Source organism: Jatropha curcas, chromosome 4 (assembly GCF_041381405.1).
Source record: "Jatropha curcas cultivar XTBG-Jc1 chromosome 4, XTBG_Jcur_1.0, whole genome shotgun sequence".
Classification (NCBI taxonomy): Eukaryota; Viridiplantae; Streptophyta; class Magnoliopsida; order Malpighiales; family Euphorbiaceae; genus Jatropha; species Jatropha curcas.
The window spans coordinates 5306325-5378413 of record NC_143154.1 but is presented as its reverse complement, the minus strand read 5'-3'; the positions used below and the strand labels follow the sequence as shown (position 1 = coordinate 5378413).

General features: G+C 31.4%; 2 protein-coding genes, 1 long non-coding RNA gene and 1 other non-coding gene across 7 annotated transcripts; 2 read left to right on the top strand and 2 right to left on the bottom strand.

Moving 5' to 3' along the window:
- The first annotated feature begins 14282 nt into the window (after positions 1-14282).
- On the top strand, positions 14283-19640 carry LOC105650461 (GTP-binding protein Era-like protein). The gene is made up of 9 exons (XM_012237371.4): positions 14283-14713; positions 14805-14950; positions 15813-15953; positions 16136-16249; positions 16832-16957; positions 18281-18379; positions 18482-18583; positions 19053-19133; positions 19469-19640. The coding sequence occupies exons 1-9, from the start codon at positions 14323-14325 to the stop codon at positions 19553-19555; spliced, it is 1287 nt and encodes a 428-aa protein (XP_012092761.1). The 5' UTR covers positions 14283-14322; the 3' UTR covers positions 19556-19640.
- A 21867-nt stretch (positions 19641-41507) lies between these two features.
- LOC149496757 (MLP-like protein 31) lies at positions 41508-42339 on the top strand. Its single transcript, XM_089720539.1, has 2 exons — positions 41508-41747; positions 41823-42339. The coding sequence occupies exons 1-2, from the start codon at positions 41561-41563 to the stop codon at positions 42089-42091; spliced, it is 456 nt and encodes a 151-aa protein (XP_089576665.1). The 5' UTR covers positions 41508-41560; the 3' UTR covers positions 42092-42339.
- A 1062-nt stretch (positions 42340-43401) lies between these two features.
- On the bottom strand, positions 43402-43483 carry TRNAS-GCU (transfer RNA serine (anticodon GCU)). Its single transcript has one exon. It is a non-coding gene; the product is annotated as a tRNA-Ser (tRNA).
- Positions 43484-50503: 7020 nt separating this feature from the next.
- On the bottom strand, positions 50504-58644 carry LOC105650447 (uncharacterized). Of its 4 annotated transcripts, XR_016320530.1 has the most exons (5): positions 58133-58644; positions 57862-58019; positions 56636-56804; positions 50975-51104; positions 50504-50784 (listed from the first exon to the last, which is right to left on the bottom strand). It is a non-coding gene; the product is annotated as an uncharacterized LOC105650447 (long non-coding RNA). The 4 variants fall into 4 exon arrangements; XR_016320528.1 differs by lacking the exon at positions 56636-56804 and having other exon boundaries at positions 58133-58640; XR_016320529.1 differs by lacking the exon at positions 56636-56804 and having other exon boundaries at positions 57862-58015; positions 58133-58640.
- Positions 58645-72089: the final 13445 nt, after the last annotated feature.

Here is a 72089-nt window from a genome sequence, read left to right as displayed (position 1 = left end):
AATTTTCAAGAATATAAAACTATTTTTCTAACTAGGTTAATGTTAAGGGAAGACTCTAATCAAAGCTTTTGGAAAGAAAAGTTTTTGGCTGGACTACCTTATTTCTTAGGAGAAAAAGTTAGGAACAATATTAAACAACAATATGGTCAACCTATACCATACAATAAATTAACTTATGGTCAATTAATTAGTATAATTCAAAAAGAAGGTTTGCAGATTTGTCATGACTTAAAACTTCAAAGAACAATAAAATATGAAATGCAGAAAACTAAAAAAGAATTAGGATCATTTTGTAAACAATTTGATTATAGTTTAAAATCTCCACAGAAATGTGATGGACAATGCTTGCGGACACATAAATCTAAAACACAGTATAAAAATAAATATCATAAAAGACAATACAGGTCTACACCTTGTAACATCCTCTTGAGTTGAGCTGGGTTGAACCAAACCTGGTTGGGGTAGAATGGATGATAAGTGGACTTAGTTGCATGAAAAGTTTAGGACTTATTGGCATCACTATATATAGCTTGGGTATGAAGCTACAACCTTCTTATAAGTGAGGTACCATGTAGAACTTTTACACACAAAAATCACTTTTTCTAGAGTCTATCTGTTCCTTTCATTTTCACTTTCCCATTTTCACGTTTCTTATTCTTTTCTTACTTTTCCCTCCCATTTCCTTTGCCTTTTCACTGTAATTAAGCATTAAGTCAACTCCAAGTAAGTAAATTCTTTGAAGTTAAAGGTTATTCAATCTTTGATTTAGCTATATTGGAGATGAATCATGAGAATTCTTGTGTGTAGGAGAAGAAAGTTCAAAGGTAGCAGAGAAGAGAAACTAAAAACAGAGCCCCAGCTTTGTGGCAAGAAAGGTTTGATATCTCTTGTTATTTCCCATGTTCTTTACATGAAAATTTTGTGGAGTGTTGCTCATGAGATCATATGTTGCTTATTGTTGAGTGAGAGGATTGAAAATGCTGAAAACAGGGGATGGAATGAGTTTATGCTGAACCAGAGTTTGCTGGAAATTTTACCAGCAACTTCATCTTGATTTTGACCCCATTTAATGATGGAACTAGGAATTGTCATAGAAGAGTTATTTGTTCCTCTATGTGTTATCTTTATGTGGGCTTTTGAATCATTCAATTTGGAGTTGTATATTGAGAGTTATGGCCAAAAGAATACAGACTGTACAGTCTGGAATCACGTCGCACGCGCCGCGCAGGCTGGGCAGCGTGTCGCGCTCGCGAATTCCACATGCGCGGTCGCGACTTTGGCCAGAAGCTCTCTGACTCTCAGTTTGCGCATTTCGCGCTCGCGAACTCCACAAGCGCGCTCGCGACTTCATCTCGCGCTCGCGACTTGTGTTGCACGGTCGCGACTTGAGCCAGAAACCTCTCTAACTCTCAAATGGTACATCTCGCGCTCGCGAGGTCTGAAGACGCGCTCGCGACTTGGTCTCGCGCTCGCGACTAAGGTTGCGCGGTCGCGACTTTGAGCCAAAAACTCTCTGACTCTCATATGACATTCTCGCGCTCGCGACTTGGCATGTCGCGCTCGCGACTGATGCTTTGACATTCTTTTTGTCTTCATTTCCTATGCAATTAACTTCCTTTGCTCATCATGCATGCATCCAATCATTGTAAAACAAAAATACAATATAAGAACATGGATTAAAACAACATGTAAGCATTTATATGATGTGAACTCAAATCAATAGGATGAACTATGAAGTTGTAAAACCATTTATGTGCTATTGTGTTACATTGTTGATATGCTAATATGAAGCTCCATTGAGGTTGGGTAGAAACCATGTAGATAAGGCTATGTCGTGACATAGAATAGCAGATCTGCGCCCCATACAGTTTGGAACTCCGGCTACAGGCCGTTGAGTGGATATGATTATACAGGCCATAGCAGCCAAGCATACAGTATTCATACAGTTTCATACAGTTTATCTTATCACCTCGGTTTCACTATAACCTTATGGAGCCATACAGATATTTTTAACTTGCTATTGCATGAATCATACAGTAAAATAAACAGTAAGAAAAATCATTAAGGTAAAATGAAAGCCGCATGTTATGTGTGATTATATGTGCTTACATAATGCTTTTTGCTTATATGTGTGCATATTGTTGTTTTATGTTGAGATATCCACTGAGCTTTAATAGCTCAGCGAGTTACCTGTTTAACTCGCAGGTTTTGAGACTGGTCTTTTAGGCGTCAGCGTACAACTGCAGCAGTTCATCTATAGAAGACTCAGTCTTCAGGGTAGCTCCCTATTTTGATGTGTAACTTTTATTTATTCTATTCATGGCATGTTCAGGGCACACAGTTGGGCCCAATTCACTTTAAAAACTTGTATCATGTATATCAATATTCAGTACACTATTAATGTAAACAGCTTTTGTATACTATAATAGTCAATAGTCAGTATGATATCAGCATGTCAGAACATTTAAGTCAACTAGTTTGTATCACTCGACTCGGTTCATTCGGGTTATTGGGTGGACCGGGAAGGGGTGTTACACACCTAGTCAAGATAAATTTTATTCTAAAGAAAAATATAAACCCCATAGGAAGTCTAAAAGAAAGCAACAAGCTAAAAATTTCAATAAAACCTCTTATAAAGATTTAACTTGTTATAATTGTGGTAAAAAGGGACATACTTCGAAATTTTGTAAATTTAATAAAAAGTTAAATGCATTACATTTAGATGAAGAAGTGTTAAATAAAATCCACGAATTATATCTTGATTCTGATTCTTCAGAATCTGAGGTTATAGAAAGTGAAAATCAAATTGATGAATTAGGTACAACAACTAGTTCATCTGATTATTCTATAAATATGTTAACTAAAGATCAGAGTACGCTTTTGGAAGTAGTAAATTCTATAGATGACCAAGACACTAAAGCTAAACTCCTTCAAAAACTCATTAAAAGTTTTGACGAAACCCAGATAGTAAAAGAGGATATAACTCCTAAAATTCAACATAATACTTATGATCTCACAACTATATTAAATAAAAATAAGCATAAAAAAGTAGAAGCAGAAAATTCCACTAGTAATTTAAAAAATGAAGTTAGAAATCTAAAGAAGGAAGTTAGTGAATTAAAACGACAATTTCAACTTCATGATAAACTAATAAAGGTATTAGAATCTCAACTTATTTCTAGTTCTTCTTCTGATGAAGTAGAACCAGATAAAGATGAAATAAATCAATTGGATGAAGATGTAGATAGTAATTTTCTAAACTTATTACAAGAAATAACTTCAAGAAAATATTTGGTCAAAATAAACATTCAGGTAAATGATTTTATAATAGATGCAATTGCACTGTTTGATACAGGTGCAGATTTAAATTGTATAAAATCAGATTTAATCCCTAAAAGATATTGGTCAAAAACTAATGAAAAACTAAGTACTGGAAATAAATCTAAATTAGAAATTATAGGTAAAACAGATGCACAAATAGTAAACCAAGGATTAGAAATAAACACAGTATTTTTATTATCACCTCAAATAAATTATATGATTATATTAGGAACCCCTTTTATCAATCTAATAACACCATATTCAGTTAAAGAGGATTGTATTAAATTTAAAATAAGAAATAGTACAGTTAAGTTAGAATTCACTGAAAAACCAAAGAAGAAGCAATTAAATCTCTTAAAAGCTCATTCAATTAAAATATTAGAGATTAATTCTTTAATTAAATCTAGAGAAGAAGATTTAAAAGATGCACGAAATAATATGTGTTTAAACACAATTAAACAACAATTAGAGACTAAAGAAATACAAGATAAAATCACAACATTAAAAGAATTTATGGAAAAGGAACTATGTGCTGATCATCCACATGCTTTTTGGGATCGTAAACAACACATAGTAGATTTACCATATGAAAAAGATTTTGATGAAAAAACTATTAAAACTAAAGCTAGACCAATTCAGATGAATCCTGAATTGATAGAGCATTGTAAAAATGAAATTCAGGATTTACTCAATAAAAAATTAATATCTAAATCTAGAAGCCCATGGTCTTGTGCAGCTTTTTATGTAAATAAAAATGCTGAAATAGAACGAGGTGTTCCCAGATTAGTAATAAATTATAAACCATTAAATACAGCTTTAAAATGGATAAGATATCCAATCCCCAATAAAAAAGATCTTTTAAAGAAATTATATAATGCAAATATTTTTAGTAAATTTGATATGAAATCTGGTTACTGGCAGATTCAAATTGATCCTAAAGATAGATATAAAACAGTATTTACAGTTCCATTTGGTCAATATGAATGGAATGTAATGCCTTTTGGTTTAAAAAATGCTCCTTCTGAATTTCAGAGGATTATGAATGATATTTTTAATCCTTATTCTAAATTTTGTATTGTATATATTGATGATGTACTTATTTTTAGTTCAACTCTTCATGAACATTTCACACACTTAAAAACATTTTGTATGGTAATTCGGCAAAATGGTTTGGCCTTAAGTAAAACTAAAATGGACTTGTTTAAAACCAAAATCAGATTTTTGGGTCATTATATTAAGCAAGGTACAATTCAACCTATAGAAAGAACTTTGGTATTTGGAGAAAAATTTCCAGATGAAATTTCTAATAAACTCCAATTACAAAGATTTCTTGGATGTTTAAATTATGTAATAGATTTTTATCCAAACTTAAATTGTATGATAAAACCTCTGCATGATAGATTAAGAAAAAATGCTAGTCCTTGGACAGATAAGCATACCCAACTAGTTAAACAAATAAAATCTTTAGTCAAAGAAATTCCTTATTTATATATTCCTAATCCTATAGCATTTAAAATTGTTGAAACTGATGCTTCGGATATAGGATATGGTAGTATTTTAAAGCAACAACTTGATGGTAAAGAACGTATAATCCAATACACTTCAGGCCATTGGAACCCAGCTCAACTTAACTACTCCACTATTAAAAAAGAAATTTTGAGTATAGTAATATGTATAAATAAATTTCAGTCTGATCTTTTAAATCAAAAATTTTTATTACGTATTGATTGTAAATCTGCTAAAGATGTTTTACAAAAAGATGTTAAAAATCTTTATATATATATAAAGATCAAAACGAAATGAAATTGTTATCTATAAAAAAAAATTATTACTCGCTAAACTTGTGAATACTTCTAATTCATAATCTAATTTTATGATTTATATGTTAAGTTAAGACGGTGTCTCCGGCACCGAATGTGGCATCCGCTATTGGGTCTCTCAGGACTGGGAGGTGGGTGTTACAGAGGAAGCTAATATGGATGACTGTTCAGAGGAGAAAGATGACGAAGATGAGGATGCCATCTTCGAAAGAGAAACTAAAGATCCTTATTTATGAGATTAATGGGTTATAAATGGTTGGTGATTTTTTCCTTCTTATTTTTTTTTTCTATTATTATGTCGATCCTTTCGTGGAATTGCCAAGGGGTTGGTAACACTTCCTTTTTACGCACTTTAAAAATATTCTTAGACACTCATAAACCCAATATCCTTATTCTTCTTGAGCCGAGGATTAGTGGGGATAAAACCGATAAAGTTATAAAGAAGCTTGGTTTTGCTAATTCCCACAGAGTTGAAGCGATAGGTTTTTCAAGGGGAATCTGGATTTGTTGGACTAATGTTTGGGAGGTTCACATTTTGAGTAACAATGTTCAATGGATCCACATGGGTGTTGTTAACTCAGGAAAAATTGTTATGGAGCTTACTTCCATTTATGCCAGTTCACATCTGATTAGAAGAAAGAAGCTTTGGGATGATTTGGCCCCTCTTGTTTCAAATATCATTAATCCTTGGATGCTTCTCGGTGACTTCAATGCAATCCTAAACAAGCAGGAACATTTTGGAGGGTCTCCTAACAGGTCAAGGACTGATAAGTTTTTTACTTCTTTGTTCTTGAATTCTCAGCTCATCGACATGGGCTTTTGGGGAGCTCGGTTTACTTGGAAACGAGGCAATTTGGTAAAATATTTAGACCGAGCCTTATGCAATGAGAGTTGGATGCTTAAATTTCCCAATCACCTTGTTCTACATCTTGCCTGCTTCTCTTCAGACCATCGACCTGTTTTGGTGAAGCTATTTGGTAATTAGTTGCCATCTATAAGAAATTTCTCTTTCAGATTCTAAGCAGCATGGATTACGCATGAAGACTTCAAGCCTTTCATCACCTCTGAATGGAATAATTCCAACTCTATGTTGGATAATTTGCAGTCTTTGACCATAGTTTATTCAAATGGAATAGTGCTTTTTTTGGGAATGTCTTTAAAAAGAAAAAAAAAATCTCTTTTGGCTAGACTTGATGGGATTGAGCGGGTTTTAGAGCATTGCTACGATCTTTTCTTGTTGAACCTTAAAGCAAATTTAAAATAAGAGTTGGAATTAGTGCTTTGTAGAGAAGAATTGATTTGGTATAAAAAATCTAGAGCCCAATGGATTGCTTTCGGAGACCGCAACACCTCTTATTTCCATCTTAGGGCTGTGCAGTGTCGAAGACAAAATAGCCTCCTGAGTATCAAAAAAGATAATGGTTCAGTAATTGAGGATCAAGATATTTTGAAGCAAATGGCAGTTGATTTCTTCTCTAATTTGTATTGTGAAGATTTAAATGTTCAACCGGGTTATCCTCTTCGTGGTTTTTTTTCCTTCTCTTTCTACTTCACAATTGAGTTTTTTGACTGTTAATTTTTCTTTTGATGAGGAGAAATAAGCTCTTTTTGAAATGAAGCCGTGCAAAGCTCCAGGGCCTAATAGGTACCATGCTAGTTTCTTCCAGACACAATGAATATTGTTTGTCATTCAGTTTTTATAAACAAAATTGAAAATTTTTGGTTGTCTGGTAATTTGGATGGCAGCCTCAATTCTACTATTTTGGTTCTTATACCAAAATTTAGTCGTCCGGCTCCTTTCTCCCAATTTCACCCAATCAGCCCTTGCAATGTTTTGTACAAGATCATTATGAAGACTCTGGCCAATAAACTGAAATATGTCCTTCCAGTTCTTATTAGTCCTACACAAACTAGTTTCGTGCCAGGAAGACATTTTATGGACAATATCATCATTGCCCAAGAAATTATTCATACTATGTGTAATCGCAGAAGTGGGAAAAAATTAATGGCTATTAAGGTGGACCTAGAAAAATCTTATGACAGGATTTGCTGGAATTTTCTTTATGATACTTTATTTGATATCGGACTTGACTCGTTTATTTTTGCTATTATAAAATGTGTAACTTCTTGTTTTATGTAGGTTGCCTGGAATGGCAGTATTTTTGACCGATTCTTTCCTTCTTGGGGTCTTAAACAAGGGACCCCCTTAGCCCTTATTTATTTGTTCTCTGTATGGAATGTGTTTCTCATGCTATTTTGTAGGCTGTGAGTCAAGGGCCTTGAAAACCTATTACTCTTAGTAGAAGAGGCCCCCCCTCTCTCTCATTTATTTTTTGTAGACAATCCTATCCTCCTAGCGAAAGCTTCTCTAGATCAAGTGGATGTTATCAATGGTGTTTTGGTAGATTCTGTATGTGATCTGGGCAAAAGGTGAATGACATGAAGACAGTGTTCCACTCTTCCAATATCCTAAGTACTCTTAAAGGCCAGCTGAGCCGTAAGTTGGGATTCTCAACAATAGATAATCTAAGGAAGTATCTTAGAGTGCCCCTCATCCATGGGAGAGTTACTACCTCTTCTTTTTCTTATATTACAAGAGATTATCTGAATGGAATGCTTCTCATCTTTCTTTAGCAGGTAGAATTACTTTGGCAAGTTCAGTTGTTACGGCTATGCCTCAATGTGCGATGCAAACCACCAAGCTCCCCTCTAGCATTTGTTCTGGTATAGACAAAGCCTGCAAGAAATTTATTTGGGGCTCCATAGACAATCAATAGAAAGTGTCTCTTGTTCTCTGGAGTGACGTCACTAAGCCAAAAGATTGTGGCGATCTAGGCCTCAGAAATTTGGATATGCTTAACAAAGCGTTTCTCATGAAAATTGGCTAGGGTCTTCTTATGGACAACTAGGCTCTTTGGGCAAGAGTTCTTCTTAGAAAATATAAAGTCTTAACTCATGACACTTTTTCACCTATTGCGAAAAATAATTCTTCTACTCTTTGCCGTAATATTTCTTCTTCTTAGGACTTCCTTTTAAATTATTCTATGATTGTAGGAGATGGAAGAACGACTCGTTTCTGGCAAGACAAATGGGTCTTAGATGAGTTTAGTTTGTTGCAGTTTGCGATTACTGAAGTGCCTCCTTATTTAAAGGATGATTGTGTTGCTCTCTATGTTGACAATAATGGGTCCGAAAACTGGGGGAAATTCAGCGCCTATCTTTCCAATTCCATCTTGACTTGCATAGCAGCAATATTACCTCCCTTGGACTCTCATGGGTCGGATTGTATTTATTGGAAGCTTACCAGCTCAGGCCGTTTCTCGATCAAGTCTGCTTATGGCTAGTTGTTAGTAGTCATGATAATTTAGAGAACCGGATATGGAAGTTGGCATGGAAATGGCCAAGCCCATAAAGAATTATGGTCTTTATATGGCTAATGTTACATCAGAAGTTGCTGACAAATGAAGAATGCAGAAGAAGACACTTGTCTGACTCCTTACATTGCAATAATTGTATGGGATGTTCAGAAAGCTTGCTTCACGTGTTTAGGGATTGTTGCTTCATGAAGCATATTTTGTATGATCTTGGTGCTCCTGCTTATGCTACCTTCTTTAATTATGGAGTTAATTTTGAGGATTGGCTGTTAGATAATCTCTCTAGCAGCCATTTGCATGCGTCGAGGGTCCAATGGCCTATTATTTTCGCTATTGGGTGTTGGAAAATATGGGATATACGGAATAAATGGTTATTCAGGGAAGAACATGTTTCTATCCAATGCTTAAAGCAAAAGATTTTATTTTTGGCATTGGATATACCTCAGTTGGAAGAAAAAATTGGAGTTGTTGTGGGTTCCCAAGATAGCAGGCATTTGTCTTGGATTCAATGGCTTCCTCCTCCATCTCCTTCTCTAAAGCTTAATACGGATGGGTCAGTAGTTAACCAGCTAGCTTATGGTGGAGGACTTCTCTGAGACTGTAATGGAAGATGGGTTAAGGGATTTGTCTAAAAATTTGGCACCTGTACAGTCCCAAATGTGGAGTTGTGGGTTGTTTTAGGAGGACTCTGTTTAGCAAAACAACTTGGAGTCAGCTCCCTCCATGTTGAGTGTGACAACAAGATGGTGGTACAACTTATTAATGGCGAAGTAGCTTCCTCTGGTGTTATTCATCAACTGGTCCTTACTATTAAGAATCTCATCCAGCAATATGAGCATTGTATAGTTAAACACATATATAGAGAAGCTAATATGTGTGCAGATTTCTTGTCCAAGGAAGCTAGGAAATTTGGCATGGGTACTCATTCTCTCCTAGTCCCTCCGTAGGGCATTTGCTCTTTGTTTCTTCATGATTCGATAGGGGTTGCATACCCTAGAATGTGTCTATAATCTAGAGCACTACTCTCATTCTTTACCCAAAAAAAAAAAAAAACTTTGATGACCTGTTGATTGAACTATTGTCTCGTTGATTAAATCTATGAACCATAGGCTTGATCATTTGGGCGAATCAAATTTGGACCAGATTTATTAATACTATTTCTGGTATACTCAACTAATTAGGAGTTTGAATGAGACCCTATAATACTAATTCATTTCTAAAATGGTCATAAAAGTTTTCATTTCAAGGGTCTGTTCAGCAACATTAGCTTTTTTTAGTAGATGTTTGTTGTTGTACTAGCATTTAGCCGTTAGGTTTTGAGTAGCTTTTGATAAAATGCTAAAAGCTAAATATTGCATGGATTAACTTTTTATAAAATGCTACTTTAACATCTAAAAGTTAATTCAAATGTTACATTATCGAACACTATGAAAAATAACGTTTCAATTACATAAAAAGCTGCTGCCGAACACGACCCAAAAAGAATTTAATTGAAATTTAAATAAAAATTCTAAATCATATATCAAGATAATTTTGAGATGAAATCAATTCTTTGATTGGTAGTTGGTCATTTATTGAGAAATTATCTAATGTATGATATGTCTATGGATTGAGAATACAATTAATGTTAGAATGAGACTAAATTATGTGAACTAATATTGAGGATGAAATTTTATGAATATTGTGAATGGCAGATTTGTTTGATTGATAAAGATTTGTCTAACGGATGGGCTTTGTATTATTTATGATTATGGATACTTTACCATGTGGTTAAGTCCGATTTTACGGGAAACTCTGCTAAATTTTTGATAGAATTTCTAGGAGAATAATTCTAAGCATATGGATTATAATGCTATAAGTAAATAAGAAATAGTTAGTGATTTGAGTTTATTTATTTCTTGTTATAGCTGGTGACAGAGCAGGACCTTCTTCCTCCTCCATTTCCGGTGCACAATAAGGTCAGGATTTGTGAATCATCTGTGAGTAATAATGTATAATATTTTACCAACTTCATGAATGCATAACATACTTTTAAATTCATTACATCTATTTATTTTCAAGTATATATTGTGAATGATTGCTGCCTATATAGTGATGTGATTGATGTGTGGAAGTTGAGAAGACGTGGAGCATGAGTATGGGTGAGAATGCCCTCAGTGAAGCTGCAAATGGTGGGTGTGGCGCCCCCTTGTGCACTCCGAAATTATGACACTTCTCATGGACAAATATTGTTTTTAAGAAAAAATTTTTATGAAAAGTATGTTTATCCAATGATTACGATTTTACTCAAACGGGTGGGCTCCCTGGGTACACAAGTCACAGGAACATAAGATTATATCACTATAATATAATCATTACAACATGCTTGGTGAAAGTATAGTACAGTTAAGGTGATTCCACTAACTAACGACCATTGGGTGTGCATTATGGATTTCTATTATTTGTGGTTATTATGGTTGACATTGCATGAATGATGGATGCTCAATTAGAAGAGTATAAGGGTATATTGCTTGAATACTTGGGTTTAATTTTATGTATTATTATTCACTGAGTTTTATACTTACTCTATTATATGTAAATTTTTCATGAAGAAGCTCTCCCTCTCCTCTTCCTGTTGAATAGCTCTGTTTCTTCTCCACCAATAGAGCCTTAATATAATGCTCATTCCCAAATTTCTATTTCTATTAAAAACTATCTTAAAACTAAATATAATTATATCAACATCTTCCTGCATTAGGATTGGTTATGTAGGAGTTGTATGGACTGGTAACTTAAATATGTAGATCTGGATAATCTATTTTAATTTTATGAATGAACAAATCTATATATTTTAATTGCGCCATTAAGTGGGCCTAATTGTGATTTATGCATGCATGCTATGGGCTTTATGTATGATTTATATTTATTATATTGTATATATATGGATTTTTACGTAGATCGTGACACATTATAAATTTTGATATGAAATATGGAGTTGGGTTCCATGACATATATGCATATAGGATATATGGCCTACTAAATGTTATGAATATATGTATGGATAAATATAAGATTGAGCTTAATGTTTGACTTAGTAACTCTTTTACTGCGAATCTTGATGACCTTATGTCTACCTGAATCCTAGTGACAATAGGTTATGACACTATACCATCCCGATAAGTTCACACCTTATAATGAATAGTTAATTATTATTTTAAAAAATCAAAACGTTTCATTGCTATTTTATCTCTCTCTCTCTTTTTAACTTAATGGAAAATATTTATATCCTTGTTTGAGCTAATAATCATCATTAAATTTTTTTTGTAAATAAATCTTTTCGTAATGAGTTGTTCATTTTTTTTCACATCAAAACAAAATAACTTATTTTTTAAGGTTTTATTTCACCTAAACTTTGTTTTATGTTGCAATTTTTACTTTATTTTGAACTTTATATCAATTTCACCATAAACTTTGATATTATGTTGTAATAGCACTCTAATTACTATTTAAACTTAAATTACAAAACAAAAAAAAAACATTAATGTACGATTCACACTTGATCTTGCGTTAACTTAATTAATTCAAGCTTCCTCTCTCATGTTAAGTTTAACTTTTGTCTTGAACAATATATATTTTTTATTCTACAGTTATAAATTATAATTGTTTACAATTATATTTTATGTTCTATATATTTTTTTTTAAAAAAGACATTAACAATTTCTAATAGTTTACCGGTCAAATAATTTCATAGTTGAATTTTTTCAAGCTTGATTTTTTAGATTTTATAATTATCTCAAAATTTATATTAAGTCAAATAATAATAATTAGTTTATCGTTTAAGAAGTACTCTAATCTTTTAAAAAAAAAAGACATCGATATATAAAATAATGCATTTTTATTTATTACTTTTATTATCAATCAAAGAAATAATTTAAAAAATATTTTTTAAAAAATAATAGCAGAGATTTTCCTTAATATTAATCTAAGCTTCATCAATCACTCATACATTTATATTAAGTTTTTGAAGATAATGTTAGGATTTTATTAAAAAACTTCAAATGAATACAAATATTAAAGGGAGGACATGACCCCTCTCCTGAAAACCAAACATAGAACAAAAACTATAAAATAATTATTGTTCGTTGATCTAATAAGAAATCATAATCAAAAATAGAATGTGAACTTGAAGAAAATGGATAGATTTTCGAAAGTGATTGATTAGATGAACTTACCGAATCTATAGCGTAATCATCCATAAATTAGTTGCTTATGAACGAACACGGAGAATTTGAACCACTAAATCCAATGGTGGAATATGCCGCACTAATAGGTTCCAAAAGATGAAGATCATTGTATAGTTGAAAAATTCTCCACAAGTTGCAACCTATCTAAATAAATTAAACAAATGTAAAAAACAAAATAAAACTCTACATAAAATGAAGAGATCATAAACTGCATATAAAAAGATGGAGATAAAACATAAACAGTAGCAAAAACATAGATAACATGAATTTATGCTAGAATAGATATAAATCTGTAATTTATTTCGCAAAAAATATAAAAATTTGCAACAAAACTAAAAATATGAGAAATGACTGTTAGAAGAGACAAGAATCAGCCCCTCCCCGTATGTCCATGCTTGATTTTGCCACATTTATATTTAGTTAACTAAAAATCAAGTGTAAACTCCATTTTCATATTTTTTTTTATTATAATTTAAGTCGTAATTATAATTTAAGGTGTATTGCAATAAATTGTCAACGTTCAAGATGAAATTGTAAAAAATGCAAAATCTTGAAGATAAAAATAATGTGTTTGCCTTTTTTTAAAGATACGTTATTTTCTAAATATTTACTAGGGTTTGTTTATTTTTATAAATATTTTTTTAAAAAATATTTTTTAAAGTTTTTTGTTGCTTAATTGCAATATTGAATTGGTTAAACAATATGAAATCTTTTAATTGATAAAAATAAAAATTATAAAAATTTCATATTTTAAAAAATACATAAAAATAATACTTCTTTCGTCCTAAAATTATAGTTTCAATTTTTTTACACAGTTAAAATAATTATTTAAATTATTTTAGCTATAATTTTTTCCTTATTTTTTTATATATACACTTAACAATTCTAAAAATTATATATTAATTATTTCTTGAGATTTACAAATTGGATGAATGATTAGTACATTAAAATTTCAGAATTAATTAATTTAAAATTTTTTTAAACTATCTAGCAAATTCACCTTATATTAATTATTCACATGGAGTACTATAAAAGGGTATTGTGAAAAAATGAAAAAAAAAATTTAAAAATATAAATGAGACCATTATTTTGAGGCACTTAAAAAGAAAATTAAGAATGTAATTTTAGGACCTAAAAGGTAAATTATAGTAGTCCTTGGTCATATGTAAATATGACAGTGGTGATGGTAAACAGTAACTATAGGTGATAGTTACAAATAATTAGTAAATCAATAAAATATTTAGTTATAAGGTTGTAATACGTTTCTCGATGTCAAAAAATATTTTTATAAAGGTATAATACAGTAATAAATGCATTGAAAACTTAATAACAAATTTAGGTTCAAATCTCTTCCTTCACTGATTTTAATAAATAAAGCCTAGTAAATTTTTTTTTTTTCTTCCTTAATTCTAATGAAATCGATGAAAAGAATTCAGCGGATATGTTAAATGCAGAAAATGGACAAACGGTGCGTTTCAATCGGCAAGGATTACCAACTCCAATAGAAACGACAACGTTTGTGGAAAATGGGAGAAGATTATCCAGTTTAGCAGGATGCGAGTGTATATTTGAAAGATGACATGAATGGAGCTCTCAGCAAGTACACTGAAGAAGCAAGCTCCGGTAATGGAGCTAGCTTTAAACCTCTCCCCGCTTCTTCCTCGAAGGAAACACAAAACTTCTATAGAATATAGTAACAAAATTCACCTGTTTCGCCGTTGTCATATCGCGAGAAATCAATTCAAATTTCAACCCAAAAGCAGTAATACTAATCCCAACTTGCCGTTGTCAGAGAAACAACATAAGCTTTGGATTAGCGAAGCAGAACTCGAAGATGAAAACGGCGACTTTGACGAAGAAGAAGAAGAGTCGAGTATTTTGTCGTTGAGTGTGAAGCCGGAGAGAAACATAACTCTGCTCGACGATTATGAGATGGAAGAGCTTGACTACGGTTCTGACCCTAATCATCGAAGCGGTTAGTTCTGTTTATAGCTCAATTTTGTTTTCTTGGTATTTTTTGGGTAATTTTTAAAGATTTATGGCTAAACTTAGAGAAGAGAATGCAGGGTATGTTGCTGTGGTTGGGAAGCCAAATGTTGGAAAGAGTACATTATCGAATCAAATGATAGGCCAAAAGTTATCAATTGTTACTGATAAGCCTCAGACTACGAGGCATCGGATTCTTGGTATATGTTCTGGCCCTGACTACCAGGTTTGATTTATTTAATTTATTTCTTTCTTTCTCCTATTTTGTTAGTTGATATTTAAAATTAAGTATAAGTCCACTGTGTATTAGCTAAGAAATAATTGTCAATTCCAACCTATATATAAGAAAAATCCCTTTTAGAGCTCAAATATGGAGGAAGAAAATGAAAACCCTTCATTTATTTTTTGACAAATTCAAATCTTTGCTTCTTAATCCATCAATACTTTTAGATAATTTTCTACATCTAAATGTATACAGCAATCCAAAGCTGGGTTAAGTCATAGAAGATTATATTATGGCGCCTCAGGATTGGAACTCGAGTAAAGGAATTCTAGCTCATTATCATTTTATTTTTAGTGTTATTCTATTTTGTACTATTTCCATGCTTTCTAGTTGATAATGTGATGACGTTCGAGTAGATAAGAGTAAGGACCTTTGTTAATATGCATTTAGTGTTAGCACTTGATCATGGCAATTTGAAACTTTGTCTGGAGAATACTATTGCAGTGTTTTGCAGTAGGCAAGTTTTTTGATTATAGGTATGCAATTGTTGTGCTGATTAGCAAGACTTTGTCTTTAGTAGAATACATGGTGAATGATTTCAGCAATGATCTAGTATTTGTTTGAATATGCTGGAAAATGGTTTGTGAAAATCAGAGTGTTGAAGAAAAGGAGTTTTAAATGTCCAGATGATAAAGACAGTTTTGTGTTTGGCTAAACTAACAACATGAAAACGAGTTGTAAATTGTGCCGATGCTTTCTTCACTTGCTCTATCTACCTATCTGCATATACATGAGCACACTTTGATGTTGAAACACATTTACATTGACTTAATGCCATTCATTATGACTCAAAACTTTCTTGTAGATGGTACTTTATGATACTCCTGGTGTCATTCACAAGCAGATGCACAAGTTGGATTCTATGATGATGAAGAATGTTCGCAGTGCTGCCATTAATGCAGATTGTGTACTAGTCATTGTTGATGCATGTAAAGTTCCTCAAAAGGTATTCTTTGCTGTTTGTGGAATCTTTGGACACTTAACTACTGGTCAATCCCCTCTACCAACATTTTTAAGGGTAATAAGAGGTGTGCATGGAAGATATATCACTATACGTGAGCCATCACACCCCTCATAATCCATAGATAAAGATAATTACAAAATTACAATTATGTCTATTGGTTTTAGATTGATGAAGTGTTGGAAGAAGGTCTTGGAAGCCTCAAAGAGAAACCACCCATGTTGCTAGTATTGAACAAGAAGGACTTGATCAAACCTGGTGAAGTTGCAAAGAAACTTGAGGTCAGAACCCATAGATTAATGCTTGTATTATACTCTTATTTACTATTGGAAATTATATTTTTACTTATTGCTCTAGTGCTTAGAATTGATGGTTTATTTAATGTTAAGCTAAGTAAACTAAAGGGTATATCAGACTGGTCTGCAAGTTGTTGGACAATGTATGAACTCCTCCCATTTTTAGGTTGCACCAAGCTGCTTTTAGGTTCACTTACTACTGGTGCAGGTAGCCTGTTGTCAAATGCTAGCTAGTGAGTGAACTGTGACTGAAAATGTGATCTTATGCTGCTGTAATTATTCATTTGAAACAACTACTGGAGTGCTTTGCCAGTGTAATACGTTGCAGCTTTGTATACTGCTCTTTGGTTAAGTTTTCAAGTAGAGGAAACATAATTGTTGATTGGCAATATGCTGCAATTCATCAGTTATGGTCATTTATGGAGGTTATTTTTAAGCATTATGTGATCTAATGTGCAATACTCGAGTTATATTGTGAAACAGAATCTAAGTTCCTCAAGGATTTTGTCTCAGACTTGGCGCTTCTTTCATAGCTTCCATACCTAAACAAATACCATATTATTGCAGTGGTATGAGAAATTCACAGATGTTGATGAGGTCATACCCGTGAGTGCAAAGTATGGCCATGGAGTGGACGACGTCAAAGATTGGATACTGTCAAAACTTCCAGTTGGGCCAGTATATTATCCAAAGGTATTTAGAGAGAGAATATTCCTATTTTGTTGTCTTCCAATTTTGTTATGAACTGACATTCATATCTTTGGTAAAAGTGGTCTATCATTACTGATATTATGTACAAATCTGAACATTGTCAAGTGCCGGTCTGATAATGTAGATGGTCAATGATTCAAATTTTTTCACATCCCTCCCTTTCCCTTTGCCTGGAGAAAAAAGAAAAAACGGAAAAGGACACTTGACATGAATGAGACAGAATATTATGTTGAAAGCTGTCATTTGCTATGGGGTTTCTCATTTAACTAAATCTTAATCACAACTAGAGGGGATTATTTGGTTCCTTCTTTTTCATGTTCAATTTAGGACTATGTTTTTTCATGAGCTATTCTGTAGCAAAATGTTTTTACCAGTCCAATACACAGTTTTACATGATCATTTCAGGCAACAACCCTCAGTTTTCCCCAACTCATGCAAATGCCACCCTCACTTTCTTTACTACGAAAGCATACTTATTTCTTTCAAAATTAAGCCCTTTTATGTATTTCTCCATCTTGACATGGTTGTTTATGCTGGGGATTCATCAAGCAAGAGAGAGATGGACAGAGAGGACCCATATAATCACACAAAGTGTTGTTTATAGTGCATCTCAGTCATATTTAGAGATCAATAATTATCTAGGCTAGCTCTCTATTGAATATTGATGTTATTCCTTCAAGAAAAGTCTTTTTCGATGTTGGGATATCTATATTTTGCCTGCGTTTTTGTGTGTGTGTGGTGGTGGTGGTGGTTGGGGAGTGGGGGTGGGGGAGGGTGTGCTTCATCTGTAGAAACTTTACTACTGTCTATTTGATGTATTTTTTGAGCGACAGTTGTGGATCTGTCAAGTGCAATCAAAATGATTTTTAAGTTAGTACATTTTAAAGTGTGACTCTATGAATGTTTTAATAGTCTTGATTGAGTTCCTCTACTAGGAACAAGATCCTGTTGGTCGTATAGTCTTCCATGATTGATTGAAAAGTAAATAGAAAATATGCACAAGCATGATAATTAGATATAATGTTGTGAGTTATAGCTGAATTAAAGCTATCCTAGCTTCTCTTATCTGGCATCAAGGAACATTCTGTAGTATGCGAGTTTGTCCCTGATTCAAGGAATTTACTTTGGTGGATAGTTTACTTAACCGGTTCATTTACCATCTAATTCTTGGATCCATCCTAACCAATTCCCGACAAGCTTATTTATATTTATATAATGTTTCTGTTTCTTTTAGCACTTCTATTCAAGGAATCAAACTTCTTTTTGTATGGTAACTTAACTTCCTTGTTGCTTTTGAGCTCTCAGGACATTGTTAGTGAACATCCAGAAAGATTTTTTGTTGCTGAAATTGTAAGAGAGAAGATCTTTATGCAATTTCGTAATGAAGTTCCTTATGCATGTCAGGTAAATAATAATTCCTTGTATATTCTTTGTCTGCACCTCAGAACACACCAAATACTGCTTTTCAGCTGATGGTATTTGACCTTGAAACATATTTTCCTGTAGGTAAATGTTGTGAGCTACAAAAGTAGGCCCTCAGGAAAAGATTTTATACAAGTGGAGATTGTTGTTGAGAAAAACTCTCAGAAGATCATCATCATTGGAAAAGTATGGTAATTTTATTTATGGAATGAATACTACAATGGCAGATGGACTGTTGAAATGTGAAAAAAAATTACAATTCAGCTTGGAATTGAAATGCAATTTGAAAAACATGATATTTAGGAGATGGGATTTGAATAATCTATGGATTTTGTACAAATCCCTTGTCTGGCACAACAAAAATAGGGTAAAATCCATTTGGTTTCTTGGTGAAACTCCTCGTTTTTTAATGAATAAGAAATCTTTTGTTTTTATCTTTTTCTATTACAAAAGTACTCTTTAAATCCATGGATTTAATCTCTATAGCAAACAAGAGATATGATATAAATCCATGTTCTTAATTTCATGCATTTTTACAAATTGCGTGGATTTCCAAATCATCAATCCAAAGATTGTTGATATTTAGTTAAACTAAAGTGTTTGTGTCTCAGCCTTTAATTTTCTTTCTCAATTCATGTTTCCGACATTCCTGCAGGAAGGGCAGGCTCTGAAATTACTTGCAACTGCTGCTCGGCTGGACATTGAAGATTTCTTGCAAAAGAAAGTTTATCTTGAGGTGCAAGATTCTAACCAACTACTTGTTGATAATTAAAAAGTTTTCGATGCTTTGCACCAAGCCATATCCTCCATAAATGATTGTGTTTAGCTAGGGACGAAGCTAGGATTTATAAAGGAGGGGAGCAAACTACTATAAAAATTTATTAAGAGAATATTATGAAAAAAAGGAGGGGGCAAAATGGTTAAAGGTGCTTAAAATTTTCTTCAGGCCAATGTTCAAATCACATAGTTACAAAGAGAATTTTTTTGTTTTTCTTTAAAACAAGAGGAAGGCAATTGCCCCTCTCCTCCACCATGTAGATTGAGCCTTACTGTTACCCACTGTTCAAGCAGATAGAAGTTAAAGTAAAAGAGAACTGGCGGCAAGATGAAGGACTTTTAAACTACTATGGCTACGGAGGGAAAATTCGAGCATTGTAATGTGCATTCTGTCAAATTTCATATATTTTCGATCAGAAACTGTAAGTGAAGATGTTGTGTCAATGAAAAAAATTGTTAAATGGCACCGTGTCTATGTTCCGTAAGCAGTTTTCATTTTGTTTTGTTTTGTTTTGTTTTGTTTTGTTTTGTTTTTTTTTTTTTTTTTTTTTTTTTTTTTTTTGCCTTTTTTTGGCATTCCTGGTAGTGTAGAAGCCTTCCATCAGCGTTCTTGGTAGCTAGAGTTAGTTGCTAAAGCATAGATTTGTTAGGTCACTTCTACTTATTTTGTAAGCTTCTTTTGTCCAATTGCATTAGGAAGAAACAATTTAAAATTTCATCTCATATGAAGTGAAAATTTTATTGATGTAGTAAAAATTAAATCACCTCATAAGTAAATATAGTCAATGCAATATTTGACTTTTCAAATTTTCCATTTAGTAATATTCAACTTTAAAATGAGTTGATCAAACAAAATACTTTACTAAAATAAGAGTATTAAAACTTTATAAATCAAAATTTATATTCCTTTTGAAAGATTAACTCCAAGTTAGAATATATAGACTGCTTGTTCATCAAATCAAAGGACAAAGAAAAAAAAAACTTTGAAATTTAAAAAAGAATAGTCTCAAAACAGACAAGAATTTGATATTAATCTTTAAAATTCTCTCAGGATCAAATTCCATTATTTTCTCATTATATGTAAAATTATAAGCTTTGCTTTATTGTGAGATAAGAAAACATAGATTTTATAAGCTTTATATTATTTCAATTGAAATCTAATTTCAAAACTTTGGTAAAAATTAAGCATTTTCTTAATCTCTTTATTTATTTTAGTTATTGTCACTAAACATCGTTGAACAATTATTTAAGTTCAAAATATAATTATTTAAAATAATAATACGAGCATGCTTAGAAAACCTAAATAGATCAATAATCATTAGAGAATTTTGAGTTGTTATTACATTTCCTTCTTTGGGTTGAAAATAGGATGATGCAATAAAATCTATACTTAAATAAAATTCAATACCCAATGACGGTTTTTGAAACCATAAAAAATAATTCATATTCTTCCTAATCTAAATTATTTATAGATAGGGTGAGAAGGATCGAATCTTAGAAACTAGTTTTGATTAATTATTTTAATAACCAACAATTTAAATAAATAAAAATAAAAAGGGGAGAGGGTTTGTAGAAGAGGGTAAGTTAAACAGAAAAACAATTAAGATAATTAAAGAATGCAATAAAAGAAATAAGTTTAAAACAATATGAGATGAATTCAATCAAAGATTATTCTTAATATAATTATTGATTTTAAGATAATAATTCCAAGCAATAGACAAGTTATAATCTCTCATCAAGCATCGCTGATCAATTTTTCTGTATTATTAGATTAAACAAGATAAACGCTATGAATAATCTCTAACTAGCAAATAACCATGAACAAGCGACATAATTTAATTTGTTAATAGCAATAAGAACTAGAAAGACTCTGCCCTAATTAACAAACTCTACAAGCGAAGTTTATTTAAACTAAATTGTGAATTTTCATAATATAATTTAAAGGTTTAATTATAATTAGATTATATTACGAGAAATTAATTATTTAGTCCTTAAAGTTTGACGAAATTATTTAAGTAGTTATTGCCTTTTAGACAAATATTCAGAGCCTCTCTAACGTTTACATCTGTCAATCTAAGTAATCCCTCCGTCCAATTTCTCCGGTTTTCACAGTTAAATCATAAAAAAGACTTTAATATCCTTACCTTTTCGTCAACCATGTGTCATCTTCTCTAAAAACCTATACAACAATACACAAAAGAATTTTAATTAATTAGGCATATATAATTAATATTAATTACTTAAGGAAATTAATCACTTAGTTTCAATGATTCAAAATCTTGCATATGAAGTTAGATATACAAATCAACAATCTCAGGTATATATTATTTTTTAAAAAAATTCTTTTTCTTGCACTTTCTTTCATTTTCTTTTTGTCTTGTTTGGCTTTTTACCGGGTCTATATTTCTTATTTGTTTTTCATTTTTCCACTTTCTTCTTCTTCTTCTTCTTGTTAGCTTGAGTTGATAGAGAAAGAAATATGTGGTCTTGAAAAACAAAGAGAAAGTCAAGAGTTTTAGATGAATAAAAAGAGCAGAGAGAGAGAGAGAGAGAGAGAGAGAGAGAGAGAGAGAGAGAGAGAGAGAGAGAGAGGGAGACTGAGATTTCACAATCAGTTATTTGTTTTAAGGTAACTAACTTGCCTTTTTCAACGGCCACGACACTCACAATGCATTAATTTGCCTTGTATTAATTGTTACTTGAATCAACTCAACTAAACAAATTACATATTTAATCTTGTTGATTAATTATATGTTATTCTATTAAATTGAACGATTAGTCATATTGAACAAATAATAAGATAACAATGAAGATTGAGTTTCTCATAATATCCAGAAAATATAAATATTAATTCAAATAAAAGAAAAAAAATATATTAAAAACTCACAATGATAGAAGAATTTTTACTTCAAATTCAACTTTTGACCGAAAAAAAAAAGGTTAGCCACACATGGTCATGGAGAAAACGCAAAAAATAATAGAAAAAAACCTAAGGAGTACTATGGTTCCCAAAATAACGATCTTTCCTCCCTTAATGGACTTAAGGTACTATTTTGAAGAGGGGATCTCTAAACTAGGAAAATAAATCTAAAATTAATTACAAAATAAAACATTTAGAATTCGAGTATCTTTCTAATTTCTTAATTAGTAGTCTAGTTAATTTAAAAGATTTTCTAGAGTAAGCCTGAAGTAATCCTAGTAGGCAAATGTCTTAATCTCGACCTGCCCTTAGCTTTGCGCAAAGCTAAATTGTCAACTTCCAGGAGGTTTTAGCAATTTCTTGGATTTCAGCTCTAACCTAGCTCATTTCTCCAAAACTTCAAGAATTTCTCCTAAAAGCTTCTTATCCCAAGGTTTTAGCATGACCTAAGAAAATTATAAAAACAAAGTAAAAAGTTCTCATTTTAAAATAAAAATATCCTCAAATGATAATCAAATAGAGAATAGATCATGCTAAATTTGTTGAATAATCTTTAATATAGCCCAGATCTATTGTTCATAGAATTTGTTTGACAAGAATATACAATAATCGGAAGCGTACCTTGATCCATAACGGCAGATCTATGTTATGGATTACCTCATTGCGGCAATTCGATTCTCACCGTAACAGCAGATCTGCATTTCTTCACTTTGGCCTTTTGTCCGTAAGTGCTCTCTTAATGGTCAGAGAATAATCAACAGCTGCGAGAGTTTCTTTTATGAGCTCTCTCAAACAAACTATTTCCGTATGTGTTTGAGGAAGCCGTCACACTCTCTTGTTTCTGTGTTAACCCTAATCTGTTGATTCCTTTATCTTTTATAAGGCAGAGGAAGGGTATTAAAATCCTAACTAGCTCTTATCCATTAAGCCCAATAACCATCATCTTGGGCCACCTTAATTAGAACCAGCCCTTTAATCACATTGGCCACATACAGATTATTAAATAATCTAACAATCTCCCACTTGGCCCATGTGCATTTCTTGAATCTATCATGTTTACCTTAATTAGAATTAAGATGATCAGATTATGGCGGTCACAAATCATTCATCGACATGATTCCTTCCATATATCACAGACCACTTCAATTCATAAAACTTTAATGGAGAAACTATTCAACAAACAATACATGTTTACAATCAACTGTTATTGCTATCTCACTTAAACCATTATTATATACATCTATAATGTGGATAACACATAAATAAGCAAAAACACATCTTTAATTGAATTCCCAAGTGTCACAATAATATGAGCAAAACAACTATATGTATATATATATACAAGTTTAACCATCATGCTAACAAGGACTTATCTATAATGCCCATCCTATCAACATGGCTAGTGAAGATTTTGGGCGGTAGGCCTTTAGTTAGCGGATCCGCTATCATCAGATTAGTACCGATATGCTAAATTGACACTTTGTGTTTTTGCATTTCTTCTTTCACAGATAGGTACTTCAAATCCATGTGCTTTGCACCCTTAGAGTACCTATCATTTTTAGAGAAGAAGACAGCTGCGAAATTATCACAGTAAATTCTCAACAGTCTAGCTATACTGTCGACAATGCCTAGACTTGAGATAAAGTTCCGCAACCACAATGCATGAACAGTGGCCTCAAAGCATGCCACAAATTCAGCCTCCATTGTGGAAGTAGCAATGACAGACTGCTTTCCACTTTTCCATGATACTGCTCCTCCAGCTAGGAGAAACAAGTAGCCAAATGTAGACGTTCTCGAATCTACACAACCGACATAGTCTGAATCCGAGTATCCCACCACTTCTAGATGGCTGGACCTTCTATAAGTGAGTATATGATCCTTAGTGCCTTGTAAATACCTAAGTACTTTCTTTGCAGCTTTCCAATGATCCATCCCGGGATTACTTTGATATCGCCCTAACATTCCTACGGTGAAACTTATATCCAGTCGAGTACATGTTTGAACATACATTAAGCTCCCAACCACTGACGCATATGGAATAGACTCTATCTCTTTACATTTCAAATCATTTTTAGGACATTGCATTTCGCTGAACCTATCTCCTTTCTGAATTGGAACTATTCCTGCGCAGCATTTTTTCATTCTGAATCTCTCTAATACCTTATCAATATAAGCTCTCTGAGACAATCCTAATAGTCCTTGTGATCTATCACGGAATATTTCTATTCCAATCACAAAGGATGCCTCTCCCATATCTTTCATTTCAAAGTTCTTAGAGAGAAAACCCTTTACATCATGCAACAACCCAACATCATTCGCAGCAAGAAGAATGTCATCAACATATAGGACTAAAAAAATGAGCTTGCTCCCACGGACCTTCATATAGATACACCGATCAATAGTGTTTTCTATAAAACCATATGAAGTGATGGTATTATTGAACTTAAGATACCATTGACGGGAAGCTTGCTTCAGTCTATATATTGACTTCTTTAACTTACACACTAAGTTTTCCTTTCCTGTGACCACAAACCCCTCTGGTTAGTCCATATATACTTCCTCCTCTAAGTCACCATTAAGAAAGGCTGTCTTTACATCCGTCTGGTGAAGCTCTAGATCATAATGAGCCACCAAAGCCAAAATAATTCTTAAAGAGTCCTTTTTGGAAACTGGAGAAAAGGTCTCTTTATAATCAATGTCATCCTTCTGAGTGTAACCTTTAGAAACAAGTCTGGCCTTATATCTTTCAACGTTGCCCTTAGAGTCCCGTTTGGTCTTAAAAACCCATTTACAACCAACTTGTTTTGACCCCTCAAGCAACTCGACTAAATCCCAGACTTGATTGTCACTCATTGATTGTATTTCTTCCTTCATGGCATTAAACCACTTTTCAGAATTATTACATTCCATGGCTTTCTGGAAAGAGACTGGATCCTTATCAATGCTCAATTCACATTCATGCTCAAGTGAGTAAACCACATAATCACTAGAAATAGCTGGCCTTCTTTGCCTTTGTGACCTTCGTAATGCTATTTCTTGTGAAACCACTTGATCATTCGTGAATTGTTCATTATTTGCTGGTTCATCATTTATATGGTCATTTTGTGGGTTCGAAATGTTGTTTTGTTGTTCAACCATGTTGTTAAACCATGATACAACAAGTGGAACAACAACCGAAGAAGAGACATTAGGAAAATCCATCTGAGTTGGATTTTCAATCTGAATCTCTTGCACATTCATCTTACGTGGTTCACTACTCCCACTAATTTGGCCATTCTCAATAAACCGAGCATTACCAAACTCAACAATTCTCGTACTATGGTTAGGACAATAAAATCTGTACCCTTTTGACTTTTCAGGATATCCTATAAAAAATCCACTAACCGTTCTAGCATCAAGCTTTTTTTTCATGTGGATTATATATCCTTACTTCCGCTGGGCAACCCCAAACATGAAGATGCCTCAGACTACGTTTCCTTCCCGTCCACAGTTCATAAGGGGTCTTAGGAACTACCTTACTAGGAACCCTATTAAGTAATATGCAGCAGTCTTTAATGCATGCATCCATAATGATAAAGGCACAGTACAATTATTCAGCATACTCCTAACCATTTCCATAAGAGTACGATTACGCCTTTCAGCTACATCATTCTGTTGAGGTGTACCTGGCATTGTGTATTGCGCACAAATGCCACGACTTTCAAGGAACTTTGCAAATGGACTTGGACATTGTCCATTTTCATTAAATTTACCATAACATTCACCACCTCTATCAGATCTCACCACTTTAACCTTTCTATTTAACTGCCTTTCTACCTCATTAATGAATATCTCAAGGATATCCACTGATTGAGTCTTTTCATGCAGTAAATATACATAACTATACCGTGAGAAATCATCGATAAAGGTAATAAAATATTTTTCACCACCCCAAGAGGGAACATCAAAAGGGCCACATATATCAGTGTGTATAAGTTCAAGCAATTCACTACTTCTTGTGGCTGGATTCTTTAGTGTGTGTTTAGTTTGCTTACCTTTAATGCAATTTATACACACGTCCCAGTCAGTGAAATCCAATTGAGGTAAGATTCCACCTTTCACTAACCTCAAAATCCTTTCTTTGGATATGTGACCTAACCTTTGATGCCACAAGAAAGCAGAACATTCATTATGTGCACTATGTTTAATACCTATATTGTGTTCAACATTAAACAGGGATTCAATAAATTCAGCATCAAGATTCAAACAATACAAACCATCAATCAAAGTACCGGAACCATAATAGTACTTAAGTTTGTATAATGAAAAAATACCATTATAAATCTTAAAACTGAAACCAACATTATCCAACTTCCCTACAGAAACTAGATTTCTAGCACATTCAGGAACATAGAGACACTTTTCAAGATCCAGATAACAACCAGTGTCTAGGATCAATCTATAAGTCCCAATTCCTTCTATTCGTGCCTTCTTTCTGTTTCCCATGAATAGGAACTTTTCAGTTTCGTTTACGGGTTAGATCAAAAGAAATCCCTGTATAATATGAGACACATGAGTAGTTGCACCAGAATCTAACCACCAGGTATTATTAGGCACTTCAATAAGATTTGATTCAAAACATACTGAAACATAAAGTATATCTTTCTTTTCAAACCAAATCTTTCTTTTAGGACAGTCCTTCTTGAAGTGACCATTCTTCCTACAGAAGTAGCACTTCAATTCCTTACGGATTTGGCCCTTATTAACCTTCATTGGGGCACTGTCCCTTTTCTTGCGTTTCTTCCCTGATTTGTTGTTGCTGCTACTAGCTCCATTATGAAATGTGAGATTGATGGAGTGTTCCTTCAATTTCTTTAATCTCCCTTCCTCTTGTATTAACATGGCCTTGATTTCCTGAATGTTCCATTTTTCCTTAAGGGTGTTGTAATTCACCTGGAACTGACCAAACTCAAGAGGAAGTGAGTTAATAATAAATTGAACTAAAAAGGATTCACTCACATCCATTCCCATTGATTTCAGTTTGGCTGCCAAATTCTGCATGCCAATCACATGATCATGAATGGATTGTGACCAATCAAACTTCTCGGTCGTTAGCTCACTCATCAAGGATCCTACGATGGACTTGTCAGCTATGTCCGATTGGGAGTATTCCTTAATTTTCAGCATGTACTCTCTAGCATTGTCTGTTCTGGGCAATGATGACTTAACATTTTCAGCCATTGTCATCCTCATTAAGTTCAAGCTCAGTCTGTTAGACCGCTCCCAAGCCTCATAATGAGACTTGTTAGCTTCAGTGGTGGTCTCTGTAATGGCTGCTGGCTCTTTAGAGACTAATGCCAAATCCAAGTCCAGAACTCCTAACTAATAATGGATTTGTTCGGACCAATCAGCATAGTTCAATCCATTGAACTTAATCAACCCAGTGCCCATAGCAAACATGTTAAAAGAAGCTGCAACATTACACATATACTCATACGTTAATGCTTTGAGTAAACATAAAATGGATTCAAACCAATAACAATTTTAATTATGCATCTAGATTCACCTTTGGGTAATATTTAAATGCATAGCTTTAATCATTAATGATGCCAAGAAGAAAAATACTTTAATAGACTTTCATTGTGGAGCAACTTGTGAGCCTTTATGCAAGTCAGAGAGAAGCATGCCCGTGTTTCATCACAGCACGCCCGTGCTCCTTTCTGGAATCCAGTTATTTTTTTTTTATTCCATTCAACTATTCAATAATGCTCCATACAATATGCATGTTATCTTTGGATATACATTCATATTAATTAATACAATGATAAGTCTCTTTAATGTTATTGATTATAATTAATGGTCTACCTTTGGGTAATCTAACAAATTATAATCAATGAACTCAATTGTTCAATTTTTAACTTTCATGTCATATAATGGCATGACACAAATATGAACAATTGAAAACTGCATAATCAATGTCTAAAACAATCTAAACAAGGCCACTTTGGTGACTAACAAGTTTTCCATTCATTAAACATTGATTTATGCAAAACTTTTATGAGATTAAATTAAGATCTCAAAACTTTAACGACATAACCCTATAATAAATCATAACCATTCTCTATAAATAATAACAAAATAATTTATAAAGCATAAAGAAAACAAACAGTTTTCAAATTTCTATAATTTTGGCTTCGCTTATACCATACAAATCAATTTCACAATACGAAATTAATTTTCATTAATTAAGCCAAACAAAAAACTATCAAACAAATCTAGAACAGGTACAGACTCTGATACCACATGTTGAATAATCTTTAATATAGCCCAGATCTATTGTTCATAGAATTTGTTTGACAAGAATATACAATAATCGGAAGCGTACCTTGATCCATAACGGCATATCTATGTTATGGGTTACCTCGTTGCGGCAATTCGATTCTCACCGTAACAGTAGATCTGCGTTTCTTCACTCTGGGCTTTTGTCCATAAGTGTTCTCTTAATGGTCAGAGAATAATCAACAGCTGCAGGAGTTTCTTTTATGAGCTCCCTCAAACAAACTATTTCCGTATGTGTTTGAGGGAGCCGTCACACTCTCTTGTTTCTGTATTAACCCTAATCTGTTGATCCTTTATCTTTTATAAGGCAGAGGAAGGGTATTAAAACCCTAACTGGGTCTTATCCATTAAGCCTAATAACCATCATCTTGGGCCACCTTAATTAGAACCAGCCCTTTAATCACATGGGCCACATACAGATTATTAAATAATCTAACAAAATTAGCCACTCATCACGCAATTATTCATAAAAAACTTTACCTTTGCTTAATAAATAAGTATGAAAATTAATTTATTATTTTATGATGAAATCTCCATGACATGTCACTTATCACCCAATTAATAAATATCCTTACCATGACATGTCACTTAATAACTATAAATTTAGTTATAATTATTACAAGAATTGGCCAAAATTATCAAAAAGATCAAAGTTCAAGATTTTTTTCAGTCAATTTCAAGAAAAAAAAACCAAGCTTTTTTTAGTCATTTGAAATTATCAACACTCTTATTATAATAATCAAATATTAAAAGAAATCTAAAAATTTAATAAAATTATCAATATAGTAAAAGAGAGAAAACCAAATATTATATAATTAATCAATCGTAAATCCGCTTTAATTCCAAAAGTGATAGTATTATTTATAAAAGCCTCTTCAGCAATATTATTGTCTTACTTAAACTTGTTCTTTTCTTTAGAAGAATCAACATCAAATGCCTTAACACTAATTTTTCTTGAAAAATTTATACATGAATGTAAAATTTTATTGATCTTTGTTATTGAAATTTATTATATTTTAATTGTAAAGTTTAGCAAATTTTCAAGTTATAATCTCCTTTTCAAATTTTTTTTTTCCTTTATTTTGTGTCATGTAATTATTATTTTCAATTAATTCTTATTAAAATGAAATGACTTTTTGTCACGACCCGATTCCATGGGCCGGACCGGCACTAGGGCCCAGGTAAGCTTAAGGCCCCCGAGGCCCGTAGTAAGCCTGAAACACTAAAAATTTACCAGCTCAATATAATATTAAACATTCATCCCACATAATTATATTGTCTATGTTAAAACACGACTAATTGTATACAATTTCTACAACTGCGAAGTCACTAACTAATAGATATACATAGATTTTTATACATCTATATACATAGCAAAATATTTATTGGTCTAGGAAAAATTTTCTTTCTAGCTCTGCGACGAAGGAACATAGCTTAACCGAATTAAAGAGGAACTTACTTCCTGAAAAAAATTAAACAAGACATGTGAGCTTTCTAAGGAGTAACTATTATTGCACAACACACACATTCACACAAATGTATAAATATATATTTATCAATCTAGTCATCCGACTAGTTATATGCTCACGCAGCCAGTCACACAAATGGCATGTCACCAGCACTCACAAACAATATCATCTTCAAATAATCACATCACGTGGAAATTGGTCTGTGGCGTCACCGAAACCCCCGATGAGCCGTCCTCCCACATGGCCCATCCTCTCATAACGTGTGCACCAGGGAGCCGATCCCCCATACTGGCCGACCGGTCTAATCCTCACTTGACCAGCCCTCTCATTGTTTTTCCATTCTCTCTTTTCTTTTCCATACCAACAGGAGGCAACCCGGTCGTCTCCATCAAATCTAGATCATCAGGCGCTCACAACAGGAGGCCACCCTGTGGGCTGCAATCAAATCTAAATTATCAGGTGCGCCCAATAAAGAAGCCAACCTGTGGTTTTCCATATCATACAAATCACAACAGTAGGTACACACGGGGGTGCCGATCTCCCATTTACCCGGCCGACGGTCCAACCGTCCTCACAAATCCATGGTGGCCCACTTCATCCCAATTCCACACAAACAAAACACAGCAATATCACAACACAATTAATCAAACATTGCAGTCAAATGCAAACATATTGATCAATTAGACATTGTAATGCCATGCGCAATTAAACATCCAAAATCAATGCAAATAAATAAATAAATAATAGTATTGACAATAAACAACAATAATAAAATAAATAACAATAATAATGAAAATAAATAAATAAATATGTAAATAATGAAATGAATAATAAAGATAATAAATAATCAGAGCACCAGATTTATTATGTACCAAATTATAGAACTAATCTAAATAAACTTATTAATTATATTATTAATTAAAACTAATCTAAGTTCTATCGAAATTTCGGCAACATCTCCCCTAAAAATGGGATTATCTACCTGCTTAAATATCAACAATGTTATATCCATCAACCATTACACACACAGCCCATCCATCGGGCAATCAAACAAATTAATTTCCCTTTCTCCGTCCAAAATAATCACATCAATATTTAATCGTCAATGACAAACTTCAACTTATTATATAAAAGTAAATAAATAAATAAGCAGATAAGTGAAAAATAGCTATTTGTTTAACATCAATTCTACTAGTTAAAACTATCCAACTGTATACTGTTAACAATCATATACACCTATAACTTATATATTCCTTGTCATAATTAACTGGGGTCTCAAGATTCAGTTTATTGACCTGTAAATCATTATCCTCACCAAACAAAACCATATGTACTAACTCATTTAACCGTGTGTCAATTATAATTAAAAATTTTTACACATCAAAATAGTAAGAAAATCTTAAAAGTACACTCGTTATATATATTTGTCCTTCTAAAACAACACAAGATCTCAAGGTAGTTGCTGCCGATATACAAAAATTCAGAGTTCTCCTATGCTGAAATCATAGATTACCCACCAATTAACCAATCCCTTGCAAAAATTAAACTTACAACCCCATATGTACTATATCCAGCAATACTTTATAGGAATAATTAAAAATAGTTGCTGCCATTTCAAGAAAATTCTCATTTTTGTTCTATCTCGATCATTAAACCTTTACATTAACAACAAGTTATGAAAGACATAGTTCTACCACCAAATATGGACTTAACTCAACAAAAACTATAATCTTCTTTAGCTAGAGGCTGCCACTTTAAATTCAATACTCAATTCTAATCTAAAGCTACATGACTCACTTCAAAACACGCACTAGAATGTGTTTTAATTATAGTTAGTAAATAAAATCAACCTTTTCCTAAAATTTGCATAAATAAAATATATAAGGATTTAATCCTTACTCTAGCTTGGCTAATACATGAAATTCCATATCCTAGCACAAAGAATTCACAAATGATGCAAAAAGGAACTTAGAGAATGAACTTAACTAGCTGTAAAACGAGCTGAAAATTGGAATTTTTCAGTTAAAATGATCGAAATTTGCTCTACTACCCAAAATCTGATTCTGCTGGCATTAGCTTGGCTGGAGCTGAAGAGGATCGTGGTCGGTGAGGTCGCTAGAGGGAATGGAAGAGCTCAACCGGTCGATCCTTGGCTGGTTTCGCTGGAGGAGCAGAGAAACGATGAGTCGATTATCCCAAACGCAGCAAATCGCGATCTTAGCTCATCGTTTTACTGTGCCAACCGGAAACAGAAGAGAGAATGCGAGAAAGGAAGAGACCGAAGCTTCATCGCTGGTCGCTGGTATTGGAGTCGTTAGAAAATCAAGTGACCTGCGACGTGATTTTCCGATCGGACGAAATCGCAGGTTCCCTGCGATAGCTGCGCTCGCCAAAGACCAAAGGAGAGAGAGAGGAAGAGAGGCTGGAATCCGCTGTGGCGTGGAGGCGACGGCAAGGCGTGGCGCTGGTCTCCGGTGATCGAAACACGAGAGGAGAAGAGGGCCAGGTGAGGTCGCGCGCCGAAGAAGAGGAGAAGAAAAGAAAAAGAAAAAAGAAAAAAGAAAAAAGAAAAAAAAAGAGGAAGCGTTTCTAGAGGGTTCAAGGCCATTCCGGTTCGATTCGAACCGGTTTGGTCCAAATCAATGGTTTGATCCGATTTAACTGTTCTTAAATCGAAAATTCCGACGATATACTTGGGCTTGGGCCCAACTCGCAAAATTTTGGACTCAAAGTTAAGATTGTTTGGTGTTTATAGCCCAAATAGTCGAAAATCAAAATTTTTGATTTAAAAAAAATTCGAAAGTTTCAAAAATAAAAATTCGGGGTATTACACTTTTTTTTAGCATAACATTGATTGTTTGTCATTAATTATTATAATATATCATTGAAAATAAAAATATTATAATTAAAATTCATAAAATATTTAACCATATTTATTAAGTTAAATTTGAATATTTCAAATTATAAAATTATTTATTGATCAAGAAAATATAGAAATATTAGAAATTAATTTTAATAAAAAGCTGAACCTACTGTTAAGTCGTATATGAACTCACCACTAGGCTATCTTGGTATTCATATAATAATCTTGACTAAAATTGATAACTTAACAAACTTTGGCCTAATGACTAAAAAAACCCTAAACTTTGGCATTTTAATAATTTTGGCCAATTCTTTTGATGATTATACTTTGCAAATTTACAGTCAGTAAATGACATATCATTGGGAAGGTCTCACTATCGACCACATCAGTATAGTAGTAATGGTTAATAGGCGGATGCCACAATTGTTACGAAAAAATTACTTCGCGGTATCAATTGTAGCGATTAAAAGAATTGGCCAAAATTGTTAAAAATATCAAAGTTCAAATTTTTTTAGTCATTACACTTAAATTAAACAACCAATAATCCCCTTTAGGCATGTTATTGAATGAAAAACTTAGAGACTAATTATAAACAAACTCAATATGCAAAACTCATTTTTTTTTTTAAATCAAAATTGAATATTGATAATATTGATTGTAAGCTATACACATGATTATCAAAATCAATAATCAAATAGATAAAAATATTATGAGCAAATACAAAAATATGAGTTCTGAACTTTTATGGTTTTCTTCTAATGAGAGTCCAGACATATCATTATAAAATCTCATTTAGGTAGATAATATAATATATAAATAGGATTCTTCAGTTTTAGAGGCAAAGAAGCACATAAACTCATAGGAAAAGAAAATATATCCAATTTGGATAGACAGATTCTCAAACTATAATTCTAAATTTTAAATTATTACACATAATAATTCTAATCCTAAATTATTACACGTAATAATTTACTTTGAGTAAATTATTATACATAATAAGTTAGATAACTCATATACATCATGTAAACAAGAACTTATGAATATTTACAAAAGAGTCAATTTGGTGACAATATTTTGTATTGATCTACAAATTCTTATATAAGATATGACAATAATGCTTATAAAATTTAATAATTATTGAGATTTCTTGACTTAAATAATTATAAAATTTAATAATTATCGAGATTTCATGTGTCATAATCTTTCTATAAGGCTTTCACTTTGGCATCTTTTTCCAAGACATGACGTGACATTTTTTTTTAATTGGCCTCCACTTAGTATGTAATGCCATTAATTAATCAAATACAAAATCATAAATATCAAGACATAATAATCAATAGCATATGACACAACGAATGTGAAGTTTGTGATTCATTTATCAATCAATTATCATAAAATTAAAAGGAATATTTTTTTTTTTCATATTATAAAATTAACATGCAAGTCTAATATTAAAAAAAAAATTATAAAATTTATTTATGCTAGTTATTTGTTTGTTCAAGTTTTCTCCATATATGTATAGGAAATTAGGAATTAGTTAAATAAAACTATGTTCAACAATTGCTTTTTAAGTAGTTTTTTGTCAAAACGCTAAGCACTATTTCTATAGTGTTTGATAATATAACATTTAAACTAGCTTTTAGAGGTTAAGATAATGTTTTATAAAAAAAGTTAACCTATATAACGTTTAACTTTTACCGTTTTATAAAAAACTACTCAAACAGCTAATAGTTAAATCCTACTGAAACAGTTACCAAAACATATGTAAAGTTTGGGGTTCTTTTATTGATCCAGAAATATTATTGTTTTGTTCTTTTTTTTCCCACGGTCAGAAATACTCTTATTTGAACCTATTAACATACAATAATGAAATATATTAAAATAATAACATTAGTCTTCTAAATCAACTCAAATTAATAGATGATATAGGACTCGTAATCCTTAACTTCGTAAAATTATCCTGAATCCGGTATATATACTTCAAATTTATTCCATGAAGGAGTTAATTCACAATTTACAATATCTCAAATTCTGAGAAGTTTAACGGAACCAAAACATTGTAATTAATTTGATATAGAGGTAAACCCATATACTAGATATAAATACAGATAAATCTTTCCCTACATTATGGTACCACTTAACTTGATAAAATAAAATAATATAATATAACATAGATAAATAAATAAACAAAAGACTTTTTCTAAAAAATATTGATAATATTAATATCAGACATGAATTAGCAGTTAAGATTTATTAGGGACTGATTTGACACCCTTTAGAAACCTTTCAATGTGGTATTAAATTTTGGTTATTATTTCCTATTAAGCCTTAATAAATTGACTTTTGAACTATCATTTAACACCATTTTGAAAAAATTAATAGTGAAATCCTCCGATTTGATTGATTTATACACTTGACCTAAAATTTTAATCAATAACTAATAATTGTTAGAATTACGTATTTCCAACTGATATCATTGTCGTTATCATTTTGAAACATTTTCGTATTAACTATTGATTTATATTATATTTAAATTATATAAAATTTAATCCGAATGGGGTAGCGCAGTGGCAAAGAGTACTTGTAGAGTAATCACTATAACTTATATCATGGGTTCGATCTCCTGCAACGCAAACTCTCTCTGGCCAGCCCTTTCACCTTCAAGGGCGGAAAGGAATTAATCAGGTATATGGACCGTTAAACGGATATGGACCGCAATACCTCGTGCAAGTATTAAAAAAAAATTATATTAAACTTATAAAAATAATTGAGACCAATTTCTTTTTCAATTTAAAAATTTCATGTGATTATTTTACTTATAATTATTTTAAATAATAAATAATCATTAAAAATTATTATAAAAATAATATAACTAATAATTTTATTATACCATACATTAAAATTAGTATTTTTTTTTCATGGTTTAATGGTTTTAGATGGTAAAACTCTATTAGCCGAGTTAAGAGAAATTCATTTGCTTTTGTTAAGAAATCTGTGGATCAAGTTGCTCGTGTCATTGCAATGGCATCTGTTTCTATAGCTGATTTCCAGTGGAAGGTATGGCTTCCTTCTTTATTGTATGACGTCTTAGCTTTTGATTCCAATAATATGAGCTAGAGCTCAAGTATTTCTTTCAAAAAACAAAATAAACATTCAAATTATAAATAATTTGAATAATTTACAATTGTAAATTATATATATATATATATATATATATATATATTTCTCAAATTGTAAATTTTTTTTTTTTTTTTTGAAAATGCAAATTGGGTTATATATTAATAGAATCAAAAGCCAAAGCATCCAAAATAATAGTTGAAGAGAATAACTCCACTATTGTAAATAATTGTTTAAGAGGCAGTGTAGACAAAATAATTAAACTTCAAAACTTAATATAAAATTATATAACCTAATGTGTCAAACACTTAACACAATAAATTGAACTGCTTCTGAGAAATATTAAAATAGTCTTCAGTATCATTCAAAGGGAGAAACTAGGGTACAAAACTGAAATTTTCTGTGCCAATGCAAAATTTCTTCCTACCATTAGATTTAAACTAATTAAATATAAATCGTTAGATATAAAATTAATTAAATGACTTACTACCTGTAGAATAGGTAATCAAAAAGTAGGATATTTCTTTTTTTATTATTAAATATATAAGTTACTATTTAATAGTGTAAATTGAAAAAGAAACTCTTTTCAACACAACTATAAAAAAATAAAAATTTCAAAAATAAATAATTATCTAATAAATAAACTATTGAAAATTATAAAATAATAATAAATTTTTAACTTGTCTTATTGTTAAAACATTTATCATGTATTTATGTAATTGAAATCATATTATATATACATGACACTAAAATATTTCTAAATTAAGGAAAATTATTAAATCAAACTCATTTTTTTAAATAAAATTTATTTGGTTTTAAAGTTCATATAACATAAAAGATTCATATAGCACGAAATTTACAACCTTTAATTTGTAAACTGAAATTTATATTTTGTACTTAATATATTTTTACAAATTTTTCATAATAAATCTTATATTATTTAAGCCCATAATAATTATTTTTTATTTATTTTATAAACTTCGAGATTCTAATTAAGTTACTTAAAATTAAAATTTTACTTGAAAATAATATGTTATATATTTTTTGTCCTTCATATAATACAATATCACAAAATAATTTAATATTGATAAATTGTGTATACATATGTACACTTGCCAAGTGTACGTTTATATTAAAAATATTTTATATTTTTTTATAATATGTTTATCATATTTTTTTATAATATGTTAAACGATAGAAGATAAATAAAAAGATAAAGTTTAAAAATATATAGAAAAAAACAGAATAACAATTTACGTAGCCTACTGTAACAAGTTTTTCTAGACACGTGTCAATTATTATAGAATATTTTGTATCAATACAGAATTATTGCAACCTGTATACTAATAAAAGTCTCATTCAAAATAATAATTTAATTGCTCAATATGGATAAAAAATTAAAAAATATATATTATTGCATAAATTTCACACGATTGTAACCAAATAAATTTTAAGAATGACACTATTATGACATGTAGATCAACCTAATGCAACAATAATGTTGGTTAATTTAAAATATTATTCCAAGTAATATAATGTGCAATAGGTTATTTTTTTATCCACGTAGTCATCTATTAATCGATTACTGACATCTCACTTTAATTTTTAAATTATAATTATTAAATTTTATTTATTTATAATTAATTTCCGTAAATTTAGAACTCATTGATCAGTATCTTTAACTGTATGAGTTACTTAAAAAATAATAGCTAGATGGAAGTTAACCTAGATGTGGATATCTGTAATAGTTTATAGATATTGAGTGATTTTATATTCTCTTAATAGAATTGTGTGTTTTGATTGTTGGTTACCGTGATCGAGACTTCAAATATTTAAGTTTATGTACATTTTTTTTACCCTTTAGTATTGCTGCCTTATTTTTTTTTATTAAAATTTGATATATTAAACTTTTATATGGGTGGTACAAAGTCTTCAAAAAAATAAAATTAGATACAATATTGCAAAACACTTTTTCTCCTATTTGAAAATCGATTAGTTTTAACCTGAAAAATTAAACTATTCTGCTAAGATCATTTTCAATCAAAATATTTTAATTTTCTATATTTATATTTCTAATTCTTATATAAATATTATAATTTACTTAATTTACATTCACATGAACTGCAAGTTTTTTTTTTTTTTTTTTAAAAAAGCTCATTATCGATAAATTTCTTTTATATACGCACCAGATAATAAGGGCTTGATGTAGATCTTACCAAATCATAAACTCTATTACATAGACTATATATAAACGTAGAAATGGGGAGAGTATACTGAGATTTTCGATAATGCTTTTAATGAAATTTAGAATATGCCAAAATAGTTTTAGTCATAGCAAATTAGAAAATTACATCTTATTAGTGTATTAGATATATTTGTAAAAGTTATTTTTTAAATAAATACATATAAATAATAAGCATTTCAAAATTTTAATTTTTATCTTTTTAAAATTTATTTTTAATAAATATATATAATAATGAGACATTTGAAAATTTTTATATTTTATTTTTTACACTTTTGATTCTATTTGAATTATAATTTAAAATATTTTATTTTGGGGAGAAATAAGAAAGAAAAATTTTTTTATTAATATTTTTTTTCTTTATATTTGTATGGTTTGATTGGATATATTTTTTTAAAAATAGATTTTTGTTATGAAATAAGTGATGTTCTATACAGGCTAGAAGTCTGTATTTTTAATTATTGCGAACTCTATCATCCTGATTTGTATAAGATTTTATTAGGATTCCACTTATGTAACTATATATATATGTGGCTTCTCATTAATAATAATAACACTCATATCCTCCCATATTTTGCTCTCTATTCTCCCTTTATTCCTCTCCCTATTTTTTTATTATTTTATTATACGTTATTAGTACGATTACTTCTACCACTTGATCAAACCGCTCAAAGAAAGAATAATCATTGTTTGCAATAATGAAATTTAAAGTTGATGTGATTGGATTTGTTTACACTCGAAAGATTAGTTTATACTCTTTCATCCATCAAAAAGGTACAAAGACCCAAAGATCACATGAATGGAAATATTATTGCAAGATTATAACATTGTAAGTTATTTTGATTTTGCAACATTAAGATTATTATTTTGTTATTATAATTATTATTATATATTGGCATATATTATTATTACCAATTTTCAGAATTGATAGATTTATTTTTAAATATAATTAAGATATTGTCGTTACTATATTTGGAGCTATATTAGCTCTTCATCTAGATTGTCAATGATATTTATAACTTGAATATGCTCCTGAAATAGCAATATCGGGAGAAAATTTTTAAGATATGTTTTGGATTTCTTTCATATCCGTTTATCATTGAGCAAAATAAAAAAATCTTAATCATGAAGCCCATTCAACTCGATCTGCTCCATTCCTTGAAGTATATGAAACCATATATAATAATGGGCGTGGGATAGTGAAACCCGCCTAACTAGACATGAAATATTCCTTGAAGCGAATGCAATAAATGGACATGGGCGTGAATAATGACAAAGATATACTTGTCATTAGAAATATTAATAAGGTCACAGTTCAAGTAATGATCCTAACAATTATAGTGACACATAATTAAGAAAAAATTTTATCATCAGAAGTAGTGTAAATAATGTGGCATATATGGATATTGGTTATATACTTATTGTACTCCAAAAATGGAAAGACAAATTTGGCTTTTGTTTACACTCGAAAGATTAGTTTATACTCTTTCATCCATCAAAAAGGTACAACGACCAAAAGCTCACATGAATGGATATATTATTGCAAGATTATAACACTGTAAGTTATTTTGATTTTGCAACATTAAGATTATTATTTGTTATTATAATTGTTATTATATATTGGCATATATTATTATTACCAATTTTGAGAATTGATTGACTTATTTTTAAATATAATTAAGATATTGTCGTTATTATATTTGGAGCTATATTAGCTCTTGATCTAGATTGTCAATGATATTTATAACTTGAATATGCTCCTGAAGTAGCAATATCGGGAGAAAAGTTTTAAGATATGTTTTGGATTTATTTCATATCCTTTTATCATTGAGCAAAATAAAGAGATCTTAATCATGAGCCCATCCAACTGGATCTGCTCCATTCCTTGAAGTATATGGAACCATATATAATAATGGGCGGATAGTGAAACCCGCCTAACTAGACATGAAATATTCCCTGAAGCGAATGCAACAAATGGACATGGGCGTGAATAATGACAAAGATATACTTGTCATTGGGAATATTAATAAGGTCATAGTTCAAGAAATGATCTTGACAATTATAGTGACACATAATTAAGAATAAATTTTATCATCAGAAGTAGTGCAAATAATGTAGCATATATGGATATTGGTTATATACTTATTGTACACCAAAAAATGGAAAGACAAATTTGGCTTTGGTAGTAAAAGAATATTTGAAGGCTCCAAAACAGCAATTATTACTACCTAAAGGAATAAATTTTATGTATAATGCATTATTCCAAATATTTTCATTAAAATCCGTATAGATAATGATTTAAATAGATATGGTTGTAAATCAGAAGTTTGCAAATCCTTGTACTTTATTATTTGGCATGATTGGTTGAACCATCTCAATGAATGACGATGCGAGAAGAAACTTTAAATCCTTATATGAATATTTATTGAAAAACCAGAAGTTTCTTCAACTGTAATGAATTTTTCATATTTAGTTGTTCTCAAAGCAAATTAATTATTGAGCAATCACCAAGTAGAGTTCAAAAGAACTGCTTGCATTTTCTAGAATATATAAAGTGAAATTATTGATCAATTCACCTCTCGACCATAGTTATTAAGGGGAGGGCTACCTCTATTGTGTAGAACGTAGTGTTATTTCGGCCATAAAAGTCTTCCAATGAATTAAAAAAATGTTTTTTCCACCTAACATTCAAATGTTAATATTCTGAATATTTTTAATTATTTCGAGTTAATGTTTGGTGAAAATTAAAGGTTTCATCATTTAATTACTAGGCAGGCAGACTCAACTTTATATTTATTTGGATTAAAGAGAAAAGAAAGAGAAGAGTTATTTTTGAAAACAATTTTTAGATGGAGGATAACTTGGAAATGAAAATATAATTATCAGAATTATATAAAACACAAGAAATTTAATCTATAAACGCAAGAATTATATAAAACATATCTGGCAACTGGGCAAGTATAATTATCAGAATTACACATGAAACTCTATAAAACACAGGCATTCACATTCAGAATATATAGTTCATGTGATTTACTAATATTGTAAACATTTTTACCTATGCATTTTGGTTCAGTTGGCAATACAGATTGGATATGTAAGAAGAGCTTTCAAGTTCGATCCCCACCAAACATATTTGCAGAGAGAGGGGAAGAGTTTTAAGTATAACTAAGACCCGAGCCGAATGAGGCCGTAACGGGGTAATACCGATTATTTTTCTTCAATTCATGAATGATAATATTTAACAATAAACTGAACCAACATTATTTTAATATCATGAAAATCACATACCAACTAACAATAAATTGAACTGTACCTTTCAATAATTGACTTTACACATATTACCTACGTCATCTTGCTATCGACATCAACTCTTGCCCATTATAAAGGCACGTAAAGGCTTTAGCATTTCCTTCATTTTCCATTGATAAGTTGCTTAGTTTGCAAATTTGAAAAAATGTCTCTTACCGGTAAGCTCGAAGCAGATGTGGAAATCAAAGCCTCTGCGGACAAGTTTCATGATGTGTTTGGGTCCAGACCCCATCACCTAAAACATGCTACTCCTCACAACGTACAAGGTTGTGAATTGCATGATGGTGAATTTGGAAAAGAAGGCAGCGTTGTCTGCTGGAATTATGTTCATGGTAAGGCTCCACCCTTTTTTTCTATCTTAAATACATGATTTTCTTTTTTAATTTTTTTCCTAAAAATTCGAACAGATGGAGTCCCTAAAGTTGCGAAAGATATTGTTGAAAAGATAGACAACGTGAACTTATTTACTACCTACAAAGTTATTGAAGGAGATATACTGAAGGAATATAAGAGTTTCAAATTCACTGTTAAAGCTACACCAAAGGACACTGGCAGTGTAGTGCGCTGGACACTAGACTATGAGAAGCTGAATAAAAATATTCCAGACCCACACTCTATCCTTCAATTGCTGATTGAGATCTCCAAAGATATTGATGCCCATCTTACCAAACCATGAACTCCTAGCCTTATCCATCAATAAACTGTTTGCTTCCCATATATTATTATTATTATTATTATATGTATGTGTTTAAGCCTACAGTGCAATATGTAATAAATAAAGAAAAAAAAGGGTCTGGATTTTATTAATCCTTAGATCCTTTGGTACTATATATATATATATATGTAAACTTTTATTGTATGTGGTTTTTCTTGATGTAATAATGGATGTGAGTTTTACTAAGGATATCAAAATATATATATGTCTCCAGTTATAAAGAAATATAGACAGCCTATTCTTTAGATCACACTGAGTGGAACATAAGCAATGAACTATTTCATACCACTTTGGTAAGAGAGGAATATGGATGAATCCGTACAACTTAAAGTCTATTCAATCACACTGATTATGGATGAAGACGCACAGATAGGCAAAGAGATGGGACAAAGAGATTAGGTTTTGATTAGTTATCACCTTCATTTTACCTTTTTTTTTTTTTAATTTATCTCTATAAATTTCAACATTTTTAATCCATACTACTCAACACATGTCTATCTATTAATTTTTACTCTAATAATTAAAAATCACAGCTATATTTTTTTTACTATTGATATATCATTATAATATTTTTTTTAATAGTATAATAAAAAAAAATCTCATTCAAGAATCTATAAATTATGTATATTCTTCCAATATTACTTTACTTTAATATTTTTTTTAAAAATATGCATAACACAAGATATTGCTAAAACTGAAGAATCTAGTAGCATAACGGAAAATATATAAAAAAAATTGATATATTTTTAAAAACATATAGATGGATTACATGTATTTTGTGAACCATAAAAAACGTAATGTAATTTTTCTTAACTTTAATGCATAACCACACATGTTTGAATATTATCTTACCAATTATTAAATTTTGAAAATTATAAATATCGTTATACATATATATTTGGAGTAGAACCGTTGAGTTTTGTTGGATGTGAACATGATACTTCCTCCTCTCTAATATTTGAGTATTTATATTTAACTAATCTCAAGAAAAAATTTTAGATTTTGAATAAAAAAAATATGATTCTCATTAAAAAATTCTCTAAGTTAATATATTTTCTCTATTTCAATAATGGCATATAAATAGAATATATATATATATATATATATATTGAAAGGACATATAAATGGTATATTAGCATTTCCTTTCAACTTTATTGCATGAATAAACTTTTGAATCTAGGGTTACTAACAAATTGAGTAATTGATGAAAATTTACCTATGAAACGTTAATAATACAAAATTTCAAATTGTTTAAATAAAAATACAATTTGCGTCGCCTGAGAGATTCGAACTCTCGCGGGGAAACCCCATGTACTTAGCAGGCACACGCCTTAACCACTCGGCCAAAGCGACAGTTGTTTATAAGTGAAATATAGATGTTAATATATTATTTTGGTAACAGGCATAAATAACATGAACTCTAGATTGACTTGCCTATTCCGAATTATAGAGGTTTCAGCCAGGTCATAAAAATATTAATTTTTTTTTTTTTGTTGAAATGAATGTATTTCCAACCATACAATAGAACAAATATATAAGATGAACAATTTTTAAAAAATTATTATTTTTATTGGTTTCATTTATGGGTGGAGGCATGAACTTGATTTTGATTTAGACAAGTACAATTTATCAAGTCGGAATGATGACTCGATCTAGGATTAAGAGCTAAATGCAATTCTTAAAATTAATTAGTTCAAATTTGTTAAAAATCAATATTGGCTCTCAGAAATTTTAAGGCAAACCTGAGATGTCACTATGACATACAGTAGAAAAATTGCGCCTCTTTCAACCTCTTCAGTTTGACATCATTTGCTGGGAAGGGTTCCTGTTGGGTATCTGTACGTTTTCTCCCTTTTTTTTTTTTTTTTTTTTTTTTTTTTTTTTTTTTTTTTTTTACATCATGACTATTTCAATAATGATCTTGTCTTTAAGGGTGAGCAAACTTTGGAAAAAACCAAAAACCGAACCGAACCAAATTATTTTCGATTTTTGGTTCTATTATTCGGTCTTCGGATTCAGTTTCGCTTAGAATATTTTGGAATAATCAATCCAAATTATTTTCAATTTTTGGTTCTATTATTCGGTTTTCGGATTCAGTTTCGGTTAGAATATTTTGGAATAATCAATCCAAATTATTTTCGATTTTTGGTTCTATTATTCGGTCTTCGGATTCAGTTTCGGTTAGAAATTTCCATATTTTTGGTTTTCAATCTTTGGATTGATTATTCCAAAATATTTATATTCTGAATAAAACTGAACCATTTGACCGAATCAATGTCTACCAAATCGAACCGATCAATTTGGTTTGATTTTTGAAATTATTCTGGTTTAATTCAGATTAAAAGAACCGTGTTCAGTTTTTACAGTTTGATTCGGTTTGGTTCGGAACCAAACCGCCGGTTTGCACATCCCTATTTATCTTCCACCATCATACTTCTCATTTACCATGGAATTTAACCATCAAGACTACATTTTCAGATGTTGATTAGGAAAAAAAAAAAAAAAGAAAAAAAAAAAAAAAAAAAAAAAAAAAAACAAGTTTTCCTCAAATTCAAGAAAATAAGAGTCTCTGACTCAAGTAAATGATATATTTGCAGAGTTCCAAGTCTCTGAGAATCACTCAAAATCAAACAAGCTTATATATTTGCAGTATTTTTCTTTTCTTTTCCCATTACGCAATTGGAATTCTTGATGAACAATTGAAACCTTAGCCCCGTTAAATAAATAAAAGCGTCAACATAACTATTGTAAATCCACTCCTTTAATATTTGCTATAATAGAGGTGTAAATGAGCCGAGCTGCCTGGCCAACTGCTCAAATTCGGCTCGAAAAGAGGCCAAAAAAGCTCGATTTGAATCGAGTTCAAACTCGAGCTTGCTCATTCAAAAAACGAGTTGAATTTAAACTTAATGATGTTTAGCTTGAAATAAATAAAAGCGTCAACATAACTATTGTAAATCCACTCCTTTAATATTTGTGATAATAGAGGTGTAAATGAGACGAGCTAGCTTGCGAACTGCTCAAGCTCGGCTCGAAAAGAGGTCAAAAAAACTCTGTTCGAATCGAGTTTGAACTCGAGCTTGCTCATTTAGAAAACGAGTTGAGTTTAAATTTAATGATGTTCAGCTCGAAAACTCGTTGAGCCTTATTGAACTTTTATATACAAATATATATAATATTATTTTATGTAAGGGTAAGCATTAAATGGTTGAAACCGCAAAATCAAACAAAACTGCACCAAACCATCAGTTTTAAATGGTTTATCATTTTAAACGGTTTGATTTGGTTTATAATTTAATAAACCGTCTTCAAAACAATTTAATTTGATTTTTATTTAATTAAACAATCAAAATTGAACCAAACCACATTAAATCATACATGCCAAACCTTTTACCCTCATAAAAAAGTTCACGCTTCACATTTTTGACAACGCTAGCCACCTACCACCTACCACCTACCTCTAAAAACGAAGAAAACAAAGAAAACAATTCTACAATGAGACAAAAGCAAGTGTCTTTTATTGTTAAGGTCTACACTCTAATCTACACCCTACATGTAGGCATGGCCGGTTCAGTGAACCGCCGGTTCCGGTTCACTGAACCGCCGGTTCGAGATGTTTAAAATTTTGAATCGGAACCGACCCTTGAACCTCCGGTTCCGGTCCGGTTCCGGTTCCGGCACGGTTCAGCACGGTTCCGGCGAACCGACGGTTCAAATTATGGTTCCGATTCGGTTCCGGCATTACGCAAATTTTTAAAAAAATAATAAAATTTTGATTCCGAATTCATGAATAAATAATAATTTTAAAATGTTTAAATTTTATTAACTAAATGAATTATTATAAATTTTAAAAGAAAAACATGTATTAACTAACTTAGAACTATTATTACATTAAATTTACAAATTTTGCTAATTTACTAATATAAAAAACTATAAATGGAATATAAAATTAATGGAATGAGTTGGAAATTATTATTTTCAAATACTAAGAAAATTATTTAAAAAATCAAATGAAGTAAATTTATAAATGGAAAAATTTGAGATTAGAGTAAGAATTTGGAATTAGATGTAAGAAAATAAAAAATAAACAATAGATAATTCCAATATTAAGGAAAATAAAGCAATAGAAAAAATAATGAACTATGAAAATTTGAGAGAATTTTGATTGAGAATAAGAGAAGAGTTAGGATATAATTGATTGTGAAATAAAAAAATCATCAACTCATCATATTTATACATGTGTCTCATTTATTAGTTTTCCAAATTGTCCCTTATATAATTTAGTAAATTACAGAAAATAAATAAATAAATGATTAAAATGAATAAATTTTATTTATCAAAAAATAAATAAAAAACACTTATCATATCAAAAACTATCCGTTACACTCTTTTTTTGTACACTTGAAAGTATTTTTTTTATATAAATCAACTATTCATGTACCATTTTTTATATAAATTAAGTTAAAAAATGTGTATTTTTTTTCACAACTTTTTATAACTTATGTACCATTTTACTTCTCTTCACCATAAATCAAATCAACTACAATCAAATCAATTGATATAATTTTTTTTATAAAATTTTAAGCTACAATTTTTTGTGTATCCGGTTCGAACCGGACCGGAATCGCCGGTTCACCGCCGGTTCCGGGCCGGTTCCGGTTCATATTCTAACATCCACATGAACCTCAACCGGCCCTTGAACCTCTGGTTCCGGTTCAAAATTATGAACCGCCGGTTTCGATCCGGTTCCGATTCGTCTACAGTACGATTCGGTTTCGGTTCGGTTCCGGTTAGAACCGAACCGGTGGCTATGCCTACCTACATGTACTCCACAAGTTTACGATTTTCTTTATTTATTTTTAGTTTTTTATTTTTTAGTGTTTTTTTGAGTTGTTTGCTATTATTTTATGTTTTTTTTTTCTTTACTATTAATAAGTATGATCAGCTTTATTACATTTTTCGAGATGGCTTTATTGTCAACTATCATTAACTTTTCCAGTTCATTTTATCTATATTAGCATGTTAGTAACAAACAAAAACTTGCAGTAGACTTTCTTGTTTCCTTGTTCTGCTTCATTCTAAATAGCTTTCATCAACTGTCTTTTATTTTCAAATATTATGAATCGCTCCTTATTTCTTAATTGTACATGACAGTTTAGGACTTTATCAAGACTTGGTAATTTCAGTTAAGAATTTTCACAACAACGATAAATGATTTATAATCACAAATTTCAGTTTAGATATTAGAGTTTATAAAAAAAAAAAAAGCAAGTTTAAATATAATAAATTTTAACAACAATTTGATAAAATTTTCTTAGTGGATGTGTTATTCATTTTATATTGAATTTGTATATAAATTGTTATTAAGTAATTTTTTGGTTATTTGTCTTTTTGTATATAAAATATATTAAACAATCTATGAATTTTATTATTAATTTTTTTAACATAATTTTAGTAGATGGCCGAAACAAATGAGGGCTCCATATATTAGTACACCTGAGAAAGCACTAAAATCAACAAATGCACCAAGGGAAAGAAAGAGCTGAGGTTTGGGATCATCTTACAAAATTGCTTTCAAAGAATGCAAGTGCAATTACTGTGATCAACTATATAAATCAATCCTAGATTACTTGGCACAAGCACACTTTGGCGCACTCAACTAGATGCAAGAATTATCCTTATAACACACCAAATCAACCATCCTCTGCCTAAACAATACTAAATTTTCAAGCATCTTCTGAGAGCGATTCTTTTGAAAATTTGGAAGTTTGGTCAAGAGGTTGTTAGAAAGGCCTTGACATACATGATAATCGTTGATAAGTTTTTAAATTTGTTGAGGGTCAAGATTTTAAACACTTTTGGAGTCAAATGAATCCAAGTTTTAAAGTTCCTTCTCGATTTACAATTGCAAGGGATTGTTATAATATGTTTGTCAATGAGAGAACGAAGTTAAAAGATATTATAAAAAGTAATTGTAAACGAATTTGTCTCATAGCAGATATATGGATTTTTGTGCAAAGAATTAATTATTTGTGTTTAACTGGGCATTTTATTGATAATAATTGGAAGTTGCACATATTATTTATCCAATTTCTAGTCATAAAGGTGAAGCTATTGGGAAAGTAATTGAGAAGTGTTTGCTTAGATGGAAAATTGATAAATTGATGACTATTACAGTTGATAATGCTAGCTCCAATGATGTTGTTGTTAGTTATTTAAAAGAATGATCAATAATTGGGAGGGAAGTGTTTTGAAAGGGGGAGTATATTCACATGAGATATATTGCACATATTATGAATTTGGTTGTGAATGATGGTTTAAAGCTATTGAATGATTCTGTTTCTCGTGTTCGAAATGCAGTTAGATATGTAAAACAATCACCATCTAGATTGCAAAAATTTTAATTTTGTGTCAGAAGAGGAAAAAATAAATAGCAAGCTATGTCTTGATGTTCCTACAAGGTGGAACTCCACATTTTTAATGCTTAATGTTGCTTAAAAGTTTCAGAAGGCTTTTGAAAGATTTGAAGAACAAGACCCTTTGGGAAATAGTTAGGAATTTAGCAAGAATGTTAGAAGCTTTTTATGATCTCACTTTGCATATTTCTGGCTCATTGTTTGTTACTTCCAATCTTTGCTTTCAAGAAATTAGCAACATTGATTGTCTTTTAAAGAAATGGTTTGCTATAAATGATATTAGATTTTCTAGAATGGCCAAAAAAATGAAAGAAAAGTATTACAAATATTGAAAAAATCCAGAAAAACTTAATGTGTTCCTGTTTATTCCAGTTGTGCTTGAACCTCGATATAAATTTGAATATTTAGAATTTGGAATTTATCAAATGTTTGAAATTGAAAATGTTGTTTTGGTGATTGCGAAAGTAAGAGGGGTTTTATATGATTTATTTTATGAGTACAAGGATTTTAACTTCAGTTCAAGTGCACAATCAAGTATTGACTTTCAAATTAATAAGTCAGTGAGATGAATGAAGAGCAATCATCGCAAAAGAGCCAACCAAAATGGTATCCTTGTTCAAGAAGTTCAAAGCTCAACAACATGGAAGTGGTAATAAGATAGAATTGGATAAATATCTGGAAGATGGGCTTGTAGAGCGTACTGATCATTTTGATATCTTGAAGTGATGGAAGGTTAGTATATCCTATTGTTTCACAGATTGCATATGATGTACTAAAATTCCAATATCCACTTTGACTCTTAAGATAGTGAAATCACTAATATATAAACAAGATTGGCTTCGAGCATCCTCAAACCCAGTGAATCTTGATTAAAATCTTGATGAGATAGAAAAATTAGATAATGGTAACTTTTTTTTTTTTTTTTGGCTGATCTTATTTATATATTATTTATAAATTCATTAAAATATTCAATTATAACATGATTTATTTTATTTTTTGCAAATATTTCAAAATCTTCACAAGGACCCTCTATTATTGATATTCTATGATGTCATTGTGGTATTAATTTAATTGTTATGCTTTATCTAATTTGAAACTTTGAAAATACAGCTTATGAACGTGATAGCTTCTTTTTGGTGTCATTTCTTATGTTTTTAATGTTATAGTATTGAAAAAATTTTATTTGTTTTATGAATAAATTCTTATTGGTATATTACACTTTGGTGGATCATAAATATTACTTGCATATAGTCTTATTTGTTTTTATAAATTTAAATTGCAGAAATTGATATTTTAAATTTTGTACTTTATGTTATCAAATAACGTAGCACTTTGTTGCTAGTTATAATTTTTTATTGTTATAGATTATAAATTATATATTAATTTATTATGTTATTTAATTACAATTATAATAATTATTAAATTATTTTAATGGTATCAAACCGTAAACCAGACATCACCAAACCGCTTTTTGCACTTTGATTTCATTGAGTAAATGGTTTAGTTTGGATTAAAAAATTTATAAACCGTAATTAATGATTTGGTTCAAAAATTTTTTCAAACCGCATCAAACCAAACCATGCTCACCCCTAATTTTAGGTTACTCGAGCATTGAGCTTAAAATTTTTCAAATTGAACTCGAGCCTCAAGTCAAGCTCAAGCCTAAAATTTTCAAGCTCATTAATTTTATTGTTATAGATTATAAATTATATATTAATTTATTATGTTGTTTAATTACAATTATAATAATTATTAAATTATTTTAATGGTATCAAACCGTAAACCAGACATCACCAAACCGCTTTTTGCACTTTGATTTCATTGAGTAAATGGTTTAGTTTGGATTAAAAAATTTATAAACCGTAATTAATGATTTGGTTCAAAAATTTTTTCAAACCGCATCAAACCAAACCATGCTCACCCCTAATTTTAGGTTACTCGAGCATTGAGCTTAAAATTTTTCAAATTGAACTCGAGCCTCAAGTCAAGCTCAAGCCTAAAATTTTCAAGCTCATTAATTTTGGAGCCGAGCTTCGAAGCTGGTAAGTTTGAGCTCAGCTCGGCTCATTTAAATCCCTAGATTATAACATGGATTCTATTAACTATATAACATGCTTATATGAGGCTAAAGAGCGATTTTATTTACAACTAATAATAAAAAGAGGTTCTTAGTTTTCCTTCCACTGCCAAAACTCCCTTGATAGCACTCTCTACAGTTCCATCAGAAATAGCAAAAATCTGCAGGAGCAAAAAGAAAAAAAAATCAAAAAGCAAAAAGCACAACATCTAACTTGCTAAAGTAATTGTTTATGTACAATAATGCAAAATTACCAAATCTAGCTCCGCATGCAGGGAATTGTGGTGACTATCTAAGTCTACCATAAAAAATTTCATCCTATTTTTCAGAATGCTGATTAGAAATGCTTACCTTAGAACAGAATATTCACTCATTCATATTTCATTTGGTTTTGGGGCTGTGCAAAAAATTCTTTGGCATCGCTAAGCCACCTCAGCCTCCAATACAGCTTCCAACACAATGTCAGATCCTTTTATATCATCTGTCATCACATCAATATTGCATCCTTCAGAATATAAGCTATGGCAAGAACTTTTTCATAACTTTTTTTTTACTAAAGATCCATCTACACAGTTCAAGAGAATCAACAGTCACCATGTACATGAGAAATGACTGTAATGTAATTATGCATTGATTTAAGATCCAATCACTAATGAAAATGCTCATAATGTAAATATGAAGCAGAGGCACATGCAACTTTTAAATACTATTAATAATATGCCACTGTCTACCAAGAGAAGACAAGAACATGAGGTCAACAAAAATTCGAAGGTTAAAAGACATTAATAGGACTGTTGAGAAAAGCCCAAGGCCCTACAAGGTTTATTCTAGAAGAAACAAAGAACAAAGAGGGCAGTAAAGGAATTAGCAACACTGCTGGACACATCAGCAGATTCTGTTAGAGGGAATCATATATATAGCTAGTGATTGGAATGAGAGTGTCAAAAAAGATATAGAGTTTGTTATTTTGGCAGGGGGTCTCTCTCTCTGTATCGGGCTGGTCCTGGGGTTGCTTGCAACCTTGCTTTTTACTTTATTTTTCCCTTTCTGTTATTATCTTCCCTGTTCTTCAATCAAGACCTGCTTGTAAATCTGAATTCTCATTTAATGAAAGTTCCAATCTAATTTCATCTAACCTCTATTTCTTCTTCTCTCTTCTTTAACTTATCTCTGCTGCGTTCTTAACTCTAACAAATTGGTCCGACCTGCCAGATGCCAATAACAAAGATGGAATCCAGAGTAGAAACGTTAGAGAAGAACGTATCTACAATTCAAGCACACAAATATCCTCCATTGAAGACACCCTTTCCACCTTGCACAACCTTCCAGCTGATAATATAGAAATCAAATCCCTCCTCAAGACCTTAATCGTCGGAAAAGCACCAGCCATTATCTCTGAAAGCTCCACCCATCCTCACCCAAACGTCCAAGAAGAAACATCCTCCCATACAAACCACACCAGCACCAGACCTTTTACAGATCCGAACCCATCCTTCATACCCAAAAAACTGGATATGCCTACCTTCAATGGCATAGACCTTGTTGGCTAGATAGCAAAAAGCCGAACAGTATTTTGAACTTCATAACACCCCACCAGCTTCCCAAGTCTCTGTTTCTATGTGTTCTATGGAAGGAGCACCTCTTCATTTTTGAAATCCTCAGCTAGGTTGGACCCAATTCAAATATGAACTCATCAATGCATACAATGGCGATGTGTCCTCTAACCCATATGAGCTTCTTGCTGCTGTCAAACAAATGGGTACTGTCACCTAATATATTAATGATTTCATCTTCAGAGCTGCTCAAGCTCCAGCTCTCTCTGATCCTCAATTGATCGGTTATTTTCTCAATTGACTCAAGGAAGGAATACGTGTAAAAATCCGTTCCTCTGATACTGGGGAATTATACAGGGCTCTGCACACGGCTCGAGAAGTTGAAATGGAAGCCGTCTTGCTCAATCCAACCACCGCCTCCTTTAAACAAACCCATCGTCAAAACGTTAGCGACTTACATACTAAGCAGTGTTTTGGACTTGGCCCAAAATCTTTTTTCCCAACTACAACTCGTGCCCCACACCAAATTACTTTCCCGACCCGGACAGAAATCATTCCCACTCGATCCCCTAATCAAACGACCAAACACAAACCCTAACCCACCACAATCAACCTCTCACCCTACCTGCCCCTCCTCCACCACCACCCAATACTACTAACAAATTTCGTGGCATTCGCCACTACTCCCATAATTATTACCAAGAGCTTCGAGCCAAGGGACTGTGTTTACATTGCAAACAGCCTTATTCTCCATTACAGGAGTGCCCCAATAAGTCACTGAGAGCTCTAATTGGCGGTGAAGATGATGTTCTAACAGATGATGGTTTATTTGCAGATATGGAACCCATTTCCTCCAATTTTCTCTCTACTGAACTGGATGAAGCTCACTTCTCTGAACTGGATTTACCACTCTATTCAGTGGGGGGTATTTCACGACCTCGTACGATGAAGCTTAAGGGCACCCTATCACTTCAAACGGTCACCATAATGATTGCCAGTGGTGCCAGCCATAACTTCATCTCTGGAGATATGGTTCAATCACTCAATTTAATGATTAGTCCCATGCCTCCCTTCTTTGTCAAATTAGGTGATGGGCATCGGATTCAATCCAGAGGTGTTTATAAGAATTTAAAGCTTCAGTTTGGTTCTATTGGGATAACAGGAGATTTCTTTGTTTTCCCTTTGGGTGGAGTTGATATTATTTTGGGTATTGCTTGGCTAGAGACTTTGGAGGAAGTCAAGGTCGATTGGCTGAAAATGACTATGGTATTCAGTTATAATGGAAATTGGGTAACTCTCACTAGGGATCCTTCATTGTCCCGTTCTTGAGCTTCCATTAAGTCCCTATCAAAGGTAGCTATTGATGACATTGAATTTTCTGGGTTTTTATGGGAATTATCTGCAGACACAAAATATTCAGCCAACTCAACAGCCCTCTCCTCTAGTCAATCTCAGCAACTCCAGCAGCTCCAATTGAAATTCCCTACAATCTTTGAGGACTTAAAACACCTTCCTCCCAGCCGTCCACAAGACCATAGAATCATACTTCAACCTGGACAGGGTCCTATTTCAATAAAGCCTTCCAGATATGGGCATCTCCAAAAGGATGAAATTGAGAAAGTGGTTGCTGATATGCTTTCTGCTGGAATCATCAAGCCCAGCTCTAGTCCAGTTTTATTGGTTAAGAAGAAAGACGGCAGCTGGTGATTTTGTGTCGACTACCGCCACCTTAATCGAACAACTGTTCCTCGCAAATACCCTATTCCAATTAGTCAAGAATTGCTTGACGAGCTACATGGAGCCCAGTTCTTCTCGAAGCTAGATATGAAACAGGGATTTTATCAAATATTAATGGCTCCTTCCGATACTCACAAAACGGCCTTCCGCACTCATTCCGGGCACTATGAATTTCTGGTAATGCCGTTCGGATTAACCAATGCCCTAGTGACATTCCAAGCAGTTATGAACGACATATTTTGGCCGCACTTACGCAAGTTTGTTCTGGTATTTTCGATGACATACTGGTTTATAGTAAGTCGTGGCAAGACCATCTACACCACCTAGAACTTGTATTTCAGCTGCTCATAAACCATTCACTACACTTGAATGCCAAAAAGTGCTCTTTCGGCAGAATTTCTCTTGAATACTTGGGACATGTCATTTCCTCCCAAGGTGTTTCCATGGAACCTTCTATGATTTCAAGCATCTTACAATGGCCAATACCGAGTCTATTAAAGCTGTCAGGGGATTTTTTGGGTTTGACAGGGTACTATCGGCGCTTCATACTGAATTATGGATGCATTGCACAGTCGCTGACTCAGCTATTAAAGAAGGAAACAGCTGCTGATTTTCAGTGGAACTCACAAGCACAAGCCTCTTTTGATGCCCTGAAAGCTGCCATAATTTCTTCTCCAGTTTTAGCTCTGCCAGATTTCTCCAAACCCTTCATTGTTGAGACCGATGCTTCAAAATCTAGAGTTGGTGTTGTACTAATGCAAGACAATAAACCAATTACTTATTTCAGCAAGGCAACTGGCAACCCTGCAACAACTATATCAGCTTATGAGAATGAGTTAATGGCTGTAGTCCTTGCAATAAGACACTAGGCCATACCTTATCGGTCGTTGATTCACAATTCGAACCAATCAGCGTAGTTTGCATCATCTATTGCACTAAGAGGTCTCCACCCCTGCCTAACAATACTGGTCAGCCAAAATTATGGGGTATGACTTCGTCATTGAATACTGCTCTGGCAAAACAAATAAGACAACAGATGCCTTATCACGAAAGGGCGAAGAATTGACTCTTCAAAGCATCTCTATTCCTCAATGGATTGATTGGGATACAATTAATGCTGAAATTCAACAAGATGCCCACCTTTTCAATATCATTTCAGCTCTCTCTTCTCCGAGTATAGCTCCAGCCCACTATTCGATCATTCACGATCGCCTCTTCTACAAGGGCAGGTTAGTACTTCCATCATCTTCTAGCTGGCTACCAAAATTAATTTCTGAGTTCCACTCAACTGCTATGGGGGGTCATTCTAGTGCTTTCCGAACTTACCGAAGAATTGCATCTAACTTCTATTAGCAAGGGATGATGGCTATGATCCAAGACTTTGTTGCTTCCTGTATTGTTTGTCAATGACACAAATATGAGGCTCAATCACCAGCTGGTCTATTGCAGCCTTTACATGTACCTCTTCAAGTTTGGGAAGATATTGCACTTGACTTCATCACAGGATTACGCAAGTCTAATGGGGTTCACTACATCCTTGTGGTTGTCGATCGCCTATCCAAATACGCTCATTTCATCCCTCTTCGGCATCCATTTACAGCTGCCAAAGTTGCTGAACTGTTTATCAGAGAGGTGGTTCGCCTCCATGGCATTCCGAGGTCTATGGTTAGTGATCGAGACCCTTTATTCTTAAGCAGCTTTTGGACTGAATTATTCCGCCCATAGGGTACGCAACTCAAGTTCAGCTCCTCTTATAATCCTCAAACGGATGGACAAACAGAAGTCCTTAATAGGAGCTTGGAATCTTACTTGTGGTGTTTCTCCTCTGACCAACTAAAGTCATTGAGCAAATGGCTATGTTGGGCAGAGTACCAGTATAATACAAATTTCCAGGGAGCCATCAAGCTGACACCGTTTGAAGCTGTCTATGGCCGTAAACCTCCTACTCTACATCAATTCTTACTAGGTGAATCTCAGGTCGAAGCCTTGTCTCAACACCTCTGCAATAGAGATGAAATTCTTAGGCAGCTGAGGTTTAATCTACACAGAGCACAGCAGCTAATGACAAAATACGTGAACAAAAAGCGTAGGGATGTCCTATTCTCTGTTGGAGACAAAGTATTCTTGAAACTTCGTCCTCACCGTCAACAATCTGTAGCTACCAGAATTAATGCTAAGCTGGCTGCCAGGTTATAGGTCATTTGAAATCATTGACAAGATTGGTGCAGTAGATTACAAGATGAAACTCCCTTCAGACGCCAAGATACACCCTATTTTCATGTCTCCCAGCTGAAAAGGGTTATTGGCAACCACTCTATGTTATATACTTTACCAAAGAATTTAAACAACCATGAGGCACCTGTGCTCCAGCCTAAAAAGGTCTGCTAAAACCGTACAACAATGATCAACAATCAGCCAGTTCGCCAATTATTAACACAGTGGCAAGGAAAGACAGAAGATGAAGCAACCTGGATCGATGAAGCTGATATGTTGGGGCAATTTCCTAATTTCAGCCTTGAGGACAAGGCTTGTCTCCCAAGGGATGGTAATGATAGGACTGTTGAGAAAAGCCTAAGGCCTACAAGGTTTCTTCTAGAAGAAACAAAGAACAAAGAGGGCAGTAAAGGAATTAGCAACACTGCTGGACACATAAGCAGATTCTGTTAGGGGGAAATCATATATATAGCTAGCGATTCAAATGAGAAGGTATCGAAATTGCAACCTTTCTTTTTACTTTATTTTTCCCTTTCTGTTATTATCTTCCCTGTTCTTCAATCAAGACCTGTTTGTAAATCTGAATTCTCATTTAATGGAAGTTCCAATCTCTAATGTCATCTAACCTCTATTTCTCCTTCTCTCTTCTTTAACTTATCTCTGCTGCGTTCTTAACTCTAACAGACATCAATAAAACTAGAATCAGAATTTAGCACTGTGATTAGGAAAATGTACATGTATAGTTTAGTTATATAATTTATATTTCAAGCCACAATGTTTTGCAATATCAAGAATCTACTAAATCAAGTTCATAACTAAAATGCAGAAGTTAGTGAGCAGAACAATTTGGTTTTTGTTTTCCAGGATTGACATTTTAGCATTCCACCTCTAAACGATGATAAATTTAGTTTTAGTTTTCTCAACTTTCCCAAAAAAGCATCAAGTCTAAAAGTAACAGATTTAATTTCATAATAATCAAAGTGTTCTTTAACAAGTAAATTCTTTTCTTCTTTTCTTCTTTATTTAGAGATATGAACACACTGACAGAGAGAGAGAGGGAGAAGGAACAAGTAAATTCTTATATCTACATCATCTCATAGTTTTAACTTGTGTTCAATAGGAGAAGGATGTTATTACAATATGAGACATGCTATATGTTCTCTGTTTTAGCCTCCTCAGGCTACAACTAAAGGAGGCACCAAGAACTAAAAGAGGCCTGCTTTCAAAATTTTAGCTCATCTCTCACTGCTTTGCTTTCAAAATTTTATCGTCTATGTTATTGTAGATGGTATTGGGATGTTCAGGACACAGAAAATGAACAGGAACACCTCATTTATCTACAACAGAGGAATAAACATTAGAATACACATAGTTCTATAGCCCTTTTATTATATAAATAATTCATCACATGTCACGTTGATAAACGTTTTACAAAAAGAATCCCATTGGTCTATGCATGCAAGCATAATAGGGGAAAAAAAAAAAAGAAAGAAAGGCGGAATAGGTGCAATATAAGAGACCATGAGTTAATAGAAGAGTTATAACAGTACACCATCCACGAAAACACACACACACACACACACACACACACACACAAAGAGCCACAATCCTATTTTACTTATTAATTTAGCCCTGCTTCAGTAGCACCAGGACTAATAATGCACCAGACAACAAATGGCATCATTTCTAGATGTAAAGAGAAGATAGTAACTGCATCTGAGTAAAGATTATTACCTGAGCGTTTCGGTAACATCCCAGCACTTTCAGCAGATACAGGTAGAACATTTGGAAGCCCAGCATCATCAATCAACTTTTCTGCATCGGCACCACTGTCCAATAAGCCAGTCTTTTGGGCAGAAGCTTCAGCCAATCTTGCATATACGGTTGCCTGGCTGTGCATAGAACATGAATCCGAGGCCTTTGAACCAAAGAGGAAAAAAAATATGCAAAAGGGATATATATATATATATATATAACAGAAACATAGTGGTAATACAAACACCACCGGCTAATCTCCCAGCTGTTCTTGCTATTACTGGTAGATCCTTGTGTCCTAATAATTCAAATGCATTGAATTAACTTCAATATTCTAACTTCATTTGCATAATGACATTTGTTTCTCTTTTGAGACGGAGGAAGAGATGGAGGAGTAACCAATTAGTGCAGCAGTGGTTCCAAGCAAAAGAAAGATTCGCCACAAGAGATTCCAAACATTATCTTTAGTAGTTGATTGAGGTTTTGCGCGAACTTTAACCAAATGGTTGAAGATTCAAATCACGATTTTGGATCCGCCCCAGCCATAGCGACAACTTGTGGAAGTTGAAGAATCAAATGCCGCCATCGATTGGGACCTCGCCCTCGTGAGGGCAAAGATGAGCTGTGATTTATGAGTTGCGACGGTGCTCTCTGTCTTTGGCCTCCGTGAGACTCGAGGTTGTCGTCTTCCACGGTAGCATTACCTCAGCTTTGTGTGTCGGGCAGTTTCGGACACGCGTATCATGAAGAAGCCCAACACAAATTTGAATGTATAATTAGGCGTTGGGCCGTAAATTGGTGCTGATAGATTGGACCCAAACAATTGGGCATTTATGATTTTATTATCCAGATATCATTTTTAAATCTGTTTAGGTATTTTTATCCGCATTCTTTTAAAATTTTCAAACTCATTTAAACGAGAGGTAAAACTAGAGTACAGATTTAAAAATTTCTGTATTGATATAGAATTCTTATTCACCATTAGATTTGAACTAATTAGATATAAACCATTAGATTTAAAATTGATTAAATGACTTATCACCTATAGAATAGGTGAGGATTTAGTTTTTTAATTAAAATATAAAAACTATTTAATTATGTAAATTAAAAAAAATAATATTTTCAAGAAGCAACTTAAAAAAAAAAAACTATTTTCAACATCACTATAATTATGTAAAACATAAAAATTCAAAAATAAATGATTGTCTAATACTTCGAATTCATCTACTCAAAATAAATTATTTAGATTTTAATAAATAATTATAAATTTTTAGTTTCTTTTCTTTAATATATTTATCATGTATCATGTAATTTAAATTATATTATATAGTTTTTAATATAATATTATTTAATTAAAAATTAAATTATATAACTCCAAGGCTTATAAATCTTTACCCTTTTATAATATCGAATTATATAAATTAATCTATATAAATTGTACTTTGTTACTTCTAATTAGTATAAGTAATCTTAATTGTTATCTTAAATTCATTTATATTTTTAAAAATAATTCATATTGTATATTTAATCATAAAAATATTTATTTAATTTTTGAAAATATCAAATTAGACATCCATGTATATAAAAAATAACTAATCAAAATTTATTAATCCATTTATTATTCCATATATTAAATAATTATTTTTATATAATATAATTTAAATGATATATCAAATTACACTTCCATGTATTGTTCTATATATTAGATAACTATTTTTATATTAAAATACTATATATATATATATATATATATATATATATATATATATATATATATATATATATATTTTAAATATATAATAGGTTACAGAATACAAGATAGATATGAAGGAAAAAAAATAAAGTTAAAAAATATCTAGATAATAGATAATAGGTTGAGTAACAGGTTTCTATATACATGTGTCAAATAATGCGTATTCTGTATCAACACAAGATAATTACTATCTTTGCTCGAGTAAAAGCCTTAAACAAGTTTAAAAAAATATAAAGATTAATAGTTATCAACGGTTTGGTTTGGTGAGTATTAAACGGTTTAAACCGCAAAACCAAATCAATCCACACCAAACCGTCTATTTTAAATGATTTATTATTTTAACCGATTTGATTTGGTTTATAATTTGATAAACCATTTAAAAACAGTTTGATTTGGTTTTTATTTAATTAAATCATTTAAAACAAGAATCAAACCGCATTAATAACAAATTTCAAACATGTAATTTATTTTACACTAACAAAATAAATTCAACTTAAAATTACACCTTGTGAACGGGACAACTTCTTTTTGGTGTCATTTCTTACGTTCTTAATGCTATAGTATTGAAAGAAATTTATTTGTTTTATGAATAAGTTCTTATTGGTAAGTTATACTTTGCTGGATCATGAACATTACTTGCATATAATCTTATTGTTTTTATTTTTTAAAATTGCAAAAATTGATATTTTATATTTTATACTTTATATTATCAAATAAATGAACATTTTTTGCTAGTTATAAATTTTTTTATTATGTTATACATTATATATTATAATTAAAATGATCATTAAATTATTTTTATAATTATCAAATCGCAAACTGGACTGCACCAAAACGTTCTTTGCAGTTTGGTATAATTTGATTTTATTGATTATATGGTTTGATTTGGATTGAAAAACTTAAAAACCGTAATTTATATAGTTTGATTTGAAAATTTTTTCAAACCGTGCTCACCCCTACTTGTGTGACATGCATCCCTCCTTATTTTCACCTTATCGCTATTTTCAACTTCAACAAATTTTTTTTTTCCAAGAAAAGGAGAGGGCAATTGCCCCCTTCTCCAATAGGTAGCTTCGTCTTTGGTAAATTCGTAAATTCGGATATGAAAAATTTAATCAATAAAAAGATTATTAAATTTCAAATATTTGATTTTTAAATTTAAAAATTAATAATTTTAAAATAATTAATAATTATTATTAATAAAAATTTACTGAAACACTTTCAATTATTGCGCATGAAGTGTGAAATTATGACTAAATCAATTAAAATAAGTTACCGTTTATTTTCAACAGTGTATTAGATAATTTGTATATTCAGTCATCATATCTTATCAATTTAAAAAAATATGAAAAAGTTTCAAATTCTCTTTTTGGTATAGATGCAGTCTACTATTATTTCAATCTGTCCAAATAGAATAAATAAGAGATGAAAGTATATAGAAATGCAAGTCTTAGTACCGCGTTTCACGCGCAGATATTTTGTATATTATTTTAATAATGCAATCAAATTGAATAACCTTGAAGTCGTGCTCTCAAACTGTGAATGTAAAACTATGGCGAACGTGCATTCGTTGAAAGAATGGAGAGATGTGGTGAATGTGTATTCCTTGGAGAGTGGGAGAAAGAGGTAGAGAATATATTTTCTATTGACGAGTAGGGGAGAGAGTGCAAATAGTTATTGTGTTCTTTATATTTCTATCTTATCCACCACGTGGCGCAGTTTTATGAATTCTCAAAAGATAAAAGCCACGTGAGAAATTTGAGAAGCACACCAAATTTTTTATTAAGGATCAGTTTATTTGTGTAAAATAATTTGTAAGATAAATTTATAATAATTTTATAAATTTATATGTTTTAATGTATTAATTATCGGTAGGTATTATCACTTGTTATCATTCACCATCGGCCACTGTCTTTTTCAGCCTCCACCACCAATCATTATCAGCTACCACCACTTTCATAATTTATCTTTTTTTTTTATTGCATTTTTCTTATTTTTTAGAAAAAAAATTAACAATTTATTAACAATGAATATAAGTTGAGTACAACATAATATTCCTATAAGAATTAGAAATACAAATATAGAAAATTGAAATCTCTGTTTGGAGATGTTCTTGTCTATAAAATGTTAATCTTTTGGGTAAAAATGGGTTTATTTTCAAATAGGATGACAAAACCTTTCACAATATTGTCCCAAATATTATATTTTTGAAACTTATCCTAACACTCGTAGAAGAGTTTAATATATTAAACTTTAATGGAGAAACACTACCAGTCTTTATTAGTAAAAGAAACTTATCCAAACTCGAAGATCTGAAGTCTTCAACCACAAGCAATCAACAATCCGTCATATCTTTCTAACTATTCGAGAAATAAAATATTCACACAAACTCCTCAATAAAGAGAAACAATCCCCTAAAAAGAGAGAAACTAATTGAAACACCCCAAATTTTTATTTTCGAAAGCTTTGAATTTTTATTAAATCAAAAATCAGAAATTTTGATCATGCGGGCTGCAAGTATAATAAAATCTCAATTCGAGCCCAAGTTTGCAAGTTAGGCCTAAGCCCAAATATATCATCGGAATTTTCGATTTGAGAACAATTAAAATTTTCAAGAAATGATATGAAACTCCAGCAACTTAATCTATTATGAATATATATAAATTAATTATCCTAAAATCAAATATCATTACTATTAATATTTTTATTATTATTGAGTAAATGGAGAAAAAGTTAAGGAACCTAAGTAAAATAATTAAAAATAAATCGAACCGGACCCAGAAATCAAATTGATTTTCGAAAACCACGCGAATAACCTAAAAACCAAGTGAAAAACCAGATAACAAAATAAAAATCGAGCTAAATCTCTGAATTGAATCAAACCAGTTCGAATCGAACCGGAATGACCCAGATTTCTCTAGAACCGTCTTTTCTTTCTCTTTTCTTTCTTCTTCCCCTTCTTCTTCCTCACGCGCAACAGCCCCTCCTCCTCCCTCTCCTTCTCGTTTCCGGCCACGATTCAGCAAGATGGAGGTGGCGATCGGTTCCTTTGGTGATGCTAGACACGTTCCAACCTTCCCTAGCTCCGATCAGACCTCCAGCAACGCGAATCAAGGTCGTCTCATCCGACAGTCATGCTCTTCGATCTCAGGCGACTTTCCATTGTTTCCGATCGCCGTGAGTGAGGAGATTGGGCGCGAATGGCCCTTAGACGACTTGCGAACACTTTCCCCTCCACGAAGCTCGACGTTTGGCTCGGTTCTGCGAAGACACCATTGAAGGTGGAGGTATAGTGGCTACCAAGTGCGATTCCGGTCGATTGGCTCACTAAACCCATAAATAAATGACGGATTTGAACTCCTTGCAACTTTTTGAGTCGAATGGTGTGATCGTTGTAAATTTCTGGGCATCCGCGACTTTCTGGGCACCCTGCATGGCGGCGATGGCGGCGGCCCGGCAACCAGCCGGCAACACTCCGGCGAGACATCAAAAGGCAGAATCTTCCTCTTCTCGTGTAGATTGTGGGTTCGTCATCCGATTTTCAATCGGTACGTTCTAAGACTCAATTCTCAATTTAGTCTTTTATAAATAAATTAAATCGATTAGTACGCGGTCATTGTGATAGCCGGATGTGTTTAGTTAATTGGCTTAGGATTTTGGAATAGTGTAATTGCAAATTAGTCTAGAACATTGTCAAATAAATTACATGATCTATAATTATAATTAGAAGATTTGATATGGAAATAAGAATTCTTAGTTATTATTTATGTGAATTAAATTGAGTTGATTATTTATTGATGAAAGAGCTCAGTGGATGTTGAGTTACGAAGGTGGCGGATCGGGTATGATCAGTGATTATGGATATGGCAGATAGGAGATGTTGTTGTGAGTTGCCCGACGGATGGGCTGTGTGTATTGATTGATAAATATATAATATTATTGTGATATTTAAATAGGTAGATAGTTATATTTCTAGGGGAGGTTCTGCCGAAATTTCAATAGAACCTAGACTAATTTTAATTAATAACAAAATAAATAAGCTTATTTAGATAAATTCTATAATTTGATACATAATAAATAAAGTGCTCTAATTATTCATTTATTATCATTATTATTCATTTAAGCATTCCATTATTTATTTATTTTCATTATTATTGTTTATTATTATTATTATTTATTTTTATTATTGTTGTTTATTGTTAATACTATTTACTTATTTATTTGCATTTGATTTTGAATGTCTAATTGTGAATTGCATTATGATGTTTAATTGATTAATATGATTGCATTTAATTGCAATACTTGATTAATTGTGTTGTGATATTGCTGTGCTTTGTTTGTGTAGAATTGGGATGAAATGGGTCACCATGGGTTTGTGAGGACGGTCGATAAAGCATGGATCCTGATTATGATGAATTATGAAATTGGACCGTCGGCTGGGAAAATGAGAGATCGGCGCCCCCGTGTGCACCTGATACCATGGATTATATAGAAACCGTAGGATGGCCTCTCGTCGCTGCGCACCTGATAGTCTAGATTTGATCGCAGCCCGCAAGGTGGCCTCCTGTTGTGAGTGCTTGATGATCTAGATTAGATGGAGACCACCGGGTTGCCTCCTGCTGGTATGGAAAAAGAAAAGAGATAATGTAAAAATAATGAGAGGACTGGTCGTGTGAGGATTAGACCGTTCGGTCAGGTATGGGGGATTGGCTCCCCGGGTGCACATGCTTGAGAGGATGGGCTGTTTGAGAGGATGGTTCGTCGGGGGTTTAGGTGACGCCACTGACTAATTTCCACATGATGTGATTATGTGAAGATGTTAATAATTGTGAGTGCTGGTGACATGCCATTTGTGTGACTGGCTGCGTGAGCATATAGCTAGTCGGATGACTAGATTGATATATTTATACATTTGTGTGAATGCGTGTGTTGTGCAATAAGTATTACTTCTTAGAAGACTCACATATCTTGTTTAATTTTTCAGGAAGTAAGTTTCTCTTTAATTCGGTTATGTTCTTTCGCCGCAGTGCTAGAAGAAAATTTTCCCAGTTCCATAATTATTTTACTATGTAAATTTATGTATAAAAAAGCTATGTATACCAAATAGTTAGTGACTTTGTAGTTGTAGAATGTGCGTTCAATTAGTCGTGTATTAACATAGACGATATAATTATGTGAGCCCATATTAAAAATGTGATGTTTTGTTAATTGGGCCCGAACTATGAAATGTTGTAGCTGATAAATTTGGGACAAGATTTAATAAAATCTTGAGGTTTATTTTCCTATAAATATGGGCTGAATGTTTAAAATTATATTGAGATAGTAAATTTTTAATGTTTCAGGCTTACTACGGGCCTCGGGGGCCTTAAGCTTACCTGGGCTCTAGTGCCGATCCGGCCCACGGAAATGGGTCATGACACTAATAAACGCACTAAGAGAGTACAAAAAACACTCAAGATCTATTATCTCAGAGACTAAATCTAAATTTTATTTCAAACGATTATAAATTTGAAAATTATTAGAAAAAACTAAACAAAATGAAGAAAAATGATAAAGAGGGATGAAAAGAAACCATTGCCGACCAAAGAAGATGGTTGGTGGTGGTTTAAAAATAAAATATAGAAGAACTCAAAACCGAGAGAGCCAAAGAAAGAGAGAGACGGCTAGGGTTTTTTTGTATGAATCAAGGCGGCGCATTCTTCTCATATTTAATAATAGAATTTTTAAAATATAAAATTTCTATTATTATTATTATGAGTTGAAAATTTTAATATTTTTAATTAATTACAACCAAATAACAGAAGATAAGTTATTTGAAAAATATTTTTCAACGAAAATATTTTCTTTGATAAATATTTTTCAAAAACAAACAGAGTCTAAATTGCAAAAAAAAAATTGCATGACCTGCTTCTTTTTACAATAGACTGGCCCCATGATTTCATTTTCATATTAGAATCAAGTTAGCTTAGAATCTGTCGAATCCAACCTATTAAAGTTTTATCTGCTGAAAATTGAAATTAGAATCAAAATCAAAATTTTCAATTACAATTTCAGTTTCATAGTGTAAGAATTAGAATAATATCCAAATAAGAATCTTTCCATTTAAATTTCGAATCCAACTGAAATAAAAAAAAAAAAATTGAAAATTTTTAAAACTCGTCCAATAACCACTAAAATTTGATTAAAACACCTGATGGATGACTGGTTGATGAACTCATAATTGTTATCCAGCCTAATATACAATTTCACTACTAGCGGTGGGACTTGCTATATTTCTCTCACACAAAACGTTTTCTTCCCTCTCATCCTTCTTACTCCAACAACCCCATCATATAAACCCTAGCTCATGATCAATCTCACCATCCAATTGTTTCTCCATTATTTTGAAGCCCAAAATCGACCATGCATCTTTGTGAATCTACCTCTCCACCGATTGCGAATGAGATTTTAAGTTAAAAGGGACTGTTTACAATTATTGAAAATGGGAATATCTAACCTGCGATAATGGTACGTAATTTTCTTAAATAATTTTGATTCTGTGAAAATGGTATGCATAAGATTTTAAATTTGTAACTATCTTATTTTTATTCATTTTCAATTATTTTGTTTTGGATACTTTGCATCCTCTTGAGTTGTTGGCTTTGTGGCTTTTCTCCAACTTAAACATGAGGATTGCAATTCCCATATTTAATTTAATTTTTTTTTTATGACCCACTACTTTGAGACAAAACGTCCTTTGCTTTCTATATTGTAAGTCTGTAATGATGTCTTTTTTCCTTCTTTGACGACTGATTTCTTCTTAACAATTGATGTTATTTAACATATGTATATATATATTGTTAAGTAACAATTTCACTCCAGTTTCCTTGCCCTCTTTTTGCACGGTGTTGTAATGTGCTTTAGAGATCGTTGGTTATTTTAGAGTGAAAATATAACAAGTCACAAAGTTAGTGGTGAAATTGTATATTAGGCCATTGTTATCCTATATTGGTTTGAGATAAGGCATTTATTTAAAATATAAGATTTGGATAATTCTCTCTTTGAGCTAACTTTTAGAAAGTAAGATTGTGTTCGACAACAATTTTTCAAGTAACTTAACGTTAAATGCTACTTTTTATAGAATTTGGTAATATAGCATTTGAACTAATTTTTAGAGATTAAGGTAGCGTTTTGTGAAAAGTTAACATATGTATGTTTAGCTTTTAGTATTTCATGGAAAAGAGTTAAACGCTACTAAAACAGCTAACAGTTAAATAGCTAATTTTACCGAACATAGACATGACCACGGTTTGGTTTTAAACCGGAACCGAACAGGTCAAAACCGAAACTGAACCGTAGTTAATGGTTCAAGGTTCTAAACTGTAATCAAAATCGACGGTTTAAGGTTTGGTTGCGATTCCTTATATTTGAAAATTAAAACTGGCGGTTCCGGTTTGAAACCGTTAAAAAAAAAAAGGAAGAAAATATCACACATCACACATGATTTTTAATTGTTAAATTAATTTTATTTTTCATTATCAAATGCAGTAACTTTACCGTCATCTTAAAATTTATTAATATAAATATAACTTATAAATTATAAATTGAAAAAGAGAAAAAATTGCTCCTCATTTAAATATTTTTAATTTAAATCTTTTACCATTTATAATATATATTTTTACATATAAATTAAATAATATTTATTTAAGATTTATTTTTGACTCTTAAATAAAATAAAAAAGACATTTTTCTCCCTTACAATGGTAAAAAAAGGGCAATTTGAAGGGTATTTTTTAGAATAAAAAATTTATATTTTTTGTTAATTGTTAAATAATCTTCTTTTTTTTTTCACAATATCAATTCTTTTTCTTTAGACTCCATTGAATTTCTATTATCATTTCTTTTCTCTTAATATAAAGTAAGTACAAGTCCATTTTTTGACATGTCTCTCAATTTAAATTTATAGAAATTAAATACTAGGAAAGGATTTTAAATTTATGTTTTGTGTAGTTATAATTTTTTAATAAATTTTAAAATTATTAATTTACTCTTTCAGTCTTTTTTTAATTTAATACTGTTATTTGTTATTAATTTTCTTATATAGCTAAAAAAACTAAAAAAATTATTTAAATTCGGTTTCAAACCGGAACCTGGTGATTTTAAAACCGTCTAAAAGCGGTTCAATTCCTGTTCCACTTTTTTTCAAACCGAAACCGTTAGTTCTGTAATCGTGGTCATACCTAGCCGAACAGACCTTAAGTATATCATAGGTCAAATAAAATATTGTTCGTTTTGGGTCCAACCTATACAAGTTGTTCGTGGGTTAGAACCTTCTCATATTCCAAAGGGCATCTTGCTATAATCTATGACTTGCCCTTACTGACGTACATTATTTTCACAAGGTGCTTAGCGGATTTATTTTATTCACAACCGAACCGAACTCTTGTTCAGTAAATTGCCTTTTAGTGCGCTTCTGGAAACTTATATAATGTGTTCCCCTAATCTTTATTTCTATCCCTTTATATGTGATCCAGCATAGGCCGAACTATTTGTGGTTCCTCAAATGCTAGCACTAAGCGCTTATCCACTTGTCCACAAACAATTCAATTGATAACCAGCAACGGATCTAAATTGGTTGATTTCATTTTTTTTTTTTAAAGTTAAATTAGTTTATTTTTAAGGTTTTTCAATTTTATATAATAATTATTGAGTCAAAAAAATATTTTCTTTGTTAAAATCCAACAAAATTAAGTTTTTCAAAGATCAAATTGCACTCAATTGAACTAATTAGTTTCCAATTATTTTCAACTTTTCTCTTTTTTTATAATGTTTAATAATATTTTGTTATTTTTAAATAACTATAAATAAAATGATAACAGAAAAATATTAATTAAAAATTTATAAGTTATCATTTTTATAACATTATTTTTAAAAAATTTAAAATGCGGCCAATAGAAATTCTAGACCCTCAAATTTTTTATAGAACTAATAATGGAACGGATTGAGAGTCTTATCAACTATATCACTTCAGGAAGGTAAAAAATACATTTATAAGCCCCTCATGTTTGTAATATTTAGTTACTGAGCTGTTAAAGTTTTATTTATTCATATGACGTCCTTGTACTATTATTTTTAGTGACATTAAGTACTTATCTAACCATAGACCTTAACGACGTTAAGTTCACTGTTCTAAAAATCAGACCGGATCAACTGATCTGGTTTTTAGCAAAATTCACGAGTTGCAACCGAAAATATAAAAAGTGAATTTTTAATCATTTAAATTGAGTTAAATTTGAGTGGAGTAGGTAGTCAAAACAAAATGACATTTTTTTTAAGGTTCGTGGGTCCAAATTTTGAAATTCATAATTCTTTTCTTGCAAACCTTATAATAAATAAAATGAAGTCCAAACATTGTAAACAAATAGTCGGAATTCTTCTTTAAAAATCTATTTTTAATATAATTCTAATTTCAAAAATAGTTACATATAATCAATATTTAGTTAATTAAGTTAAATATTTAATAAGTAATATAAAATTATAATATAATTCTAAAAATATCAAAATAAATTATAGTAGACAAATATTTTTATATTTCAACTCCAAGGGGTGAAATGGGATGGCAGGGATTTTTTCTCCTTTAATCAGAGGTCTCGAGTTCAAGCTATAGGTATGAAATCCTATTAAACACTTGGGATGGAGCGCTTTGCTTATGGGCTACATAGTAGGAAGGTAGCCCTCCTTTTGAATAACATTCACAAAATTAGTGATAATTTTTATGGTGGAGATGACTCAAACTCAATTTTTCACTCCCTACATTTTCTATGACAGTTAGGAACACTAATCAGATGACACCTGATTGGTATATCAGGTGCAGTCAAGTAGCTAAAATGATTTGAGAATTATTATGCATTTAAAGAGTTATAACTTATATTTAGATATTTTTATTACGCAAATTTATATATTTAATGGTTTGAATTGAGTTAAAAACCATTGATTTATACAAATCGAGTAATTTAAATCAATAAACTTGATCCCACTTAACCCACGCATAACCCTATGTTGGATATATATATAATGAAATCATTACTTTTTTATTATAAAAATTATAGATTTGTAAAAAATAGACCAATGGATTCAATACGATTTTTTAAAATACTAAATTTAACCTTGTTAAGGTTTATTATTAATAAGTCCTTAATGTCAATAAAAATAATAATGCAAGAGCTTCATATGGACAAATAGGATTTTAAGGGCTCAATAGCTAGAAGTTGTAAAATTGGGAGGCTTATAAATGCATTTTGCCCTTTAGTAATTGAAATTCTTACCAAACAACTCTTACTTAACTTTAAGTATATTAAATTAACTATCAACTACATGAAATCAGGGAGTGTAAATAAGCTAAATTGGCTCACTAGCTATTTAAGTTCGGCTTAAAAAAGGTTCGAAAAGTTGGGCTTGGGCCAGCTAGTTTAGCAAAGAGTTGAACTCAAATTTAATCATATTCGGCTCAAAAAGCTCATCCATATATATCTATATATATGTTTGATTTGAACTAAACTTAAACATTTTGCCGAACTCAATTTCAACATTATTTAGTATATATTCTCTCTGTCTCATTTTGTTTGTATGGTTTGACAAAACACGTATATTAAAAACTTAGTCAACAAAAATTATTTTGTCCATTTTTACTCTTTACTCAATAAGATATTAAAAAAAATCTTTCATTTAATTACAATCATTAAGGTTATTATGGAAAAAATAATTATATAAATATACAAATTTAGAAACCTTACAAATATTTTGAGACATCCAAAAAAGGAATAACAAGCAAACAAAATGAGACGGAGAGAGTATTTTTTTATGAAAATACATATTTTTGCTAATATATGAAAAATGAAAGAAAAATGAATATAAATAGTCCACACTCTTAAATTGTTTCAAAACACATTTATATTGCATAAAATATGAATTCTGCCATCCATATAAACAACTAAAATGTTTGAACTTTATTTAAAAAAAATTACAAAATACTCATTAAGTCACACTTGGGTTAAAAAGATTAACATATTTTTAGGCTATATTTGTTTCCGTAAAATAATTTTGGAGGAAAATATTTTTCATAATTTTCTATTGTTTTAGAGGCGTTTAGGAAAATGAGTCAATAGAAAATATTTTTCTGGTCACAGAAAAATTAAGTTATTTTAAGGAAAATGAATTCTTATTCTTAAAAGCGTAAAATATTTTTCAGACTTTCACAAATTTGTTTTAATCTTATAAATTAATATTTTTTCAATTTATTAATTATCGGTAGCGACTACCACCACTTATCGTTCATCACCAGCTGCCACCACCAGTCACCGACGACTTTCATAATTTACTACTTTTTTATTATTATCATAGTTAATAATAAAATTTTTTAAAATATGAATATTTATTATTATTATTATTATTATTATTATGAACTTATGAGTTACAAATTTTAACATTTGTAACTAATTTTCAATATTGTAAAAAAAAACGGAAAATAAGTCATTTGAAAAATATTTTTCTTTGAAGGTAATTCATTTTACCGGAAATAAACGGGCCTTAGAATTTCATAATCTTTACATAAAGACAATTTAAAAAAGATTTTATTTGAATTTTTTTATTATTATTAAAAAGGATAAGCACTTTCTGAAGAGGATGCGATGAACACTTACTAATTGAAATATTTATTTAATGACGTAATTTTACTTTTAAAAATTTTAAAGAATCATACTAAGTTTTTTATGTAGAATTAATAGAGAAAATAAAAAAGAATGGACTAATCTTCAAGCCTTTCTAACTTCTAAGGTACAAAGTACAAACGCTGCCACCGACGGAAGGTCGTAGCAAAGGACAATTTTATATTAGTGGTGGTGAATTTTGGTTGTAGAATTAAAATACATTTTACTCTCAACGACCGACAGATTCGTTTGGAGGATACCTCGAATCTCATCCATTTGAAAAGACATACGGCATGGTACGTCTCATGTCTGGCCATACATATCAAACGACAACCTTCAGACTACCCAACGCTAGAAACAAGCGGCAATGTAAGATTTGGGTACCCACGCGCTCTCTATCATCTCGAAAAACAAGAAAGTTAAAAAATAAAAATAAATAAAATAAGAGGAAATGATTTTTGCTTATTATAAGTCTAGCATGACGTGAGTTGCACATTCACACAAGTAACCAGTCATTTACGGTGTGAGTTGCATATTCACATGATCCAAAACCGTAGCTTGACCAGCAATATAACCCAGTTAAATTTAAGGTCTTGAGACCCGTAATAAGTCTAACTTATATTGATCCATTATTTTAAAGCTGATTCCAGAAACAATGAGCCCATAATAACGAATGATATCTTTGGCTCAGTTTTCATTTTTTAAATAACATTTACTCGTCCATAATATGAGCAAATTGGGTCAATCGTACTTTTAGAGAGTCAATCAGA

What these genes read in the sequence shown, in the direction of transcription:
- LOC149496757 (XM_089720539.1), top strand. Translation starts at nt 41,561, where the DNA reads ATGTCTCTTACCGGTAAGCTCGAAGCAGATGTGGAAATCAAAGCCTCT. An exon ending in CTGCTGGAATTATGTTCATG is followed by an intron (nt 41,748 to 41,822) that starts GTAAGGCTCCAC and finishes AAATTCGAACAG; the next exon opens with ATGGAGTCCCTAAAGTTGCG.
- LOC105650461 (XM_012237371.4), top strand. Translation starts at nt 14,323, where the DNA reads ATGGAGCTCTCAGCAAGTACACTGAAGAAGCAAGCTCCGGTAATGGAG. An exon ending in AAGTTCCTTATGCATGTCAG is followed by an intron (nt 18,380 to 18,481) that starts GTAAATAATAAT and finishes ATTTTCCTGTAG; the next exon opens with GTAAATGTTGTGAGCTACAA. An exon ending in AAAAGAAAGTTTATCTTGAG is followed by an intron (nt 19,134 to 19,468) that starts GTGCAAGATTCT and finishes CTGTTCAAGCAG; the next exon opens with ATAGAAGTTAAAGTAAAAGA.